At 42.4% G+C, this 72,089-nt stretch overlaps 1 protein-coding gene across 7 annotated transcripts; it reads right to left on the bottom strand.

The window, feature by feature from the left end:
- Positions 1-23,019: 23,019 nt before the first annotated feature.
- LOC147607291 (uncharacterized) lies at positions 23,020-71,491 on the bottom strand. 7 transcript variants are annotated; one of them, XM_086790735.1, is made up of 16 exons: positions 70,620-71,491; positions 64,460-64,508; positions 64,157-64,260; positions 63,688-64,040; positions 39,867-39,933; positions 39,706-39,777; positions 39,314-39,435; positions 39,207-39,236; positions 38,889-38,984; positions 38,135-38,228; positions 25,238-25,338; positions 24,983-25,117; positions 24,023-24,119; positions 23,774-23,884; positions 23,519-23,696; positions 23,020-23,426 (listed from the first exon to the last, which is right to left on the bottom strand). In XM_086790735.1, the coding sequence occupies exons 1-15, from the start codon at positions 70,932-70,934 to the stop codon at positions 23,577-23,579; spliced, it is 1,866 nt and encodes a 621-aa protein (XP_086646861.1). In that variant the 5' UTR covers positions 70,935-71,491; the 3' UTR covers positions 23,020-23,426; positions 23,519-23,576. The 7 variants fall into 7 exon arrangements, with proteins under 7 accessions (XP_086646861.1, XP_086646867.1, XP_086646866.1 ...); XM_086790741.1 differs by having other exon boundaries at positions 23,774-23,872; positions 24,015-24,119; positions 70,614-71,425; XM_086790740.1 differs by having other exon boundaries at positions 23,519-23,688; positions 70,614-71,425.
- Positions 71,492-72,089: the final 598 nt, after the last annotated feature.

Here is a 72,089-nt window from a genome sequence, read left to right as displayed (position 1 = left end):
ACATCTCCAAATGTTTTTGTCTATTCACTAATGGTACTAGTTTTGTTGTGTTCTTATGCAAGCTCTTCTCCCAATGAAATAGATAGGAGCATTCCCTCCCTTCCAAAACATTGTCTGGGCCTCCATTGTACACAGTTCTTATTGCAATCCAATTGGCTCCCACTTCATCTGCCACCATGAATCCAGTAAGACCTGTTAGTGGAAAGCCATTCTGAGTCAGCACGTTATGAAGTGATTCCCAAAATATGATCTGACTTTCTGCATCTTCTTCTTTGGTTTCACATATTGCTATCACCATTAATCCTTGCAATCTGGAAAAAAAGTGACATGTTACTCTCTGATGTACAAATGAAAAAACATTGTTGCCATTCTAGACACGCACCTAAGGTTGTATACTGAGCATGACATTGTTGCCCATCCATCCACTCTAAGTGTGGTCAAAATGCACCCAATGAATTACACAAGTCACCTTCTCCCGTAAGCCGCATGAAGTTCACAAGGTCAACTCTTGAACTAGGGCCTATAGTCGACATTTTGAAGATGAAACATTTCTCATTTGGTCCTCCTTGGCCTAGAAACCGGCTCCCATGGAAAAATGGAAAGATGCACTTTTTTTAAAGTTGCAAAATGTTATCATGCCCATCACCCACCGATGCTATTTCTTGTGTTCTCTCTGTTGCAACAATACTTTTGAATCTAATCATAAAAACAAATAAAATATGTCAACATTGCACAAACTTATACAATAAGGAGAAGAAGTTTAAAGTTTCACCTTTGGTTTTGCACAATGGGCATGAAGTTCTCGAGATTTTTTTTGTGTTCTCAAGAGTTAGTAATCAATTATCTTGTTACTATCATTTGGATACGTCTTGGAACACTGCTTTCGTCTATTTTAAGTATAGTTCTGACCATCTTCCTAACCTTCTCAATGGCCGCTAGTGATGTTCTGGGTTGCACATTGTGCAAATGCTCCCCAACATGTAGCATTAATATTGTCATATCATGTCCTCTTGGCAAGACATAATAGAAGACCATGGAAGAACAAGTCTCAACACAACTTATCGTAATGGCAAGTAATACTTGTCCTTTCCTCCACACTACTGCAACAATGCCCTTTAAAACAGGATCATCTAAATAACCATGAAGGTATGTGTCATTTTATCTTTTATTGTTCAAATAGTATAAACAATTAAGTCTATGACACTTCAAAGAACCAAAGCATTATTGGCTTTTACAAACTATGCGGTCTATTGCCATGCTGGTAACCTTGGTCCTCATCCACAAATGACCATCAAACCTTTGTTGCATTCCATCTATAGTTGAACCCTTTCCTGAATGTGGAGGCAAAACAAATGCAATATTTCCATTGTATTCACATAAGGAGGCTCAGTCAGCCCACAAGTCCATCTGAGTTCTGCAAAAAATAGCTTCTTCAAGAACTGTGCCTTATCATTCCCCATTATCCAAGGAACAGTCTGCTTCATTTTCTCCTCTCCCTCCAAATCTACTTCAATGATGTCTTGTTTATAATCCTCCCTCTATTATTTTGCGTGGAGTGTCTTCAACAACTATTATTGCTAACACTGGATCAACAAAACTTGGTCTGTCAAACTCAAGACTCTCACTGTCTCACTGATGTAGCAAGAAACTTGGCTATAAACAATTCTGTAGTGGCAACTAAGTGATGAATCCAAGTAGAACATTTTATTACCATTGTAAGATTCCTTCTTCCAGCTTTTGAGGTGTGTAGGTATAAGAACCTCCCCTTCTGATCTTATAATTATTCCCCTCTGAAAGAAAAGAAAGATTCTGTTTTGGCCTGGAGAGAGAAAATGTCTAGAGGGAGGTAATTCAAAATTGAGATATTTTGGATATAAAAATCTCCTAACCCTGTTTTCTTAAAGGACTGTCTTACGCCATAATGCTCGAGGGAGCATTTGGTATATGTGTTTTTCTAAGGGAAGTTCGGTTAAATGGTTTCCCCTGAAACAGAAACTCAAAAAGAACTTTCCAATGTGCAATTGAAATTAATTGAAAATAGGTCTAAAGGACCTTAGCCTAAGGGTAGCCTAAGGGTAACGCCCCAAAAATGAGTAAATGCTCACATAAGATGAAGAGTGGACTAAGGACCAAAGAAAAGAATTAAAAAACTGAATTTTGACACCTCAATGTGGGGATCTCCCCTCATGAAGTAGGCACCTTTTTCTCATCATTACCCTCAATTTTTAATCAATAAAATGAGATATTTTCATCTCTCCTCTCTCCTATTTCAAAACTAGATCCAAAAAGTAAGTTGAACCGACCCAAAAATGGTCAAAACTTGACCAAACTAATCTGGAAAATTCTAGAATCAATTTGCTTGGTTAGAGGCTCACTTTTTCCTATAAATAGAAGCCTCTCCCTTTGTAAAAGCTTAATGGTGTTTATGCACTGTTACTCTACTCCTGCCCTAAGCCATCTACATTGAATTTTTTAATAATTCAATTGTCTTTGGCCTAATCCTCTCCAAAGTGAATTGGTGGCCACTCTTGCTTCAAACAAGAGTAGAACCCTCAATCCCTCAAGCCAAACGAGAGCTTACAAGCTCCATGTAAGCTAATTTTCTTACTTGTTTAATGAAGAATCTATGATTTTCTTAATTTTTATGTTTTATAGATGTTGAATTAAATTCAAATGCTATGCCTTTGATAAAAAGGCCACCCCCCTTCTCCTCTTTACATTCGAACCTTTCTAAATCCTAGAAAGATTAACTAGAGGATTAATTAAGCTCTTCTTATTATTTACTCTCTTGAATTTAGAAAATTATGTAGATTAGAGTTCTATAAATCTAATTTGGGTTAATTTAAGTTAAATAAATAATGATAAAAATGAGAAATGGTCAGCCATACAAAGAAGGTTATGGCAAAATTTTCCAGAATTTTGTGGAAAAGAAAGTTTGTTTTTATGTTATTTCGAAAGAGTAATTCCCACCATTTTTGCATCTAAAAGAAATATTCTAATTACTCCATGTACATTATGAATATGCATGGATATCACTGATATTAATTATTAAATTTAATTTCTATGCATAGAAAGATGCATAAAGGAAATTGTTTTATTACAAGAGTGTTATTCTCATTAAATTTGATTTTTATGCATAGAAAGATGCATAAAGGAATCTTTTTTATTATAAGAGTGGTATTCTCATTAAATTTGATTTTTATGCATAGAAAGATGCATAAATCAAATTTTTAATTACAAGAGTTTTATTCTCATTAAATTTGATTTTTATGCATAGAAAGATGCATAAAGGAATTTTTTTTATTACAAGAGTGTTATTCTCATTAAATTTGATTTTTATGCATATAAAGATGCATAAAGGAATTTTTTTATTACAAGCGTGTTATTCTCATTAAATTTGATTTTTATGCATAGAAAGATGCATAAAGGAAATTTTTTTATTACAAGAGTGTTATTCTCATTAAATTTGATTTTTATGCATAGAAAGATGCATAAAGGAATTTTTTTATTACAAAAGTGTTATTCTCATTAAATTTGACTTTTATGCATAGAAAGATGCATAAAGGAAATTGTTTATTACAAAAGTGTTATTCTTATTAAATTTGATTTCTATGCATAGGAAGATGCATAAAGGATTTTTTTTTAATTACAAAAGTGTTATTCTTATTAAATTTGATTTTTACGCATAGAAAGATGCATAAAGGAATTTTTTTAATTACAAAAGTGTTATTCTCATTAAATTTGATTTCTATGCATAGAAAGATGCATAAAGGAATTTTTTTATTACAAAAGTGTTATTCTCATTAAATTTGATTTTTATGCATAGAAAGATGCATAAAGGAAATTGTTTATTACAAAAGTGTTATTCTTATTAAATTTGATTTCTATGCATAGGAAGATGCATAAAGGATTTTTTTTTAATTACAAAAGTGTTATTCTTATTAAATTTGATTTTTACGCATAGAAAGATGCATAAAGGAATTTTTTTAATTACAAAAGTGTTATTCTCATTAAATTTGATTTCTATGCATAGAAAGATGCATAAAGGAATTTTTTTATTACAAAAGTGTTATTCTCATTAAATTTGATTTTTATGCATAGAAAGATGCATAAAGGAAATTGTTTATTACAAAAGTGTTATTCTTATTAAATTTGATTTCTATGCATAGGAAGATGCATTAAGGATTTTTTTTTAAATTACAAAAGTGTTATTCTTATTAAATTTGATTTTTATGCATAGAAAGATGCATAAAGGAATTTTTTTAATTATAAAAGTTAATTTTTATGCATAAATAGATGCATAAAGAAATTATTTTTATTTCAAAAGTGTTATTCCTATTAAATTTGATTTTATGCATAAATAGATACAAAAAAGATTTTTTTAATAAAAGTGTTATCCCCATTGAAGTTGATTTTTATGCATAAAAGGATTTTTTTTATAAAAGTGTTATTCCCACTGAAGTTGATTTTTATGTATAAATAGATGCATAAAGAATTTTTATATCAAAATTAGAATTCTCTTAAATTCTATGTTTAAATTCTATGAGTATTTGATAAATGAATAATTAAATACTCTAAGAGAGAAATTTCTATCATTTTATATTCACACAAATTGTAAAAAGAAATTTCTATCGTTTTATATTCACACGGATTGTAAAAAGAAAATTCAAGAAATCTTTTGAGATCGAAATATTCAGATAAATGATTAATTTATTCTTGATTAGAATTCGTAACTAATTTAGAAATCAGTTAAGAGAATATTCAAAGAAAGAAATTTAGTAAAATAGTAAGTGAATTACCAAACCTTTTCGAGAAAGATAGTTCAGGAAAAATCTTATCCGACTCGAACCTTGAATCAGACTATGACCAAGACCAAACTCTTTCGTCAGTTTCGAGGAAAGAAGGTGTGACCAAATTAGAAAAATATACTTAAAAACTCCCGCCAAATCTGAAACTAAGTTTGAGACCATTCGAATTGATCTGTGGATCAAGGTTATAGAATTCAAGGAGTTCTAGTATGAAATTCAGAATTCCGATCAAGAAGTTTTGGGGTACTCCTTGTATTCAAAAGAAAATCAAACTGAAAACTTGCATAGAAATGAGATGTGTGTGAATAGATGTGATGAGATGCGATGTGAATCAGATAGATGTGATGTGAATAGATGTGATGAGATGTGATGTGAATCAGATAGATGTGAATAAATGGATGGATGTGGATGTGTATGTGATGAAAATGGATGTGAATGTGTATGTGAAGAATAGATGTGAATGTGTATGTGAAGAATGGATATGGATGTGAATGTGAAGAATGGATGTGGATGTGTATGTGAGGAATGGATGTGGATGTGTATGTGAACAATGGATGTGGATGAGTATGTGAAAGAATGGATGTGGATGTATGTGAAAGAACGGATGTGGATGTGTGTGAAAGAATGTGATGTGATGTGACATGAATATATGTGGATGTGAAGTGATAGATATGAATGTATGGATAGATGTGAGTAGTCGTACATGTGAACGATTGGATGGATGTGGATGAATGAGACTCAGATGTGTATGAATAAGATATGATGTGGATAGAAGTGATGTGATATAATGTGGATAGAATGTATGTGATGGGATGGTTATGAGAATGAATGTGATGGATATGAATGAATAAATGTAATGGATATGAATGAATAAATGTAATGGATATGAATGAATGTGATGTAAATGAATGAGATGGACATGAATAGATGTGATGTGATGTGAATCGGGATGTGAATGAATGAGATGTGATGTGATGTGAATCGGGATGTGAATGAATGAGATGTGAATCGGGATGTGAGTGAATGAGATGTGATGTAAATTGGGATAGATGTAAATGGATGATATGTGATGTGAATGAATATGATGTGATGAGATGTTGATATGGGTAGATGCGAGTAGATGAGATCTGATGCGGATAAATGAGGAAAGATGTGGTGAGATGGAAAATGATGTGATAAGAATGGGAATACATATGAAATAAATGAGGATTGATGTGGAACAATGTGGAAAGACGATAGTTCGTTATAGAAACTGTATTCATGACCTATTTTTTAAATGACTGTTTTATGTCAAAAATGCTGGGGAAGCATTTTGACCGTCTTGTGAATGAGGTCGTGGAGACCTATCTGATAAAGTTGCAACAGTTGATGGACAGTCAACGGAGGACGTCTCGCGTAGCAAGGTCGGTCGAGGTCTTAACCAGCCTCGGTTCGATTTAAATGGTGAGCTTCTGGTGGTACAATGGATGAGGAACTAAGGAAGCGGCCTATGAGTGAAGCGCTAGGTGACCTACAAAGGATCCTAGAGGGTGCTGACCATACGGTGCTCAGGCTCTAAGACGCCGAAGATATCCATACGTGCGTCATGGAAGATATTGGAACAAGGAGTAAGAGTTGTTTTCTGAATTCGAGCATGGATTCTGGTTGATTAACCTTGCTTGTCCTCAACGGCGGATGATTCCATGGCTGTTTTATATGGATCTATTGGTTGATCTTGTTGATCTTCAACGGAGATTCCATTTTGATTTTTATAAGTGAACTTATTACCGCCGCGGGTACTATGAGCTAGGAACTATCGACGAAAGGGCCCCTAAATGGATAGGTGATGAGCATTCTGGTTGCCAATGATGCCATAGGTACACCGATGAAGGAAAAATTAGAAATTAGGACTCAACCGGATAATTTTGGAGGATTATGATCAGGGATACTATAGTTTCATTAAATGATTTTTTTAAAGACATCTAAATCTGTGAAAAAGGCAATTTCATATTGGGTGTGTAAGTGGTGTGACTAGTTTTAAGTTTGCATGAATATCCGGCTAGGGGGCCTGGGAACTCTTTTCCCTGGTACCCGGGACAAAACCTAACCAAATTCTTAAATGGATCCCATCACTATGTGGTTGGGCAGTTGGCTAACCCAGGGACTGATGGATCCCTAAAATGAGACTCAATTCTCCCAAATGTGAATCATTTAATATTTTTGCTCAGCAACCACCATGCCCACACTTGTGCTATAGCTCTAAGCAGAGCCTTGATGAGGAGCTTGACATTCCAAGAGTGGGTTACTCTCGGTGCATGGAAGGGATTTTTTTAGGATACTCGGCAATGATCCAAGCAATGCAGGTCTACTTGGGTTAGATACCGTGTTAACAGGCTGAGATATAATGGATATAAAATCCATTACTATGCTTACATGGTTAAAGTATGCTTACAGGAGATAGAGCCCACTTATGCTTATAGAAAATAGAGCCCACTTATCTTGATAGAAGATAGAGCCCACTTATCTTGACAGACACTTGAAAATCATAAATTGTAAGATGCTATAGACGAGGAGATGGCAACATTGGATACAAATGCAACATGGAAATTAGTGTCTTTGCATCCCAAGGATAAGAAGGCAATTGTAAGTAGTTGTACAAGGTTAAGCATAACTTAGGTCGATCTGTGAACAAGTATAAGGTAATACTGGGGTTGCAAGGGTTATGTGTAGACATATGGAAAAGACCATGAGAAAACATTCAGCCCAGTTACGAGAATGGAAACTGTGAAAGCTATCATTTCTATGATTGGGCAAAGAGTTAGTCTTTACATCATATGGATGTAAATAATGCATTCTTACGTGGTGATGTGTAAGAAGAAGTTTACATGATGCAGTCACCAGATTATAAGAGGCATCCAAATTTTGTGTGTAGGTTACACAAAGCCTCGTATGGCCTGAAGCAAGCTCCCAGTGCATGGTCAAACAAGATTGGGGAGTATCTTGTTGCCATTGGATTACAAATATCCAATGTAGATTTTGCACTTTATGTAAAAAAGACAAATAGAGGGATCATGTTGTTAGTCTCATTGGATGTAGATAACTTGATTATCACTAGGGATAGTGATGTTGGTATACATGATGTCACTAATGCTTTGAAGAAAAAGCTTGAGATGAAAGATTTGGGAGAGCTGTGGTATTTTCTTGGTATAGAGGTGGTGAGACAAATTGATGGCATTTTGATGCTATAGAGGCAGTATGGCTTGGACATGTTGTCCAAGCATGATATGACAAGCTGTAAGCCTATTTTAGTACCATTGGACATGACAATTACTATGCCAAATTTAAGTTATGTGGTTACACTTGTAAGCTAGTTTATGCAAGCCCCTAGGATGCCACACTTGAATGTGGCTAGATGGATTCTCAAATACATAAAATCCTTGTTGATTATGGACTTTTCTATGAGGCTAGTAGAGAGATACATCTACATGGATATACATATGTTGATTAGGCTAGCAGAGAGATATCGCTACATGGGTATACAGATGTTATGAATTGGAGCATCAAGAAATAGTCGACAAGTACCTTGTCAAAGTATAAAGGCAGAGTATAGGAGTACTTCTATGGCATCTTGTAAGGGAGCTTGGTTTCAAAGATAAGTGATATGGGTGAGCCCGTAAATAGGATTGTTGATATTTATTGTAACAACATGAGTAGCATACAGCTGGCTACTAACGCCGCATACAGCTAGCTAATAACGTAAAATATCATGCTAAGCCGAATTACATTGGGTGAGCCCGTGAATAGGATTGTTGATATTTATTGTAACAACATGAGTAGCATACAGCTAGCTAATAATGCAAAATATCATGCTAAGCCAAATTACATTGAGATGCATTATCATTTTATGAGGAAGAAGGTTCTTGCAAGTGATGTAGATTTTGCATATGTCAGCACAAAGGGTCACGTGGCTAACATCTTTATGAAGACAAGGCACATAGAAGCTTCACAAGTTTAGGAGCTTACTTAGAGTGTAGTGTGTAGAGTTGAGCTTGAAGGAGAGTATTGAGAGATCGAGCTTAGCTAGTGTTACAAATATTGATGACCCTCCTGGGTGATAAAATCCACACTTATGCCATTGGCTGGGTTAGTGAGTTTATGGGCGATTATGCCGCTAGTAGTTTACAGGCTATGTGACAACATCCACTTTGATGTACTAGAGTTATGGCATACTTATAGCACTAGCTCATGTAGTCGGGTGTACACTATGGACCGACCTATGTATGTTATAGTAGGAGAGTACTTCCCCTTATAGTATGTGTTCTTATCTCTTTACGTTATGATTGTAGAGAAGAGAAGAGAATAGAAGAAAATTCAGCCATCCATCTCTCTGTGTGCTTGTCTACTCTTGTGTGTGTGTGCATGTGTGTGTTTGCTTACAATGAGCTCAAGGTCATCCTCTCCTTGTATTCTTCTCAAAAACAACTCCATATCAACTAATTGCAAGAAAATTGTATAAATACAAGGATGGAATCCTTCATATATGTGCAAGGATTGATGACATAAAGCCATTGTTGATGCCAATCATGAGGGCATTGGACGGGGATGGTCACCGAGTGAGCTTGTTGGAGGAAGCTTTTCTTGCCTTCCCTCTCTCTCTACTTAAACAATCTCTCTCTAGCTATTGCTACCACCATCTCCGCCCACCATCGCCCAGCCCGGCCCACACCACCCTCTCTCTCTCTCCTTCTCCCACCCTCTTCCCTCCCCCACTCTCTCTCTTCCCTCCTTCACTCTCTATAGGAGATCCTCCTCTCTCCTTCTCCACCCTCCCTCTCTCTCTCTCTCCCTTTCACTCTCTCTCTCTCCCTCTCTCTCTCTCTCCCTTTCACTCTCCCACCTCCCTCTCTCTCCTTCTCCCACCCTCTTCCATTCCCCTCCCTTTCCCTCTCCCACCCTCCCTCTCTCACTCTCTCTATCCTTATCTCTCGTTGCCAACACTCTCTCTCTCTCTTCTATTACCACCGCCCATTTCTCTACTTCCCTTTCACTCTCCCACCCTCCATCCCTCCCTTTCACTCTCCCATGCTCCCTCTCTATCCTTCTCTTACCTTCTATCCTCCTTCCCTCTCTCGCTCTCTATATACTCCTCTCCCTCTCTATCTTTCTCTTACCTCTTATGCACCTTCCCCCTTTTGCTCTCTATATCCTCCTCTCTCTCTCTCTTTCTCTTTGTGCTCACTCTCTCTATCCTTCTCTCTCTCTCTCTCTCTCTCTCTCTCTCTCTCTCTCTCTCTCTATCCTCCTCCTCTCTCTATCTCTCTCTTGGCTCTCTCTCTCTCTCTCTCTCTCTCTCTCTCTCTCTCTCTCTCTCTCTGTCTCTCTCTCTCTCTCTCTACCCTCCCCCTCTCTCTATCCTTCTCTTGGCTCTCTCTCTCTCTCTCTCTCTCTCTCTCTCTCTCTCTCTCTCTCTTTGCTAACTCTCTCTATCCTTATCTCTTCTGTATCTCTCTCTCTCTCCCTCTCTATCCTTCTCTTACCTCCTATCCTCCCCCCCTCTTTTGCTCTCTATATCCTCATCTCTCTCTCTATCCATCTTGTTTCTCACTCTCTTTATCCTTCTCTTTACTCCCTCTCTCTCTATCCTCCCCCCTCTCTCTAACCTTCTTTTTTGACTCTTGCTCTCTCTCTCTCTCTCTCTATCCTTCTCTTGGCTCTCCTTCTCTCTCTCTCTCTCTCTCTCTATCTCTCTTTGCTAACTCTTCAGTCTTTCTCTTTGATCACTCTCGCCTCTCCCTCTCTCTCTCTCTACCCTTCTTTTTGCTCTCTCTCTCTAAGTCTCTCACTCTTTCAGTCCTTCTCTTTGCTCATTCTTGCCTCCCCCCCTCTCTCTCTCTCTACCCTTCTCTTTTCTCTCTCTCTCTCTCTCTCTCTCTCTCTCTCTCTCTCTCTCTCTCTCTCTCTCTCTCATTTTCTCGAACTCCTCATTTTGTTCTTGCTTGCTCAGGAACCTCCTCAGAAGACAAGATGTCTCTCTATCTTTCCTCTCTACCCTTCTCTCTCACTCTTGAAGTCCCTTTCTTTACTCGCTCTCTTTATCCTCCCTCTCTCTCTTTCCGATGCCCATTGTTCCTTGACTTTCCAAGTGGTAAATTTTCCAAGAGTGAGAAGGAGATGTATACTTGGGCTTGTAAAGCAAAGCAATCAACCATGGTATAAACTATACAATTAGATATTTCACTTTAATTTAAATATTGTTTCTTATATCTTTTCAAATGGTGAATTCTATTATGAAGCCTAGAAGTCTACATGACAAATCACATGTTCAAGGAAAAGGTAAAGGCTTTATGAAAGATGAAAGGGATGATGAAGATGAAGAGGATGATGATGAGATGAAGAGGATGATAATGATGAAGGGAAAAAAGTGCCAAAAAAGGATGCACGAAAGGGAAAAGGAAAGTCACTACTATAGAAAGAGGACGACTCTGATACCTCTCCATCAAAATATGACAAAAGTGATTCTAATGATAGCACACACAAGATTGAGGGAACCCCAAAAGTTAAAGAAGTTGGTCATGCAGCAACACAGGTAGGACACTCTTTTACTTATGGTTCATTGGTATTACTGTTAAATTGTTTGTGTACTAACATAGATTAAGTTATGGATTCAGATAAGCTTGGCAAGAGGTGAAGTGCCAAATGCACCATTGCGACCAATTCATCCACCTAGCCTGGGTGACCTGACTCCAATCCAAATGAATTTGCTAGGTATGATTCTACTTATTTAGTAATGATAATGTAAAGTATTTGTGTGATGCATACACTTACAAAATGTATGCTTTTTAGGAGTGTCTCGACGTACCATGATAGTAGTCCTCGGTGCTCCCAGCAGCGAACATCAAAGTGCCAGTTCCTCTATCGTTATAGAAGCTTCAACGTTAACAGGTGTAATAATCAATTGTGACCACATGTGAAATGATTGTAAAGGTGTGTCTTTTATATCTTATAATTACAATTGATGTATAACTCTACTCAACATGGTGTGGAAGGACATTATTCTACAAAGATGATGGCATGTGTTGGGGATCCTTTGAAGATAGGCCGTGCACTTCTAAACTAGCAGTGTCCACTGGATCTAGAACATGTCTTTGATATGTTGCTGGCCAACATGGTAGACATGACCTTTACTGTTAAAGGTGTCATACAAACACAGCATGTGATTGTATTGTAGTGAGGTTGCCCACAAGAGGTTCTATTTTTGGTTTCCCCGATGACATTGTCCCACCATGGAATCTCTGCACATGTGAGTGATGTTATTATTTTTCCTTCATTAATTAAAGACCTTATGTGTTGTTGTGCATATGTTGTGTGTGTGTGTGTATGTTATGCTTACTTTTTTTGTGTATGTCATTCTAATTAATGCCATATAGATGGAGAGGAGCATGCATTGCTTCAGATTTGTGAGACCATCTTAGATAACAATGGCTCTATTATTGTCATCGGTACTGTGTATCAAGTGGCAATCATTATAGCTCATGTCGAGCATTCTGGTTTCTCCTTGGACACCTTGGTGAATGTGCAATGTACAACACACATTGGAAGGGCCTTTGGAAAAGAGGTAAGAAACACTAACCATAGAGGGTTCCATTGAGCATCACTTTTTGTTACAAAAATCATCTCATACTCTTATGCAAATATATATCCTCGTCGCTACTACCTTCATGAGCATACTTGGACAAAACCATACACAACCTTTCTCACCTGATTATATCATTGATCCTTGTAACATGATGCATTGGGGCAGACGCCCAGATGGGACAGCATGGCGAGGTATGGAGTTAACTCTTCATGTGCTCCTAAATAAGGGCCTTACATTTTTTGGTGGAATTAAGAGAGGTGGTTTCTTTGCAGGTGGATCTCAACGTGGATATGACTTTAGGGATAGCTTGTTGAGCTGTCATGTAAAGCAAGGGCAAGTGTTAGTAGAGCTTTATATTGGATGTGGAGATTGTGCTATGGTAGCAAAAAAATTAGGCATGAACATTGTTTGTATTGACCTCGATCAGGATGTAGTGTGGAGAGTGTCTTGATGAAGATTTCATTATTGTAGTGCAGTAAACATATTTATTTATGAATATTCAAGTGACTGGGTCATGATCTTATTTGTAACAATTGTTTATGATTGTGTCAAGAGAAAGAGGACGAGAGCAATGCATGTTGGGGTTTTGCAATGATGTTTATATACGTACAAATCAATAAAGAATCGACATTTTCTATATTTTGTGGATGAATAAGGTAGTGAAGCATTTGTAGACTTGAGGATCTATACGCAAAACATGAGTTAAGTAAGCTTTGTTGTTGGGAAATGAGAAAGATATATGTATATATATATATATATATATATCTGTATCCAAAAGTTCTCGAAGTTGGTGCTGTGTATACATAGTGCTTTCATGTTTTGGATTACGCCATTATTTTAAGATTGCAAGCATATCTGCAATAGATCTCTCTGCATGGCACTTACAAATCCATCTACACATTATTACATCCATTCAGTTTACAAATATAAGAGTACAACCAAGTAGTGAGTACGCTTTACAGTGTCTAAATATTGAAGGTTTACTAGAATACTATTTGGGAAAGTTCTGAAAGCTCGCAGTTATACCAAGATGGGCGGCCCTTTTTTTTGTGTCGAGGCATGCTTGTCCATCCATGCCTTGTTCATCTCTCTAGTGTGCTTCATTAATTGTTTCTTTGTTTGCCAACCCAAGTGCCCTAATGAGGCACACTTTGTCCACAAGGGAAGAAGAAACATAGCCCACTTAATTCATCCTACGGCAATAAAATTTAAGGTTATGGATGAAAGATTGAAATATAGTACGTCGAATATTCCTAATTCAAAGAGTCTTAAAATATATATTCTCTTACCTGTTTAAACGAGCGATCACTGCTGTGAGAACCTCCCCCTCACTATCCTCATTGAATTCAATAAGGATAGCATTAACACAAGTGTTGAGATGTCAAGCTCAACATGAGCTGACACTCAGAGGCCCCAGCATGACTTCGACATTTACATCATTGGTGCGGATTTGCTAGCTGGCACCGACATCTTCACGTCAGAGATTCTACAGCTGGAGTACACTGACTAGTCCACACCTACCCACTCCTCTTAGCCTGTTCACATTATGGACCGCTTGTATATACTCTATTATGTGTGTTAGTCATTTTATCTTCTTTGTTGTAAACCTCTTTTGTTATGTGAAGAAGAAAAATTTTCAGCCTTTCACCTTGTATGTTCTCATCTAGGGTTTGTGTGAGTATGTGTATGCTTGCAAGAGCTCAAGCTTTCTCCCCTACATCTTTTCATGGTATCAGAGCCTGTTTCATGCTAAGGGCTGAGTGGCAAGCAAGAGAAGCATAGGAAGCGGTACGAGGGTAAGAGCTTTCTTCCTCCTTTGTGTTGGCTACTACACCCTTGTCTCGCGGGAGCTCTTTGTTGAGAGGCACTAGCAAACGAACTCTAATTGAGGAGCTTTCTTTGGTGGGAGCAGAGCTACAGGGCAACTATATTGTCTGTTGGACATAGTTTTTTGGGCCAAAAACACGTTTTGGACGCGTCTGGTTCGCAGGCATTTCACGAGCACTGCGGGTAAGTTTCGATTCTCTATAGAACTCTGTTTTTGGAACTACAGGAAGGGCAATTGGTTGTGCAGACACTATGTGTATTGCAAAGAGGTCTTAAAGTTGCCATTGGGTGTATGTATGCAAATTGAGGTCACTAGTTGTTGTGACAGTTTGGGTGTAGAACACTACTGCCTGTGCAGAGAATATAGCAGTTTGTGTAGGTCAAACAAGAGTGTTGTTTTTGGTAAATTTGTGTTGCAGACAAGATATCGAATAATGGAATAAACCAGATTGTTTTGCACATAAGCTTGACAAGAACAACTTCCATGCTTAGAGATTTAGATTAACAAATTTCTTGATGGAAAAAGATTACTGGGACTACATTGAAGGTGAACATGAGGAGGTACCATCAATTTGGAAAGCAAACAAAGCATGTATTTCCACATGACAAAAATGTGAGAAAGAATGTACTAGATGTTGTGCATTCAAATGTATGGGGTCCTGCGAAGATACTATCAATGGGTGGCTGTGCAGGTACTATGTAACATTCATTGATGACCACACGAGGAAAGTTTGGGTGTATTTCATGAAGGAGAAGAGTGAAGTGTTCACTCATTTTTAGAATTTCAGAGTGATGGGCTGAAAAACAGACAGGAAAGCATGTGAAGTGCCTAAGGTCAGATGGAGGGGGAGAATACTTCTCCAATGAGTTCTCTGAATTCTTGCAAAAGAATAGCATTCAGATACAATTTACATGTAGATACACCCCACAGCAAAATGGAGTTGCTGCAAAAAAACAGGCACATTGCAAAGATAGTACGGGCATTGATGGCAAAGAAGAATATGCCACATAGCTATTGGGCTAAGGCTATGCCTATAGCAGTTTATATCATGAACATGACTCCTACTGCATCCATACATGATGTACCGCCAGAGGAGAAGTTTACTGGCAGGAAACCTGATTTGTCTAGCTTGAAAGTTTTTGGATGTATTGTATATGTGCATGTGCCAGATGAGTTCCGTACCAAACTGGATCCAAAGGTAGAAAAATGTGTGTTTATTGGGTATTCCCTTTTGAGAAAAAGGGATATAGATGTTATAATCGTGCTACACTTGGATTGAGGGTAAGAAGGGATGTTGTATTTGATGAGATGAGTAGCTGGTATGCTGCTGAAAAAGATGTTGTTATTAGGACTGATGTAGGTGGAAATGTGGTTGCACAGAATGGAAGTCAGCAATCACAGTCATTGAGTGGACCAGGAGAGTCCTCATCCAGCGATTCTGTTGATAGACCACACCGAGTGCAGGCGACGTCATAATACTAGTCCTGGAAATGTTGGTACATCACATAAAGGCAAAGAGAAAGTAGTTGAGCCCCTTGGTATGCCTGATATTTCTGCAGGGCGTTCTCTTATTGATGGAGAGTAGTGGCTCAGAGGTGAGCCTTGATGAGGAGCTTGGGATTCTAGCAATGAGAACACCTAGTGTGAAGAAGGCTATGGAAGCCATGAATGCAAAGTTACGAAGATCTGGAAGAGTCAAAAACCTTGTGCAGAGGTTAACTTATGATGGTTGAACCCACAAGTTGTGCAGGTTGTAGAACCCACATGTTTTGATGAGGCTATTGGAAATGTGTGTTGGGAGAAATCTATGGATGAGGAGATGGATGCATTGTATGAAAAAAAGACTTGGGATTTGGTGCCATTGCCTGACAGCAAGAAAGCTATTGGCTGTAAGTGGGTGTATAAGGTGAAACATAACAGTGATGGTAGCATAAGCAGGTACAAGGCTAGATTGGTAGCCAAAGGATATGCGCAGACACATGGGATTGATTATGAGGAGACATTTTCCCCAGTTGCAAAGATGGCAACTGTGAGAGTTGTGATTGTGGTGGCTACAACTAAAGGCTAGTTTTTACATCAAATTGATGTAAAAAATGTGTTCTTGCATGGCGACATGCAAGAAGAAGTGCATATGGATCAACCACCTGGTTTTGAGGGTACAAGTCACACCCAGAGTATGTATGTAAGCTTTATAAAGCTTTGTACGGGCTGAAGTAAGCTCCACAAGCATGGCATGACAAGATTTATGAGTATCTTGTCATTATTGGTTTTCATATGGCAGATGCAGATCACTGTTTGTATGTGCGCAAGAGGGTATTGTGATCATCACAATATATGTAGATGATCTTATTGTTAGGGGTGACAACTTGGATGTTCTCTCTCTCTCTCTCCCCAAATAATGCGCTCTCTTCCCCCTGTCCAAATAACATGTATTCCAGTGGGGCACCCCCCCAAATAACGCTCTCTCTCTCTCTCTCTCTCTCTCTCTCTCTCTCTCTCTCTCTCTCTCTCTCTCTCTCTCTCTCTCTCTCTCTCTCTCTCTCTCTCTCTCTCCTCCCAAATAATGCGCTCTCTTCTCCCTTTCCAAATAACATGCGTTCCATATGGTGCCATCATGTAGGAATCTTGATAAAAAAACAAGTGGCAACTATGGACCTCCTTTACATTCTCTTGATCAATTTAAAGAATCTACAAAACCTTTAAAAAAAACTAAAGTTCAAGACATCTATATGTAAGTAATAGTGACGTCCGCCCTTAGTGGGGCTTGCCCACTAAGCGCGACCGTCGCCCTGCCACTACGCCCTTAGTGGGCACACTTAACATGTAGTCCACCTTCTTTGTAGTCCACCTTCCTTGTGTGTGCTAGCTTAACATGTACTTAAGGGGTTATGCAGTACATTATTTTCTTCCATCATTCCTAATGTGATGAGAAGTTGCCACTTGCTATCTTTCAACAAGTTGACTTTGTAAAGCATAACTTTGTAATTGTGGCTAAACTTAAAGGAGAGATCTTTATTATTATAATGATGACAATGACCATGATGATGATAGACATGCTCAGATGATGTTGCATTTTGAATCTTTTCAAATTCTCCCATGCATTGTTAGGCAATACAAGAATGTACTCTTTAAAATAAAAATGGATGGAATCATAAAAGAGATGATAAAAAGGTTAGAACTTAAATTAGGATCACGATAGAGATATAAAAGTAATGCAATCATTATATGATAGTTAGTTATGAAATAATCATTATCTAAGAATTAGTTATGAAATAATCATTATATAGAAGTTAGTTATGGAATAATCATTAAATAAGAGAGGTAGTTATGCATGCATTTATTGTATAGTATAATTATTGAAAATGAATTTTAGATTTTGTATATTAATGACATTATTTATAATGATCATTTTTATAAAATGAGTATAATTATTAAAAAAATTCTAATATGTATAGAATTCATGTTTGGACTTTGAATTCGTTGTCATTACTTTGTTGTATCTTTGACAAAGATGGTTTTTTGAGAGCTTATGTGTTTCTGAGCTGGTTTTTTGAGAGCTTTTCTTGCCATGGAGAGCACTTATTTTCACATTTTTGTGGAAGGTTTAGAGAGTGATCCTATTGTTAAAATTATACAGGGTCGTTATTATATTACTAAAGCTGATGATTTTGATGGAATATTATTTCTTCACTCTGGATTGAAAGTTTTTACAATCAAACCACAAGATGATGATGTAGAATATCTTATATCTATCCAGTCAACTAGACTCGCTCTGGAGAGGAACCATAATATGTCTTTGATAAAGATATAACAACAAAATACCTTGTTATTCCAGTAATAACAGGAGAGTCAAGCAACACTGCACCAAGCACCCCAAAAGAAGTTATTATTGACCTTACAATAGGAGATTCTCCCACAGGTACACCACTTCAGAAGAGTATGGTCAAATACTTATTGTCTGAGGAATCTCATGTTGGTGTTCTTCGTAGATTGTTATTAGCAAGCACACATATTGAGAAAGTAGAAGAGATTTCTCAAATCTATAATGGTAATGTGACTTTTGAGTTGCCAAATGTACATGATCCTTCAACCTCTCCAGTGCAAGGAATGGAGCAAACACATGATGGCCATTGTTGAGTGAAACCAATAGAGAGTCATGTGAAGTTTCATGGGGTTGTACGAAAGAGTTCTTGTGGAGGCTTATTTGAGTACGCTTATGCCTTGTGTGGAAGCAGAACTATGAATGGAACACCGAATACAACATGATGGATTGATAAGCTTATTGTCTTGGCTTAATTTCAATAAATTTTGATTTATAAGAGTATTTATTAGAAATTTATAATTTTTCACATAATAGGAAAGCTCACACAGAAACTTCTCTCTTTGAGCTTAACAAACGGATGGATACCGATCACTAGCTTGTTTCTATTGAAAGAACAAACCTATATATAGAAGAATGTGTAGTCCTACGGTGTACTATTGTATGCCTGTTGATCCACATATGTTGAGATTGATGATACATCAAGGGGAACATATGCATGAGGTGCAAAGAGGCACATCAAGGCAGGCATTGCAAAAGATAAGAGAACTTGTGCAAGAGGCAGTTTCAGAGGTTGCTACAAGTGGTCCAAAGAAGGTACAAATGGATATCACCAAACAACTCGTATTGGATGCAACTGGCAGGAAGCATACGAAGAATGAATCAAATCTTAGCAACATGGAGTTGTCACTATTATTAGAACACATGTATCCCCTAATTCAATGTCAAAGGTAATGTTCTTTCCATATTGATTTTAATTATTTGGTAATTATTGTGAATGAACGTTTACATAGTTTGTTAATTGGTCCAATTCTCTTGTAGATTCAGGAGGATAGTGCGTGCTTCTAAGATCAACATTTCAGTGCAAGGAGCAGAGTCAGGTATTGTAGAATTGAAGAGACAATGTGCTTTTGAGTTCTTCCCTGGGCAAGCTTTGGATATTGTGTGTTTAAAATGTCAACCACAGGGTCTGCATCGGGTTTAGATCTGGTGAATCGTATGCACCAAACAGGAGACGGGGATTTGAGAGGAAGTCTGAGTCAGATTGATATTGTGTGTTTAAAATGTCAACCACAGGGTCTGCATCGGGTTTAGATCTGGTGAAATGCACCAAACAAGAGACGGGGATTTGAGAGGAAGTCTTGGGTTTGATTTGATCACGTCATGCGTGTGCAAGGATGGACAACAATGGCTACACATGTATATGATCCAAGATAGAGTTTGGTCTTGTTACGTTCTTGAAAAAAAAAATATCTTGATTTTAGTACTTTTTCAATTACCGTACGTTGGCATGCAGCCTGCAAGAGCTCATGACAATTGCAACTTGTGAAATAAAAGAGGAGGACACAATGGCACAAGTGCTTTTCTAGAAGATGATTAACAATGTTGTGGTCTAAAAAGGCTTCTCCAAGCCAGATTTTTTTGGCTTCATGGTGGATGATGAGGCTGGAGCCAACTAGAGGGAAGTTATGACTATCTATAATAATGGACCAGAGAATATATTGAAAGTTCGTGAGCATTCGTGTCTTTTTCATTGGAAATAAAGCTTGAACATCCATACAGTACAATATGTAGTTGAGAATTTTCAAGAATAGCACAAGCGACTATGTCGTCAGTGGCGTTGTGTTATTGGTTTAGTGAGGAAGTGGCACTTTTAAAATACATGCACATTAGATCGTGGTGGATGAACGATAATTTTGCTGATGCAAACTTACTAGCCATGGACTGTTGGCTTAGTTGGTGGCATACTAGATATCCCTATTGGAGGAAACATCTTGTAAGGGTAAGTATTGTTTCCTTGGTTCTTGAAAAGAATAGCTTGTATTTTGAATCTAAATTATCAACTTAACTATCTGGTTATAGAATGCGGTTGGATGATGCAATTAACTTAATTTTCTGTTGTAGGATGTCGACGATGCTTGTGTGCCGCACATGCCGACCACTAATCTAGCAAAAACGAAGCATGTAAGTTGGTTAGCAGGAGAGGGTTTCAAGGGAACCATCTCTTTATATGATGCAACTATTTCATACCTCGCTAATGCCCTCTTGCAATCCACAAAGAAGCATGCATTCATGTAAGGAAAATATCACGGAGCAATCCCTACAATAACAAAGTTGATGGTGGAGAAGGCCAAAACATCAAAAGCTCCAAGTCCATCAAGCACTAGTAGATTGATGAAGGAAGCAATGAGTGCCACACTAACGCACGTATGCAATCAAACTTTTTTGGTGATAACATTATTGTTAGCCGACGTCGAAAACCCACAGTTATAAATCTTGAGGAAGATAACTCATCACATCGTCCAGAGTATGTTATAAAAAACCAACCACGCAAGAAACAAGGTAGGAGATTAAGCTTTCCACCCCCTATTCCTTTAACTACAGGTGGTCAAAAAAATACAGAGGGAGAGACAACTGAAGCAAAGCTGCAGGAAATTATGGAGAGTGAAATACATGATTCAATGCGGGCTATACATCAAACATCTCTACACAGCAAGAAGGTGACTTGTCAAGGATGGTTAGGTAGCCAAGTGCAAAATAGTAGGTTTGTTGTTTTAATTATTTATATCACATTTGAGGTTTATTGTATGTTTTGAATAATAGTGTCATGTTCTTATCTCTCTCTCTTTCTCTCACTCCCTCTTCCTCTCAAATAATTAGGTCGTGATCTCAATCATAATTAAAAAATTTATTGACTTTAATAAATTTACATTCTTCATTGCTTCCTACGCAAGATATAGTAGATAGCTTGTATGTATAACTCTTGAAATTATTCACCTTGTGATGTATGCCAAAGAGAAAACCACTAAGTGGATTGGGATAGGATGTCTTTGAAGCCAACAATCATTTGAAAAATGAAACATGTTTTTTATGTCTAACCAAGCCAACAGCTAGAGGAGCACAAAAGTTTGTGGTTTGGTTGTTGAGTTTGTAGAGTCTTGAAGTCGAAAGGCGAGGAGCTTGAGTTCAATTTCCACTAGCTATGAAGCAAATGAACACTCATTCCATTGCCTATGGGACTGCTCTATCCTCTCCTACCTCCTAGAAATGTTGAGCACAATGACAACCTCTCAACCAGATCTCCACTTTGGGAGAGGGAGGGGAAAGAAAACAGAGTGATTTGGATATTTTCATCGACTGTACAAATTTGTGCTTGGTCATACCCAAGTTATGTTGTATTTTAAGGACACCAACGAACTTGACTGGATATCTTCTTTTGGTCATTCAAATCACATGATTCTTTTGGTGCAGTTTTATATTTGAAAGTGTGCATTCTTATCTTGAGGTAACTTTTTCTCTTTTAACAATTTATCTCTTGGCAACATACTTTTTCTATTTTAACAATATATATCTCTTGGTAATGTACTTTATTTGGATGGTGTTTATTGTTGTTGTATTGCACTTAAGTAATTGTTTTTGTTGTTCTAGATCCACCTCCACTATCTCTCTTGATGTGCTTGATGAAAAAAAAAGACCTTTTTTGTCCAAAGAGATTACATATAGAATTTGTTGATGCACATCAATCACATGCAACATAGAATTTGTTGATGCACATCAATCACATGCAACATGTGCAACTAACAAGGTTCGAACCTGAGTCTATATCCAAGAAGACCAATGCCTTAACCAGCTTTATGCTACCAATTACGCAATATATGGATTAGTGTCTCCTTAAAGGCACTAAGACATATCATGTACATACTTTCTCCTGCATCTAGCCTAGCAAGGCTCACCTCCCCAAGAAGCCAGAGCAACTCTTGCCTCCAATAGTCTAAAGTAGCTTACTGTGTTTTGACAAAAATCACACAAAATAAAGCTAAAAAATCATACATGAACAACAAATCTAACCACAAACTTGAAACCACACACAAATTAACTCAAAAATAGAAAAGCAAAGCAAAAAACAAGGGACACTCCACCCAAATCCCATCAGTGAAATCACCTTATACACACTTTTTCTCTACTCCCACCTTCAATGTATCTCTACAACAAGTTACTGAGATGAAAAAATGCTTGAATTACTAAAGAGATGAAGGTAAATATGACATGCAGGGGATTGAGGATGGTTAGCACATTCATGGTGCTACCAGTGATCAGGGCCAACACTTGATGATTTTGAGCTCAAGCCTTTTATTTCAATACGTTTCTCAAGATTGCTTCTCTCTCGAATTCCCTAACATATTGGTCTACCCATGGCATAGAACTTGACGTCAAACAACTCAAATCCCAAATCATTTACCTACTTTAACTATGTATGCCATGGGTGCAGGAGCATCAACTGTGTCTCCGTGGGCTTTTGAAGAGCGAGAAAAACTTCTGGAATCCTATGAAAGGGTCTCGAGCTAGGATGCATATGCCAGTTATATACAAGCAGGTGGAGTGGCATAAGATCTGCCTCTAGGCTTGAGTGGAGAGACTTTTCCATTCACACAAAAATTTGATTCTCATATTGATAAATCGGAGGAACTCCAACCAGCAACCATACTGGAAATAACAATCAGTGGATATTCATACAGTAACCACGCATAGAAAGCTTTGGATCAAGGATTCAGTGGTGTAATGTTAAGAAGTGCAACATGAAGACATCCGCCATTTGGAATTGCATCCAGAACAGGTCCACCTCAACAGATGTCAGTCAGACAGACATTAGTAGTATCTAAGATTACAGCCCTGAGTTTTATTTGAAACAGGTTCCAAGGCAGGTCTAGGTTACCATCCACACTTACACTTTGCAACAAAGCAGAACCTCCATGCATTAGTAAACGGCCTTCGGCCACATTCTTATACACGGGTCTTACATGGTTCACCACATGTAGACACTAACCTGTGTCATGTGCCCAAAAATATAGCGTTCATGGTCCACATGTACAACACTTGGTTCTTATTGCATAGGACTCCGCAAAGGTAAAGGAGGGTTTCACTGACTGCCCCACCAACATGGATGACAAGCATGGCATCATGGGTTTCTCTTAACTGCCTCACCAGCATGGATGAAAAGCATGGCCTCATGGCAATTCTGGGACGCCTAGCTCAGCTTTGGGGTGGAGGTTGGTTGGAAAACACCCACACACCACACACTGCTTTTGAGCTCACACGTGTGGCACCAGTTGTGAGCCCAAGAGTAATTCTCTCCCCCTGTTACACATGGGCATTACCGTTAACTCCCATGAAGCCAAACATGAGATCACAAACAGAAACAGAAACAGAAACAAGTACACCCAAAACACCTCAAAAAAAGTCGTTATTTAGTTTCTCCACACGCAGTACTTCTGGAGAAGTACGTTTTCAATCCATGTCTTCCATTAAAATCTCAACATTTGCCTTTTCTACAAGACATTCAAGAAGGCGTTTTATGGAGAGCCTTAAATTGGAGGCCTCTTGAGGTCTGAACCAATGCCTGCCAAACTGATTTCAGAAGTTAATAGCAGAAAGCCAAACTCAGTGGTAAAGCTATCCAAGTTAGGGTTCAATCCAATGCTTACCATGGAATCCAGTGAGCTGGGTTTGAATTCTGGAGGAGCATCCCTCACAAAGCACTCCATGAAAAAGAGTAAAAAAAGGCCACAATCCCAAGCATTTTGCTGCAGTGGCACCTTGTATAACACGGGGACATAAGAGAGAGCCATTGCTACCTTCCGATATTGTAATTTGAATTCATACTTCTTATTTTTCTTCACTAATCCTAAATTAATACTGGAAAGTGTAAAACTCAATCAAACCTACCGCATTACCTCAACTCGCTTACAAGAACTATCTGTAAGGAAATTTTCCCATTTTCCGGCAGAACCATCAATACCTCTAGTGTGAATCCACTCAGCTTTTAAGTAGCTGCAAATAAATAAAGCATTAATAGAAATGAAGAGAGGAGAAGGAAGAATGGGAGACAAATTGTAGAGTAGCATAGAATTTGAGGCAATCCATCAAGTCCACTCACTTGAACGCATAGTTCATATCATACGTTTCATACTGCCATACGTCAGGGAGAATGATAGGTATGACTAAGTATGATTCAGCTCCTGGTGGAGTTTCATACGTGGCCATAAATTTAGGGCTATATATGCATGTGGGAGTTGAGACTCAAAAATATTGACAATTTGACACTTGAAGTTGAAACTTGAAAGTTCAAGGCTTCAAACTTGAAAGTACATAGTACATACATACATACTATGTACTGTATGTACTAGTAAGTATGTGCAATACATTGGACCAGTGTAGGTATTTTTCATAGTATAGTGCCCACTGCCCAAGCTGAGGCCCAGGTTCTTTGCAGCCCAAGCCTAGTACCTATACAGGGTGTAGACCAGCCATGGTGTCACCTTCTCAGCAAAAAAGTCTCAAATTTTTTTATTAAAAAAAAGAGCAAGAATGATAGGCCAGTTTCATACACATTTTACCATATGTTAGCAAACGCTTGCTTCACCAATCATACGAGTATGATACGAACTATGCTTGAAAGCAACTTAAAAGCTTGACTACCACATGTTATCAAGCACTGGGAAAGTGAGCTAAAAGCTTGCACATGTTACCAAGCACACGAAAGTAAGCTACAAGCTTGATTGCCACACATTATCAAGTACTTGTTTTGAGGCTTCCAAGCTATATGAAGATTCCAATTGTATATTCCTAGCCCTGGAAGGCCACCAGAGAGCCAACAACAAGAAGTTGGACAACTAGAGCTTTTATGTATGTACCTCTTCAGAATTTGGAAGACGTCTTTACTCACATGACCTTCCCTCATGGAGTCCAAATGGAGTATGTAAGGCTCCGGCCATTCTTTGTCTCCTTGCTCCACGGAAAAACTTACTATAGCCAAACTCCAATGAGCACTGCATGATCACAAACCACACAAGAAGACAACAATCATACCTTCAAGAGGTTGGGATGATGTTTGCATTCAAGTGCTAGATGTTATGGAACCACCAAATCATACTACTGGACTCAACCACCTGTCATGTATTGGTACTAGCAAGTACTTTTTCTCAAAGATGTTGATGCCTTTTGTCCATTTTCGTAATTTGGAGTAGTAATCATCGCTTTTTTTCTTCTTCTGCAACACAACAGCTCAATAGATCAGTGGATGCTTCTCAGGAGCAACAACAATGCATATAGATGTATCATATCGTGAACCTAAGACAACCTTTGTTTAGATACCACTGCCCTGCGTCTCTTGAAATAAGGATGACGTCCGAGGCTTGCATGTTCTCCTAGATTATCCAGCCCCACTCTATGCTCGTGTAGCTCATTGATCCACAAAAAAACAGTATCATCTTGATATACTTTCTTTCATGATCATCACGCACACCACAGAGCTCCTCGTCAATTGCCACTTCCCTCTCCTACAAATTTGTGAGGAGGCTAGGAGAAGGTCAAATGGCACTTCCCTCTCCTGCGAATTTGTGAGGAAGCTAAGAGAAGGTAAGGATGAATTGCCCGTTTCGAGTAAGAGTGATTTGACGTTCAACTCCACAGCCCACAAGAAAAAAAAAAAGTGTGCTCATCAACTCCTAGTTTGCCCTGCAGCTACATATATAACTGCTTTTTCGGACAAAGCCTAGCATAAAAGATTTGGGACAAGAAAGAAGAGCCTATGATGCTTTACAAGCTCCTTATTGTTGGGTATTTCGGAGTTAATTGGTGTGAGCATCCTCTTTGGGTGTGAACAGCCCTTACTTGGTTTTGGTTAAAAGATAAGACTTAATGCCTATAAAAGCATGTACTTAGGTGGTTCTATTAATATGGAGTATCATTTGAGTTGTGCAATCTCTCTCGAGCTTTGTCACATCTCTCTCTCTCTCTCCATGCACATTCACCATGACTATCCTCCATCCACCATAGCCTTCCAACAAACCCTAATCTCTCTTTGCACATGCTCCATCCTAGCACCATGAATGTTAACATGGTATCAGAGCCACCTTCTCTCTATGCTCCATTCGCCTTCAATGCTGCGTTCTGCACGTTTCTCATCAGAGTTGTCGCCATCATCACTGTCAATGCTGTGTTTTCTTTCTGAAGCTAGGCGTTTTCTCATCAGGCCTGCCCCCTATGTGTATTCTCATCTGAGCTATGCATTTTCATATCCTACCAGCATTCTAGTGGGGCATGTACCTCTCAGCCTAAGCAAGAAAGGGAGGCAAAAGCTACATATGGAGGGCGACCAGATTAGCAAGCAAAGGGCAGCCATTAATGCACATCATCAAGGCAACCACTAGAGCAAAAATGCAGCCCAACTTCAGTGCAGCAGAACACACATCAGGGGTGGCCTGTAGGGCAGCAAAACGCACCCGGCTTTGTGAGCAGCCTAATGCATAGCCGAAGGGGCTCCAAATCAGGTACATAACAGTCCAAGAAGGTCCAAGTATTGTGCAGTCCCGTGTACAGCAATGCAGCCATCTCTCATCATTTTTGCACATCCAAGGTTGATACCACTGCCTAAGGCAGCCCTCAATCATTAACGCAAGCTACATAGGGCTCTATGTGCAGTCGACAGCGGCTATGAAGCAAACTGCAGGTCTAACCAGCCTGTAGAAGCATAAACACACATCACAAAGACGCTACATCAGAGGGCCAGCATTCAGCCCACGACACCCTCTCTGTGCACGTCATCTAGGTCAACAAATTCAGGGCTTTACAACCTTTAAAAAATTTGTGGGTTTTCTGAAATATGGAGAAAATCATCAAATTGAAGCCTCTGCATCCGCAGAAATTTGGGGTTTTTTCAAAATTGAGCCTTCTACATGAATTTGGAGCTTCTACAATGCCGTGGAAGGTCAAACCATTTGCATTCGGGCATCACTGCCTTCCGCAGCAAAATCTGCATCAGCACTGGCATGGAAATGTCGTTGACAGAGACGATAACTCACCAACAAGCATTCAGAGAAGTTTTTAGTATTAACTTCCAAAATTATCTTTTTCCTATTATGTTTGAATCATGGGTTCTCTGCCAGGGAAGTCACCCAAAAACTCAACTAACTATTGTGCGTGTGCATTTTCTTTTGTGATGCTCCATCATTCCCACTTTACCCCTGCTTAGAGCAAGGGGGGTTGTCTTGATAGACTAAAGTAGAGGCTGTCATCTAGTGGTCAAGCTCTTATATTGGGCTTGACATAAGAGTTTGGGTGCTGGCATCAGTGTTCTTTTGTATCACATGATTGCAGTTTAGAGTCCATATCATTGTGACTAATGAAGGTTTGTCAAGCATCACCTGCATCACTCCAAAGGGGGTTTTGTTGGGTATTTCATAGGTAGTTGGTCAAAAGGTAAGGCTTGATGCCTATAAAAGCATGTATTTAGGTGGTTCCTATAAAAGCATGTATTTAGGTGGTTCCATTAATATGGAGCATCATTTGAGTTGTGCAGTCTTTTTCTCTTGGGCTTTGTCACATCTCTCTCTCTCTGTCTCTCTCTCTCTCTCTCATTAGCTAAGGATTGAGACAGGTAGATATGGACCACAGAGAGTACTGGCACAACAGCGTATATGTCAGCTAGAGCCAAAGACAGAGGAGCACTACATCTGCCGATGCCCTATGTACTATGAGATTAGAGGGAGGTTCCATTGCCTTTTCAGAGAGGGGTTCAGCCCCCTTGCCAGAGTAATAGACTACAATGACCAGAGATGCCTACGACTTTTTCTACTAGAGATACACCGGCATAGAGAGACTCTCATACGTGGAGGAATAGCACACACAGGTCTTGTGCAGAGACAACTTACTGATTTCTTTGGGAGCACCACTTCAACAGTGATCAGCACAACAGAGGCAGGGTCAGGACATAACCGCATCCACATCCAGAGGGTCACTCTTGAGCGTGCCTCTTAGCTATGTCGGGACAAATGCCCTAGACCTCAGGGTATCCATAGCAGGTCCAAATGGCATGGGAGGATTAGAGAGATCATCGCAAATCACCAGCAATACCCTCCAGGCAGTTCACCCCGGAGGAGCTTGTCTTCATGCTTCAGCGATCTATGAGGGATTTCATCCACCAAGGGCCCGTCTATACCCTCACACATATTCATGAGCCTCACACACCTAGAGGTGTCTCTGTGTGGACACTTTCGTCCCCTCTTAGTAGCTTCCCAAGTTTCCCATTTTTCCATGTTACTCTTGATCTCTAGATCTTAGATCTTTAGATCTTTTCTCACTTGTTTCTGTTTTACACCACTGACATTTGTACTTCATCTGACCAGATTGTTGTAACTTTTGGTCTCATAGGTCATTTTGGCCTTTCGAAGACGTTTGATGTATGTATGGAATATGGCCGCTATGAGTTGGACAAGGTTGAGGAGGATTGACGGAAGGTTTTTAATCAATATTTTCACCTTTTCAGCTTTGAGTTACAAGATGCATCACCATTGTCAAAGCCTGAGAATCACTGTATGGAGTTGTAACTCCGCTCGCCACAGCAAGCGGCACCAGGGGGTTTCACAAAACACTTGACCATTTATGTAATTAAACACTTAAATTGGCCACAACCTTAAAACATACGCCACTTAATTCCACAAAACTATAAAAGAGAGATGTGCACATCTAACACAACATAGTAGCCAAAACGGGCCAACCCCTCCCCCCTTGGAGTATTTTATTACCCAAGGAGAATAATATCATGTACAAGCTTTGGGGGAGCACACACTCCAGATTTATCCACATACAACCATGAATAATTCATATACATGGGATGTCATCAAAAATCCCCATGAAAATGCCAAGAATACGTATAATTCCATGTGGATACTGGCCAAACATAGCTTATCCGATAGCCCACATAGCTGTCCATAAACCCATATGGCTGAATCATAAGTCCATTCAGCTGTCCATGCACCCATATGGCTGAACCATAAGTCCATAAAGCTGTCCACGCACCCATATGGCTGAACCATAAGCCATAAAGCTGTCCATAAGCCAATATAGCTGAATCATGGGCCCAAAAAGCTGTCCATAAGCCAATATGGCTGAGATACAATACCCCATGGCAATAACAAGTGCCCAATGACTCAATTTCATGCCCAATGGCAATAGCAAGTGTCCAATGGCTGTCCATATATGACCAATTAAGAAGACTAAAGCCCAATACCTGAAAATCATAATATAATCATCAAACACCCTTGCCTTCAAGATTTCTTCACGATGGAAGCATTCAAAACAGTCCCAAACAGCCAGTATACTTCATGGGCAGCCTGAGAGAGAGAGAGAGAGAGAGAGAGAGAGAGTTGTATTAACATCTTCAAAAGGCCAAAATGACCTATGAGACCAAAAGGTTACATCATATCCATGAGGTACATCATCCTGGGTACAAAATAGTAATAAAGAAATCTAGAACTATAAAACCTGATCTAGGTACATGAGCAGAAATGAAATGAAATGATATATTAACGTCTCTAAGAGGCCATAGTGGCCTATGAGACCAAAACTGAGAGTACATCTGAAGTTGGTGTCTCATCAAAGAGAACAACTAAATGAGACTAAAAAGTACAATAAAACTGATTGTCCTACAGTTATAAGAACAGAACCGTAAGACTCCGAGATGATACTGAGTAGAAAATACTGGGAAATACTGAAAAATGTATATCAGGTAGATCCATGTACGCTGATCAGTTGAAGTGTTGCCCTCTCCTTAGATCAAGTATCTCCGCCATGGGGCTGTATAGAATGGAGAGGTCGTAGAAGCAAGGTAGGCGCCTCCGATGCCGAGCAATAATGGCTCAACTAGCATAAGACTAGTGTAATCTCCTAATCTCAGGATCTCTCTCATGGGGTGCTGTAAGATAGAGAAACTAAAGTGGTGGGGCAGTCGTCTCCTCTGGCGGGTGATGATGGCTCTAATCCACCGGTGATGAAGCGGACGTGGCCGAGGCGCTCGACAAAGTGCTATGGCTCTGTCAAGGGTGACTCCTCCTGAAGGACGTCTATGGGACGTCTGGCTCGTCGAGGGGGTAGCGGAAGTCCAGGTCGTATCTGCCGGGGTGGTCTTGGCCCTGAAAAAATCTGTCATGGCTCGCTGGCAGGGTGGATCCTGGTGTGTTGCCCTAGCTCGTAGGAGAGCCTCTCGATGGCGTCTCAGCTCCAATAAGAAAAGCCCCAAACACCCCTGATCCTCAAACTCCATCACATGTCGTAATGGTCCAAAACCCTCTCGGAAGAGACACTAGTATCTCCCTCGTATCTCATAGTACACAGTACATCGGCATATGTAGTTCTCCTCTGACTCCACTTCCTAGTGACAAAGTTGACATATGCGGTCTTCTGGCTTCGTCCCCTCGTATCTACCAGTCTCTACCCTCAGCTAATGTGATGAAGTGCGGATCTGTCCAATGGCATTGTGAATGCCATGTGAGAGATGGGTGTCCATGTATTTAGACCGTGTCACAAAGCCATCTGGGGAGAGATGTAGAAAACGGTGCCGATAGTGGGCCATCTTTGTGCCTAGTGGTAGGGGGGGCTGGACCATGTCCTTTCTGCATCTAGCCTCACGATGTCCATTAAGCGTCTACTAAAGACCCAATGGGCCTATGAGACCAAAGTGGTACAATAATGTCCATGGCATATCTCATCATGGAAGGAAAATAAAACAAAATGAAAACATAAATATAGCTATCTCATTGGGGTGATACAAAACTGTCCATGGAAACTCATGGAAAACTAAGAACATAAAAACATGGGAGCAACATCAGCTCCGAGTAGCTGGTATACCACTCTCCAAAATGTCAGGCATGGGGTTGACAAGTATGGCCGAAAGGTCTCCCTCAGCTATGTCACGTGGAAAGGTAGCTCGATGGCGGTGGAGAGAGAAAGAAGAAAGAAGAAAGAAGAAAGAAGAAAGATATATTAACGTCTACGAGAGGCCAAAGTCGGCCTATGAGACAAAAAATAATACAACTGTGTTCTTGCGGTCATCGGAAGAAAAGAAAAAGAAAGAAAAGAAAAAGAAAGAAAAGGAAAAGAAAGAAAAGAAAAAGTGTGCATGTGTCTGGATACAACTGTGAATGGGGTATACAATCATGATATGCAAACTAGCTAGCTCCATCCTGTACCATACTAGGGGTATAAAATGGTATACATCAATGAAGGGGGTGTCCTGAAGAACATGCCTGGGTCTGCTCTGAAGCGAGCTAGTCGATGAAGGGGGTGTCCTGAAGAACATGCCTGGGTCTGCTCTGAAGCGAGCTAGTCGCTCCGCACCCTCTCTGTGAAACTGAGCTCTGATCTCTGTCATCTCTCTCTCTGGTATAGGCGCGGTGTCCGAAAGCCAGGTGTCCTCTGTCTCCTGCGGGCTCTGAGTGTCTCTACTCTCTGGAGAGTAATTCCCTGCTGTGTGGGCTGGGAGTGGGGTGGATCTCTGAAAGAATGTAGTACTCTGTGTTTGTCGTCCCCCCTCTGGAACTTCCTGAGCCTGTAATGATGATCTCTCTGTGACGTTGTATGTCTAGAATGAATCTCCCCAGTATGCGCTGGTCTGCTGTCTCAAAGAGCTGGTGTAGGGGATGTGGCTCTCTGAAATAAAATGGGATATCTCTCTCTGATGGCTGTATAAGCTCTGCATCTGCATACATAATGCTCCTGCATACCCTCTCCTCTCGGGGGATCCGTGCTGCTCTGCAAGTCTCGATCTCCAATCGATGTGATGAGACTCTAAGCTGACCAATAGCTACTCGGGAGCCGTGTGGTAAAAAGCCATCCATGTATCTAGGCCTCTCATCAGTGATACTCATGAAGTGATTTCTGTAGTATACAGCATCTTCAATGGAAGAGGCTATGTAGGCGATATCCATGTCTCTCGTGTATAGAGCTGCCATAGGTCCTGTCTCAATACTCTATTCCTCTCACTATGAGAGAGACGGATATGTGGTGCATCCTTGTCATACTGGAATGGTGGTAGATGATCCATGTCTAGGCCATGCTGTGAGAACCAATGTATGACCTGTGCATACCATGACCCTCTGTCTCCTGCCTCAGCCAGCTGTCTAGATGCCTCAAAAGCTCTGTATGACAATCTGTCCTGTGGCATCTCTCTAAATCTGTCTAGCAGGCATCTAGTCTGGAATATGGCCTCTACCATCATAGGAGGCGCAGCAAACTCTGCTCGGATAATGTCATGAGGTACTGACGGTTTGCTGCGTATCATGCATGCCATCATGAGAGAGAGAGAGAGAGAGTAACCTGTAGCGGTGGTAGAGAGCCATAACCTTGAAGTAAAGAACCATCAAGAATAGAGAAGAGTTGTCAACATGGTAGAGGCTAGTTCGCAACAATAGAGCCTGTTGAAATGAAAAGAGGACTCCAATTTATAGATTTCGGACTCTCATGAGCGCATGGCAAGCAACAGCTATAATGACAAGTGGAGAGCTAAGATGACAAGTGTGAGGCTACTTGTCTCACTTCGATCCACTGTTGTGCCACATGTCCCAATTTAAGAGATTCTGTCAAAGGTTCTTCAACAAGTCCCCCCATTTGCCTAGCTTACGGACGTACTGATGCAAACGGAATTTCCATTGGGGGTTATTCAAAAAGAGTATTTTAGGAGTGTGATCCTTTTATTCCACCTTATTAGAAATGTATGTGAGCACCATGTAGACCCATGTTTCAATACTCCAATGCCCATTTGTGTCCAAGAAACCATCTCGAGTGCCTAAGACCAAGCTTTAAGCGCTAGATCTTTTGTATTGGGTAATCCCCCATTCCCAAAGCTTGTACTTTCCAAATATTTAGACGTCTCAGAATCCACTAGACCCCTTTCATACTAAGAAATGTCTAGGCTAGTGACAGGAGCCTTACGGGCCAAAGTTTCCAGCAAGTCTAAACCTTCAACTTGTGTCAAATCTTTGGCAACCAGCCGTGCCTTGTACTTTTCCAAAGTACCATCAGATCTGTATTTTGTTGTGTAAACCCACTTAGTGCTAATTACCTTGCGTCTTGGCTAGATTAGAGTATATCCCCATGTGATCCAAACTATACAAAACTATACATAGTTTTTTATGCCCACAATGCAAGAGTTTATTATTAATATTCAATGTAATTATTTAATTGTAAACTCTCTCTCTCTCTCACACACACACATGAATCATATGATAAACTTATGAGACCAAGCAACGGCCAAATAATGAGATGGGTTTATGACCCTTTGGAGAGGAGGTGAAGGGTAAGCACATTGATAAATGAGTTCACTATGATTTTGACACAAGGGGGATAAATTGAATTGAGGCCGGCCGGGTAGGTAGCGGAAAGATACTTCCAAACGCTTGTGGTGGTGGTGGGGAATAATAATAATAATAATGCAGCTAAGCCAAAAATTGCACATGTATGGAGAAGCGTCAACGACGGGGTGGCGCTCTTTATCAACAAAAAGGTTCTCTGCTGTTGCGTGTGAAGGAGGATGATGTGAAAGCCCATCCAGAACGTTGATAAAAATAGATGCCAGGGCCATTTTACCAGGACGATCTACAAGGTCCCAAGTGTGGCTTTTCAAGATGGAGTCATATTCTACTTACATCGCTACCATTCACTTCGGATCTCCTTGTGCTTCAACAAAGGTGGTAGGCTCTTGAATCTTGGGTACCCCTGTCATAAGAGAAAAATTCACAAGATTGTCCCGCGCTCGATTTTGCTTCTCTAACCTTTTGGATCTATGAACATCTTGAGGCGCATCCTAGATGGCCAGAGGTTCTACTCCATCCAAAAGTTGCATATACCACTTAGGGAATGGCTTACCTTTTTGTGACACATCATGTTCTTGTTCCTCATCTTCAAAATCCATGTCCATAGGAAATGGGACGAGCTAGCCTCCATCAAAATGCAAGGAAGCCCGTGCTGCATGTGGAGGTTGTGTTGCTTTGGTGATTTCCTTGTTGCATGATGAAGTACAAGGAAGCTCCTTCTCCATCCAACGTGGTTCTTGGAATATCACATCACGGCTCGCTATGATCTTCTTTGCTTTATGGTCATAGAGCCGATATCTTTTCCAACTCCATGTTATAACCCAAGTAGATGCATTTATGGCTTTTGGCATCCAATTTGGTCCTCTAAGCATTTGGAACATGTATATAACATTCACACCCAAAAAAACTTTCAAGTATGTAGCTGAATGTTTCTTACCCAAGTAGGCTTGTAATGGAGTCATCTCTTCGACCGCCTTTGTTGCACTCCTCTTAAGAATATACACAACCGTGTTAACTACCTCAGCCCAAAAGGATTCAAGTAGATTCTTGCCATTAAGCATACTCATTGCCATCTCAACAATAGCGCAATTCTTGCACTCTGCAACACCATTTTGATGCGGAGTGTAAGCGGTAGTGAGTTGCCACTTTATGTCTCTTTTCTTGCATAAACCCAAGAACTCATCAAACATGAATTCTCCACCTCGGTCTATTCTAAACTACTTCAATTTTGTTCCTATCTTAATTTCAACCAATGCAAGCCAATACTTAAACTTTCCAAAAGCCTGAGACTTTTCCTTAAGAAAGTACATCCAAATCTTCCTACTGTAATCATCTATCAATGTGAAAAAATAGGAAGGACCTCCAAGTGCAATTGTACTTATCTTTCCACAAAGATCAATGTGTCCAAACTAAAAGCATGTCCAAACTGAAGAGGAGCCTTAGCCCTGAAACTCCCCTCTTATGGAAAGAATTTATGGTGCTTCTTACCCATCATGCAAGCTTCACAAGTTCACATACATCCGGACTATCAAAAATTGGTAGCAAATGCTCAACTAGCTTACCTTTCTGCACCTCTGAAAAAGTATCCATATTGAGATGTCCATATCTCTCATGCCAAAGTTTATTGCTTCCCAAATCGGCCTGGATTGCAAAACACAAGTTGTTTCTCCACGTGCCCTTTGCAATGACCTTATCATCTCCATCAAGAATTACTACACCATTCTTGTCAAAGTGAAGTCAAGATCCGTGATGGCCGAGACAAAAAGGAGGTTTCTCTTCATATCTGGAACTCAAAAAACATGTACAACCTTCTTTAGACATAAGTGAAACAGTATCTGAACCTTTGATTGGACACTTTGCATCATTCTCATTGCCACCATGATATCATGTCTCACAGACTTAGAGAGGAATACCAATCCTTACGACTCGTCATGTGCTTAGAAGCCCCAATCTCGATGATCCACGAATCATCATGTGCTGCAACATTAGCTATCTCAATGCACACTTCTTCAATGGCAACAAACAGCTCTATTTCTGCAGCAAATTCTTCCTTGGTCTTTAGAGTGCCATTCTTGACATCTGCTTGCTTTTTCTTGCATTCTTTGGCTATGTGCCCTTTCTTGTTTTATAGTAAAAGCATTTAACCTTTTTCTTTTGATTTCAAGTGTTAGAATCCTTATCCTTATGCTAGCAAAGAAAGCCTAATTGCAACCATTACGACTCTACATCCGCATCTCCACATCCCGAAGTAATGAGCTGAACTCTTCGAATGTGAGAGGAGTTGACCTGACACCAACATTCAAGGATGTAACAAAAGCCCTTAGACAACGCAACGAGCGAGGTTGGGGAGATCACACGTATGCCGATTGCAATCATCTGGTCATGGAGATCTTGGATTCTCGTGAGAAACACCTCTGTCGTTTCACCTTCATTCAGCTTCTCTTATTGAAGCTGGTTTTCGAGATTCTATTGGTGGTCTCGTACTGGCTCTACAACAAAGCCCATGCTTCTGGGCCAGACATGCTAAACCATGGTCAACACACTATCTTCCAAGCTAGTGTTAATGGTGCAGAGACCAAGCTTGAAAAAGGTCGGCAATAAGGAGCGCAGGGTTGCCATCTACATCCCTTGTTGGTGGCGGGTGAACATCAACACCGATGACGGTGTCCCAAAGCTCATAGGAGGAAAGAATAGCCTTAAGCTTGAGCCTCCGGAGAGGATAATTGGTGCCGTTAAGCTTTCCATCAGCACCAAATGGTGGTGGGTAGGGTCTTGAAAAAGATGCCATTGCTAGACATCAATTAGTAAAGAGGTTTTGTACCGAGCCGGAGCCCTGATACCATGTAAGAGAATACAACGTGCGATATATACAAGAGAACACTCACAAGAAGTAGGATCTTTCAAAGCACAAAACTTCAAATATCAAATTGCACAATAACAAAAATAGAGAAGAATACCATACCACTGAAGTGATGTAGAATAGACGGCAAAGTCCCACACCCTAAGCTCCTGTGAAGAGAGCTTCGAGATGGTTGATCTCGAACTACTACGACAAAGACTATATGCTATTAGAAGCTGGGAGTAAACTCACAGTGATGACCGATGAACTGTGTGGAGAAGGAGCTAGCCATGTATCTTTATAGGCCTGCATACGCGGGATGGCCATGGCATACATGACCCCGTAGGTCTACGGTTATAGTTAGTGCCACCACCCGTGGTGTAGACTCGGCCCATAAAGATGTACTAGACACTGTGTAGCAGCATTCCCACCTCCCACGGCCATTCAGGCACATCTTGGACCAAGTTTGAAGCCCGCAATGTCAGGACAAGGTGTCCAAGAGTAAAGTCTACCTACTCCGTGTGTGGACCATTGTGAGATAACAGTCTAGTTTAGCACGTAGCCTATTTGGCAATGTGCGAAATATAATCCAATCCATCTCTAAACCATCTAGTCTCTTAGGCCACCTTCCCGTGTGAATATGGGGATGCCGGGCGTCCGGGCTGCTCAACCATGGCTACTTCTCATAATGGGGGGCGTACAAACATGAACTAGCCGGTGCCTAGGCAATACAATCTGAGGATGGAGCATTGATATCCAACAGGGCAGTGCAAGTTGCAAACGAGAAGCTTCAGGTCAATCCTGTAAGACTAAAACCCCTCCAGTTTGTCTTTGTTATTACGTGATTAGGATGGTGTTTAAGTCTTTAATAATGAACTCAAGCCAAGCTCCAGATCAAAGGGTCTCTTTCGAGAGGAATCCTTTGAAGATGGGCCAATATGTAAGTTGTGATGTACCACCTGAAGAAAGCAATCAACTGTTAGACTGAGCTTAAAGTTTAGGAGAGGTGATCAAAAGTTCTTACTGTGTGTGTAGCCTGCACGGAAAGAATCTTCGCAATTTATGGAGGAGTAAATTGCCTCTCAAGCAAAAGCTTTTCCTATGGCGTCCTTATCTGTGGGGGTCACTCTTGCTAAACGAAGGATTGCATCTGCTTCTTGTCTTCGATGCATGGTCCCTTCTGAAACGGTGCCTCATTTGTTTTGGACGTGCTCCAGCACTAAGGCCTTCATCCGCAAAATTTCCATGTTACTTCACCTTCGTTTCCCTAACTCTTTTTTTGGGAAACACTTTTGGCTTTTTGGCAGACTCCCTACAATCATGGTCATTACTCTTTACTTTTGTACTGGGTCAGATATTGGGCTTTTTGGACCATATGGCAGGATCACAACATGAGATATTTTGGGAAACCGTTCTTGCAATCTTATCAGTATTTTAGAAGCTCCTTACGGCAATCTGTTTATGCTGCTTGCCACCAAGGAGATCTTCATCAGTCATGCCTAGAAATAGTCTCTTTGCTTCTGATTTCCCGTTGAGGCTCTCCGTTTTGGAGACTCTCATGTAAATTTCATTGATAATATACTGTCCATGGATTTACCAAAAAAAAGTGTGTAGCCTGCACATGTGCACACACGCAAATTTATTTTATTTTTTTATTTTTATTTTTATTTTTTATTTTTATTTTTATTTTTTTGGGGGGGGGGAGGGGGGAGGGGGGAGGGGGGGGTTTATGCATACCCACTTGAGTGGCTGGTTAGGCATGTGCAGGTGTGTGTGCAGGGCCAGGGACCCAGGCATTACTACAGTATCTGAATAATAGAAACTGTGCTATATCAAGTAAAGGACAAGCACTGCCAAACCTTTTCCAGAAGCAGTTTCTTGAAGAAGAAAGTATTAAAGAAGTGAAATCTTTCTTTCTTCTCATTGCTCAAATTTTCAGGTCTCTGGATGTACCTGGTCCATATAAAAACAGCCAATATCAAAGCCTAATCAGTGGCAAACGCACTGCCATAATAAAGTTGTCAAATTTAAATATCTTATTGTGTGCCATTTCAAAACAGAATTTCTATTGATGCAGACTAACGCACATTTAAGGATGGCTTCACACACATCTGCCACAGACATAAGCCTTGGAGGGCGTGGTAAGGAAACACGGTCTACAGATAAGCATCGTGGGCCGCCATAATTGCCACGTCACAGCCACCGTAGTTGCCATGTCACAACCAACTTCTTGCGAAAGTTATGCATCATGGTCACACCAGTCACCAAGCAGACAGAAAAATGTGCATAACAGAAGCATCAAGCCTCCTACCTCATCCAATCGACATGGATGCTTCAACTGTTTGGCCCACAATGGGCTTGTAATTTTGATGCCACTTACAGTGAATATATGGTCTGTCTGTCCTTCCTTTGTGCAGATGTTACAGACCCTATTACGTTATGGCCTGTACATAATACCTCAGGGTGGTACACATCCCCTCCCTAGGCATGAAACCCTGGTGCTCTACCAGCTCACAGTTCTCTCATAGCTATCTTTCCTCCCTTTTAGGCCCCTCTGTTTAGCTCTGCAGACAATGTCCCAAAAAATAAATGGAAATATGGAAGCACCCTTACTTGATGTAGAAGTCGATGACAGTGTCATTCAGAAACTGATAAGCATCCAGATGCTTCAAATCAGATTGCTGGACCTCAACTCCCTCTGGGTCACCTCTATAAACGACCATGCCAAAGATCAAATGACTTTTGTGCTACTTTCTATAATCCAATTGCAGATGGAGAGAGAAGGTGGGTGTGTGTGTGTGTGTGTGTGTGTGTGTGTGTGTGGTGGTTTTAAATTTATGAACATATAAATATACTGCACTGGATATTACCCAAAAAAAAAAAAGTGTGTGTGTGTGGTGGGTGGGGGGGGGGGGGGTTTGGATTATTTACCTTGGATATGCAACCCTGAAGCCCTCCTTCCTGAAACAATGATGATGTGTTATACAAACAAGTTAGATTCAAAACGTTTTGCTGAAAAAGAATGTTGTCATACATACCCCCCAGAATTACTGCGCAAGCCATACCCATGTACTACAGAGTTCTTGCCAAATTGGAATTTATCCCTTGCATATTCTAACCCCCTCTTCTCTTCATCATCAGAAAGCTCCATTGCTGTGTCCTGAATTAATAGCACAGACTTATCTTCACAAAATAATGCAAGCCCAATGTGGTGTAGAAATCCCCATAAAATTGATGGTCAAACATATATTTTCTAGTCTTTTTGCAAATCAAGATTCAAAATCTATTTATGAATCATGGTCGATTTTTTCAAACAGTTCACAAGGACCCTAGAAGAGAACTATTATGTGGGTGCTTGTGTGCATGTGTTGTGTGAGAGCGCATGCATGTGCACGCACGTGAGTTCATTAATAAAAACCAGCCAACGAACCAGGGATGCACCCACAGAATCCAGATGCCTATGTATCCTTGGAAGCAATCTACTGTTCTGGCCTAAAACAGACTGCAAAGCAAACAAAACCTTGAGTCAGAAGAACATACAGACGAAGTTCAGCAGCCACTTTACGATTCAAAAAAAGAGGAGGGAACCACCTTATTGGTAATAGCCTGTCTACTGGAAGTAACTGGTGAAAATCCACATGATGCATTTGCATGTTTCCTGCAGAATTCAAAAACTTGAATAGTGTCCAAAATTGCAAGGTTTTATGTTTACGAATGGGTTACAAACTGTGAATACTGTATGGTAGCAAGAGACTGCATGTGGAAGGTCTGGGTGATGTTTGTGCAGTACATACCAGTGGAGGCCTGAAGCTGCCAAGTGATGACATGTGACTCTCATGATAAGAGACGTGATAGTTGCCAAACCCTCTCAGCCTCTATGCATCCCCTCATGAGAGCTATCTTATATGAAGTCCTTCGAGTCTCTGAGTATGCCTTGAAAAAGGCTATGTAAATACTCACTTATGTGAGTAAGTGCGTGTGAACAGCCTCTTGTAGCCGTTTTGTGTGTGTATGTGATAAGCAATAATGTCATGGGCACTTGCCATGTGTCATTGCCCCAGTGTCTGTTGTGTCAAAATATAAGGCTCTAAAAGCCTATAAAAGCATTGTACTCTTTGAAGCTTTTAACATCAATCAAAGTATATATACCTAGATAAATCCGAGAGCATGCCAAAATTCACCTTTTAGGAACGTGTATGTTATATACTCAGGGTAGTCAACCCACAAGACTCTATAACTATCAACTCCATTATGCATAGTATGGACTAGATACTACAACATCCCCACTAACGTCATCAATGCCCAATAGTGGGTGTAGAACTCTGTATCAAGATATGCTCTCTCTCTCTCTCTCTCTCTCTCTCTCACACACACACACATAAGAGCATATATTCACACAAAGCCCTTCGTACTGAGTTTCTATCAAACCTCCGGAGATGCAGGGCAAACTAAGCCATAATGAAGCCTACCACTAAAGGAAGTAGCAAATAGAAAGAATTAGTACACCAAATAAGTAGTTGATAGGGAAAATGCACCACTAAAGATAGAAAGAATAAGCACAATATCAATTGGCCGCAACTCGGACGAAAACTTCACAACGTGAAATCTGCCATGTCTGCTAATACGGCTGATACCTAGGTAAATCCAGGAACATGCCCAAATTCACCTTTTAGGAATGTGCATGTTATATACTCATGGTAGTCAACCCACAAGACTATATAACTATCAACCCCATTATGCATAATATGGACTAGATACTACGACATCCCCACTAACATCATCAGTGTCCAATAGTGGATGTAGAACTCTGTATCAAGATATGCTCTCACACACGTACTCCACACCCAATATCTTTGAGTCGTGCAATCACTTTGTCTCTCTCTTTGGGTTTGTTACATCTCTCTCTCTCTCTCTACTACACACCACCATGGATCTGTTTAAGCCTCCATAACTGTTGGCTTTGCTAACCCTAACTACCACAAATGGTGTCAGACGCACGTTCAGCTTGATGCCGCCATCCGCGCCACCACATTTGGGCGCCCAGCCACCACCCAACCCGTCGGCAGCAATGCCCATTTTGTTGGCAGCACTAGTGCCCACAGAACCACCGCCGCCCAGCTCCTAGTGCAGGGTTGTTTCCGTACGGCATACGATGGCAGATCGTACGGAATATCGTATGGCACGATACCCTACAGACTCGTAGAGATTTTTCCCCAAAAAAAAATTTTTTTGAAGTTGTTTTTTCAAAAAAAAATCCTAAAAATATTTTTTTTTTTTGGAGATAATGGTCTTTCTTTTGCTTATCTATGGCTGTTTGAGCTTCCTCTGTACTATGATGCTTCCCTCCTTTCTAAAATACTCCATATCTAGAATTGGAAATACCTAAGTTTATAAGTATTTTTTTAGAACACCGCATTTTATCGTACAATAAGAAGAAATTTTATATCGTACCATATTTTCCCGTACAGTATCATAACTTGTGAACCGTACGGTATCATACCTGACACCTATGTCCTGGTGATCGCTGCTGCCCAGCCCCTCCTCCATGTTGGAATTAGGGTCAGGGTTGTAACAATGCACACATACAAGATAGAGAAGCTTGAGAGCACACAAACTCACTAGATTAGAATAAACAAATGTGTGCCAGATAAAAAAGATAAGTACACACCCCAAAATGAGTAGATAAGAGGGTGTACATACATACATGAGAAAAAACCTCCTAGTGAGGGAAAAAGTGTCCCGGCAGTCATAAGTGTGTTCACACACATCACAACCATATAATGCTACAAATCCCCCCCTGGAGTGATGATGTGAACATGTACAGGGTATGAATAATCAATCCTGAAAAGGCAGTAAGCCCAAAGCTTTACGAAAAGCTTCGAACTTTTCACAAGAAAGAGCCTTCGTGAATAAATCTGCCATGTTGTCATGTGTAGGCACATAGACCAAGCTGATCTCTCCTACAGAGTGTCTTTCCCTGACATAGCGGTAATGCACCTCAATGTGCTTAGTGCGAGCATAAAACATTGGGTTCCTCGCAACTGCTAATGCGCTCTGGCTGTCAGTGAAAATCGTAGTGCTAGACGACTGTCCAACACCCAAATCAGCCATAAAACGTCTGAGCCACACACTCAACCGTAGCTGTAAAAGCTGTCCTATACTCAGCTTCACAGCTAGAAGTGGCCACTGTAGGCTGCTTCTTACTGAGCCATGATATACATGAATCACCAAGGCGAAAGCAAAACCCACTAGTAGACACTCGTGTGTCATAACATCTAGCCCAATCTGAATCACTGAAAGCATGCAGTTGTGACTCACCCCCCTTTGAATAAAATAATCCAAAATACTGAGTGCCCTGTAAATAGCGGAAAACCCACTTAATAGCCTGCCAATGCTTTGTACCTAGGCTATACATAAATCTGCTCAACTATAAGACCGCATACTGTATATCTGGCCTCTTGTTGCACACAAAAAGAAGGGATCCAACAGCCTCCTGATACAAACTAGCATCAAAAGAGTCTCATGCATCTTGAAGACTAAGTCGAGTACCTGTCTCCATAGGTGTAGCCACAAGTTTACAGTCTTCAAGATTAAACCTCTTCAATAGCTTTTGTATATATTTAAACTGCAACATAACAATACCATCATTATGCTGCATAAACTGAATCCCCAAATAGCAATGCCAGGATCCCAAATCTAATATCTCAAACGATGATTGCAAATCAGCCATAAAGGCTGAAATCTGATCTATATCGGATCCCGTGAGCAGCATGTCATCAACATATAGAACAATGACCAAAAATGTATCCTTACTCCTCTTCACATAGAGGATTCTCTCTATTGGACTGTTGCAAAAATCATTTGCAACCAGGTATGCATGAATCTTCTCATACCATGCTCTAGGAGCTTGCTTGAGGCCATAAAGAGCCTTTTTCAATCTGCATACTTTAGACTCTTCTCCTTTCACAGCGAAACCAAGAGGCTGCGATAACACACCTCCTCATGTAAATCACCATTCAAGAATGCAATCTTAATGTCCAACTGATGTACATTCCACCCATGATGTACTGCCAAAGCAATGAGACACCTAATGATAGTCATACGAGATGTGGGTACAAAGGTCTCATCATAATCAATGCCCTTTTGTTGGGCATACCCCTTTGCAACAAGTCTGGCCTTGTAGCGATCAATGCTACTATCTGCTTTGCGTTTTAACTTGTAAACCCACTTAGTACCAGTGGCCTTGTTGCCATGAGGTAGATATATCAAATACCAGGTGTCATTCTTGAGTATAGATTTATACTCATCCTCCATAGCATGCATCCAATGATCATCATCCTGTCTTCCTCAAAGGAAACAGGTTCCTCCTCATTACATAAAGTAGAAATGAGAACATGATCCACATGAGAATAATCTGCATGATGAGAACTTGCACGAGTTCTGCTAGGTAAAGGAGCTGCCAACTTGCTACCCCTTGATGTCTCCACAAGCCATTTCAGCATACGCCTAGATTCTTCTATGGCTGCTCTCTCCTCATCCACTACATCCTCAATAATTGCCTTATCAAAAGGCTGATTTTGCACCTACAAAGGCTGAATTTCAGCCCTTGGTTGAGCATTCAATTGCTCTACATATGACTGCCCTCCATTAAACAAAGGTAGGAGCGAATCAAACATGTCCTGTGAGCATACATTCTGCTGTTTTTTGCATGAAAGTATGGGCTGAACTGAGTTTTCCACAAAAACAACATCTCTACTTACCAAAATCCGCTTTTAGACTGGATAGTCTATATCCCTTGCTTTTTGAACTGTATCCCACAAATATGCATTTAACTGCCTTATCATCAAGCTTACTGCGTTGTTGCTCAAGCACAAGAGCATAAGCAAGACAACCAAAAAACACGCAAATGAGCCACAAAAGGCTTCTTGCCATGCCAAGCTTCATAAGAAGTTTTAGACTGCAAGACCTTGGCAGGGCATTTGTTCAACACACAGTTTGCGCAAATAGTTGCCCCTAACCAAAAACCATGAGGTAAATCTTGGGCTTTCACCATACATCGTGCCATCTCCATGAGAGACCTGTTCTTCCTCTCAATCACACCATTTTACTTAGGTGTGTATGGTACTATACATTGATGCATTATGCCTTTTTCAGCCATATATGCATGAAATTCCTTGGACATATACTCCCTCCCCTCAATTTGAACGAAGGGTACCAACTTTACATTCACATGCATTTTCAGCCATGGTTACAAAGTGCCTAAAGCACATAAAAACCTCTGACTTCTGCTTTGATGGATAAACCCAACTATATCTGGAGTAATCATCAATAAAAGTGACGAAGTAGAGATATCCCCCAATAGATGGTGTCCTCATAGGACCACATACGTCACTATGCATAAGCTGTAATTTCTTAACAGCTCTCACAGATCCATCCTTTGGAAATGATGCCCGATGCATTTTACCAAGAATACACCCCACATACATGTCTAGCAAGGGTCTCAAGAGTTGGCAACTCAGACACCATATCATGTCTTTGAAGGCGTAACAAACTGCCATAATTCAAATAGCCAAATCGTACATGCCATAATTCTGCATCACTCATAGCACGAGTCGCAGAGACTCAGCAAGCATCACGCTACAACTTCTCAAATCATCCATCTTGTATAGGCCATGAAACAAGATACCGGTGATGATGATAGAATAACCGTCATTTCTATCCTGAACTGTACATCTATTATCCACAAATTTCACCATCAAGCCTGGCAAGGCTAAGGCTGAAACTGACAGCAAGTTCTTCTTAATGCCTAGCACATATAAAACTTTAGAAAGAGTAAATGTGCCCCCATTTGCAACAGTGAGCACAACTCTACCAACTCCTTTGACAGGATATAAAGAACCATTTGCACATGTGACGGTTCCTGCACTTGGGACAGATTCCAGAGATAAGAACAATTTTTTTTGTGAAGTAATGTGCTTACTAGCACCACTGTCAAAGTACCAAGCATCTAATTCTGCCACTAACATGCATACACCGTGAACAGAAGGGTCATAACTACAATGTACAGTCCATGCTCAATCATCTTGAGCAAAACTTACAGATTTCTTCTTCTCTGCACATGGTGCAGATATATCAACCACAGCCATACCCGATTCTTTCTTTTTCTCCTTCTCTAGCCTTTTCTTGCACTCATTTATGTAGTGCCTTGGTTTTGACTTATAGCCACCATGCGCGAAGAAGCTTTACCTTTGCCTTTCTGACTGCCAACAAAAGCTTGGTCACCAACTCGCATAACAGTTCTGTTTTGCCTAGATTGCTCTTCTTGCAAGAGTATTAAAACCAGCTCATCAAATGTAAGGGCATTTGGATTTCTCTTCATTATGAGTCTAAGGGTAGAAGCAAAACTCTGATAAGAATCCGGCAATGCATTGAGAACTGTGGATACCAATGTACTATCAGAGGATATATCTCATCCACACTAGCGAGCTACTCCTTAAAATCTTTGATCTTAGTCAAGAAGCTATCCATTGAGTCTCCCTCATTCATGTGCTCAGACTCCAACTGTTTGCGCAGATATGCAACACGTGCTTCATTACGCACCTAGCATAATGCAGCAAGTGCATCCCATGCCTGTTTTGAAGTCTTACATGACCGAATATGAGGAATAATGCTTCGCTTCACAGAAAGTGCAAGCAATGCATATGCCTATGCATCTCTTCCATCCCATCTCGTTTGAGGAACAGTGGGAGGTACTGGTGGTGCATGTGGAGGAGCCATATCTGTATCAGATTCTGCTTTAGATGTACCTGCAGCACCTGGTTCCACTGGTAGTTGTGAAACAAGACGAGTTTCACTATCACTGACCACATTCCAAAGGCCTTTAGCAACCAATACATGCCTCATCATATAGGACCACAATGGGTAGTTAGTCCCATCAAGTTTGTCCTCAACAAACAACATGTTGAATACATCACTACTACCAGCCATGACTGTCTACCAAATGCAAAATCTTTCAACACACTGCAAGTACTCAGTATTCAGTGAATGCAACCCCGAATGGCTGCCAACTGAATATATAACCTGCGAAGTGTATAAAAAAAAACATAGAGTAGAGAATAGAGTGTTACTCGCGAAAGTATGATGGTCGATGTTGTTGAAGACACTGTAGATGCTGTTGCACACCAAATCTTTGCCAATGCACAGCCCAAACACCCAAAATCAAGCAAAACCAATCCAAAATGACGTCTCTCCAGAACGTGCAGAAACCTTGCGGTACCCAAAACGCGCCCGAACCACGCCACGGACCCCGAAAACTTTGTATACTTTGTATACACCACACTACAGTATATATCTTCTTCTCCTAAGAGGATATCTCAATCGGAGACAAAAAAAAACAGGGTCGTGAGGAGAGAGGCAGACTACTAGATCAAGTGTCAAGGAAGCTAACTGTGATACCAATTGTTGGAATTAGGGTTAGGGTTGCAACAATGCACACACACAAGATAGAGAAGCTTGAGAGCACACAAACTCACTAGATTAGAATGAACAAATGTGTGCCAGATACAAAAGATAAGTACACATCCCAAAATGAGTAGATAAGAGGGTGTACATACGCAAGGGAAAAAAAACCTCCTAGTGAGGAAAAAATTACCTCGACGGTCCTAAGTGTGTTCACACACATCACTACCGTATAATGCTACACTGCACTAGCTCCATCTACGCCATTTGTGGCTGAGTTTTTGGGAATCCTGCTCTTCTGCACCTCTTCAGAACCCTTGCATCTCTCCCATCGACGCCCTCTAATGCCCCTCCTTTGCTCCAGCTCACCGTGAGCCAACCTGCAGAGCCTTTTCCTGCCTACTTCTAGTGTTTGTACGCTCTGCATACACCTTCAAAATGAATTGGACCACTTCATCAAGCATCTAACTTATGGGCAAGTTCTCAGAATTGGGTTTCCCACATGGCAGACCAACACACAGTTACTCTTGATGCAGGAAAGAATATGGGAGATTGTCTCCGACAATTAGAGTGCTCCTCTGGTCGAGAGACCGGAGTTAAAAACATGGAGGCAACACCATCAACGGGCAATCGCCATCATCGGCCTCGACTTGCAGATTGACTCATATATCATGACGACTTTAAATCGACAGCCAACCAAATCTGGAGCAAGTTGAAGATATGTTTGGAAACAAAATCACTAATTCCAAAGTATTTTTGAAGCTTAAATTTTATGAAACAGTGAAGAATTAAGTAACCATCTTGCAAAGTTCTACTCATTAGTTCAACAGCTCACTAGCTTGAAGTGTAAGCCTGATGATGAAGATAATTACAAAAAGTATTCAAGATGTTACTCAATTCCAACCATTATTGCACCAGCTTCAACGACATTCGAGGACATGGTAGCATTGCCTATTGAAAAAGACCGAAGAATCAAAGATGGCCAAGCATCTGGCAACAACCTCAAGAATAATAAGGTCTTTGCTAAAGCACAAAACTAGAGATCCAACCATAGTGGTTGAGTACTTCATGTATGGTGCGGTATGGTACATGTATGGTACAAGTACGCAAAGCATGCATCAGGATAAGTACTTTGAGTACATTCACTTTTTCAATTAGCATATATAATTATAATATTTATATTATAAATCACTTACGAGTTTATAATCCACCTACAAGGTGGTCAAGTATATGTAGGTACAGTATGAGATGATAGGTGTATGGTACGACTATGGTATGATGCACGTGAGGATACTTTAGTTATGTAAAGAGTTAAAAAAGTATAGAACCTGGTTAGTAAATTTGGTTTAAAACCTATATAAAGAATGAACGATCAAGCAGTCACAACTAACATGAAATGGACAATCATCAATGACACAAATATAAGTATGAAAATAAGGAAGCTATAAATGTCAAGACCCAGTACAAGCTGAAATATAAATAGATTCTTGTGGTTATGAGTCCATTGAAAAGAAAAATTGAGGGAGCATGCAATTGGGAGCAGTTGGGGGCTAGGAAAAAGGGAGTGAGAAACATGAATAGGGGTTTGAAGAGTCGATATCAAGCAAAGATGGCACACATATAGGATACAAAGTGAAAATCAATCAATTAACAAGTAATTCTTTTTAAAGTACGGGTATCCCTACCTCGGTCTAAAACCCTAACCAGAGACACTCTGTAGACTGTGACCATGGCACGAGAGGTGACGAATGGTGAGTCTTGCTCTGAGGTAGCATGGATGGGGTAGGTGGTAGCATCTTTTCTTGCGTAAGGGTCTCACCACCTTCGCTCTGAAAGGAGGGATTGTTGGGTATCCGGAGTCTCACATGTGTGAACAGCCCTTGTATGTGTCTGTAAATACTCACTTATGCCAGTGAGTAAGTGCGTGTGAACAACCTCTTCTAGCCAGTTATGTGTGTATGTGATAAGCAGTGATGTCATGGGCATCTTACCATGTGTCATTGCCCGTGTGTATTGTGTCAAAAGATAAGGCTCTAAAAGCCTATAAAAGCATTGTACTCTTTGAAGCTTTTAACATCAATCAAAGTATCTTTGAGTCGTGCAATCATTGTGCCTGTCTTTAGAGTTTGTTACATCTCTCACACTCTCTCTACTACACACACCACCATGGATCTGTTTAAGCCTCCATAGTTGTTGGCTCTCCAAACCCTAACTACCACAAGACCCCGAATCACGGGCTGTTTTTCTCAAAAAAAGAGTAGCTCTAAAGGCGAGTAGCAGATGACCTCACACCCGTGCAAGTGGAGCACAGAAAAGCTCGAATGGTCCAAGTCATGGAAGCCCACCGAGCAAGGAAGTGGGCAGTTTACCACATGGGAAGGGTCATAACCACAGACAAACGCTCCGCATGACGACCCGTGGTCTATGGGACCGTAAACAAAATTCACATGGCTGTATGGAATTGCGATGGAACTCTACGGTCCGATCCGGGAGGTTTTGCAAAGACGTTCACAAGGAGAGATATCATCTTTCACACAAAGATTCACCCCAAATCCCTAAAGGAGAGCTACCCAAGGTGTCTCGATATGCTTGGGAGTCAACCTTCAAAGAGCAAACACGCACCACCGGGGGGGGGGGGGGGGGGGTGTCGAGGAATAGCATGCTTGTTTCAGTTTCATATGCACACAATGCTCACCTTGATTTAATGGGATGATGAGGCCCAGTTTATGTGGATGCGTTTAGCCAAGCCTGGATTGAGATTGATGTACATTGCAATAAGCTACTTCCCACCCGATTTTGCATGTGCCTTGGCGCCGAAAGGTGAGTCCCCATATACACCATTGTTTGCAGGGACAGCCTTACTTGCTTCCCACATAGTGGAGGTTCTAGCACAGTGGATTACCTCATGGGGTCTCCTAATCTCATACCACATACCCATTTTTTACCATCTCCCCAGACCCCCACCCCTATAGAAGCCGACCACACTTACCTCTCATTCACCGTCTTATGCCCTGCTTTACCTCCCCCACTAGTTCCCCCAGTTTCTACTTTAACTCGTATCCATTTTCACCACATGATCTAGACCACATTTATGAGGATCACCTCTCCCGCCATATTTCAGCCCTTGACATCTCCCTCCCAATATCCACAATCACATCCAAACTTTCACCCATCATTCATGACTCTGCCCATGCCAACTCTCCCTACACCACATGCTCTTCAACCAATTTATCAAAGGGCTCTCAACCCCAAAATGGTGGTAGGATAAGGAATGCAAAGCCACCAGGCTCTGCCTCCTATGCGGGAGAGAACATGGCATGATGGCACGTGAGATTAAAAAAAATCTTCCATCAACTCACTCGTAGGAAGAAGTGTGCGTTTCTTCCTGGACGAGAACAAGAGTTATACTCACTCTTCTTGAGCAATGATAACTCAAACACGCGGCACATTCTCCAGGAAAAAAGAACCCCCACACCCATCGCAAACCCTAGCCTTTGGGAGGTCTATGCACGATAGCTTTATGATGTGCCGGATCAGCCATACCCCAGATGACACATCACCCGACCCACATCGTCTTTCCCCTTTAATGCTTCAATGCCACCAATGTCACTCGAGCACTAAAAAGTTGCATAATGGGAGAGCAAAAGATCATGAAGATCAAACGAGAGCTGGAGCTCCCCAACATTCATGCACTAACATCCCCGCAGCACCCCCCCCCCCCGCATCCCCCATTCCCTGTGTGCAACCCCCCACCTTCGCCACCTACTGCCCCGTTGTCTCCCACCTCCCCTCCTTCGCTGCCTCCTTCCCAACTTCCTCCCGCCTTCCCCTCCTTCGCCGCCTCCTCGCTGCCTCTACCTTCACATTGCCTGTCTGTCCCTTGCACCTCCCCTTTAGCTGCCCCCCTTCCACTTTCTTCCCGCCAGTGCACCTAACACACACCCATTGAGCGCCCCCCCCCCAGCTGGTTGACCCCCCCCCCCCCCTCTCTCTCTCTCTCTCTCTCTCTCTCTCTCTCTCTCTCTCTCTCTCTCTCTCTCGTGCGCCCCTCGCTCTTCCATCTCCCCCCACATCCCCCCCGTCTCTGCCCTACCCTAATCTTTGGGGTTTTTTATCCTTGGCAAGTTTCGGCATCTTCTCGTCTTCAATCCCCAGGAGGACTCCATGGCAGCCGCTTTGTAATCCCCGACTGAGGCCACTGTCCATTGCCTCTACTGCTTTTCCGAAGAGCATCTCCTACCCTCCTCGCTTCAACAGTTTCCTCTTTGGAGGCCTCTACCTTGGTAGGCAAGATTCAGTTCAGGAATTTGTTACAAGCAAGCCTTCTCAGCACGCCTGGAAAGATCAGTCATTCATCCTCTCGGGTGTGGCTACTACCAGGTTGAGTTCAATTCACAGGCAGCTTCGGACAGAGTCATGCAGATGAGCCCCGTCACATTGCGTATGGCCCATGCCTTCTTTGTGAGGTGGCAGCACGGCTACGACCTGACATCTGATCCTTTGGCTGGCATCTCAGGCTTTCCTATGACAATCTGCTTTCCAAGTCTTAGGAAGGAATACCTTCCTCTCCTTCCAGTGATAGGTTGTCAGTGCACACCCGTGCAATGGCTAATCTTCAGCCTTGATTAGGACAGCAATTAAGACAGCATTTGGAGCATCATCCTCATCCTCATCCTTAGCACCACCACCACCACCATCACCATCACCATCACCATCAGTAGCATCATCATCATGAGGGCATGAGAACCCAGTCAGCAGCCATCAGAGGTATCCAGCCAGCAGTCGGCAGCCATCAAGGGGACCTAGGCAAGCAGGCAGCCAGAAACAGTGTGAAGGACAGCAGTGTGGGCAAGCATTGAATGAAGCGCAGCATTTACAGGATTTATTTCATGAAATTTTGTCCAAGAGCTGGTCAGCCGACCAGCAACCTTAGCATATATATAAGCATAAAGCAGCATTTGCATCATTCATTCATCAAATCATTTGCAGAAGTAGAATTCAGCATAGGGGCCAAAGGTCACCCCTTTGGGAAAAGACCAAGGGCCTAATTCATGTACCCACATACAGTCGCCTTTTTGTACCGTATAATAAGGAAAACTCTGACACCAACTCTCTCTCTTCTCTCTCCTCTATCTTAATCATGTTTAATGATGGAACCAGCCACCCCCCCCCCCCAAATAGTGCTAGAAATCTCCTGCGAGGTACCTATGAGACGGACTCATAAAGGGTGATGATGCTCCAAACCATGTGAGATGGGACTCCTATCTCTTGTAGACAGAGTAGGAGGCGGGCTCGGGGTGCAGTATCAAAAGCTTTGTGGAAATCCACAAATCCACAAAGCAGCAGTAAATCCTTTGATGTTGTGCTCTACTCTCCTCGATGATGGCATGGAGGGTGAACATGTGGTCAAGGGTAGAGTAGCTTCTCTGAAAGCCTACGTGTCTTGAGGCTTGCATCCCTGTCTCTCTACAAATGACTTGCATCTTTGTCTCTCTGCAAATGAAGTGAGCTCCACCTCTAGCACCGATCCAGAGTTTGGCCACTGTGTGGCCAGTATGGCTCGTCCTGTAATTAATAGGATCAAGTGGATCTCCGGCCTTGAGGATGGGGCTGATGGTGTTAACGGACCAAGAGGGTGGAAATCCTTCACAAATGGCACTATTGAATATGTAGGCTAGGAGGGGCACCAAGGTATCATCGGCATGTGAGATGTGTACTTGTGGCAGTGAGTCCCTCATGGTCTTGGGCTCGCCCATTACATAGTCTATGGCAGTGTAGTTAGGAAACGCGTTTCATTCCCTAAAAGAAACATTGAAACGTTTCCTTCTGGGAAATGCGTTTCTTTCACACGTTTTTTAAACATTTTCTTTCCCCCAAAATCCAACGTCAACATCAGGCAACGAGTTGTTCGATAACATTTTCTCTGGTTTCCGTGCGCCGCCTTCCCCTCCTCGTCACCAACGAATACGAGCGCTGCCCGGCCTGCCCCAAACCTCCACGTTTCCTCCCTCGGGTCGCGTGTCTACAGCCAGGTGTGTTTTTTTATCAATCTTGCTTGCTAATTTTAGCCAATTTGGGGCAAGATGGAGATGCTCCAAAATGGGTGTTTTCTTCACAGAGACCCCATTAAGCCTCCAATGTTTGCCTTAGACTTTGCCCAAGGGTCATAAGCAGCTATGTAATCCATTACATGGCTGATTTTTGTCAATTGAAGTGTTTTGAAGATTGGGGGTTTCTCTACAGGCACACTCCTTCAACAAAATGCCTCGCACAAGAGATGATATGTGGACCCATGTGATCGAATCGGCCTCCTACAAGGGTGGAGGTGCTTCCAAATGGCAATGCAAGTATTGTGGTTTGCAGTCCGGTGGCAGCATAGACCGGGTGAAGGCCCATTTCACAGGTTTAGCGGGAAGGGAGTTAGCTCTTGTCCACTTGTGCCGGATGCTATCAAGGCATCATTACAAGAGTGAAAGAGAGCCAAATTATTAGGCCAAATGAAGTTACCGACAGAATAGGAGAGGAATGAAGATGAGGAGGAAGATGTGGATGTGTCAGCTACAAGTAGTACAAGTGTATCCAAGAAACAAAAGGTTTCAGAAGGCAGCTTTGCACCACAGGCACAAAGGACTCCCATCCCCATTGCCAAGGCCTTGCAAAGAGGGAGCATCAAAGCCAGTCTACAGATGCAAGCAAAGCAAGAGGCCACCCGAGAGCTGACAAAGCTCTTCATACAATGTGCTTTGTCTTTCAATATTGTGCGCACCTGTGATATGTGAGGGATGAAGACCGTAGTAATCACAACCTTAGTCTATACTTAACTGCACTTAATGATGTTTAAGAGACAAACAGATATGTGTCAATGCAATGCAGCTATATTAGATGAATGAATGATGTTACAATGAGATCCAAGTGGATCTGTACTGCTGAATATGCTGCCTATATGCTGAATATGCGGGATGAACTGCTGTCCACTCTTTCCCTTGTCTCCTGGGAAGGAAACGCTGAAGGGAGCTTTGGGAACAGATGCTGAGTGCTGATGGAATGATGAAACGCAGACCTGAATGGCTGAACTGAGCTGAATGATGCTGCGTTTTGCTGAAAATGAAGGCTGATGCTGATGCGTTACTGGTTATGCTGCTGATGGTGATGCGTTAACTGCAACTACTGCTGATGATGATGGCTGAACTGCAACTACTGCTGATGATGAGCCTGAAACGCTGATGATCCAGATGAGGATGCGCTTCACTGATTGGCTTATGATGACTGAATGCAAAGGCGCCTGAATATATAAGGGTGAGAGGGGCTGGTCGGCCAGATGGGCTGCAGTCGGCCAGTACCTATCTCCCATAAAATATCAATAAAGTACCATAAATGGTAGTCGGCTGCCTCATAAATGATGTCATACTGATACCAATGTGACATGTGAGAGGTTAAGGTTGCCAGGTATCCACCCAGCAACAGTTTAGCAGCGGGGAATGTCACGTGCACACCATTCAGGTGTACAGTGACATGGCATCATTTTATGGCATCATTAGCATCATCAGGTTTATCAGGTATTTTACAAGCATTTAAGGCATTTTTCAGGCATTTATGAGGCAGCCGACTAGCATTATTGGTATTTTATGGGAGATATGAGCCTTACAGTACTGGCCGACTGCATTCATGCTAGCCAACCAGCCCTCTCACCCATATATATATAGGCGCCTCTCCATTCAGCAAAGCAAGTCCATCATTCAGCATTCCAGGCTCATCATAGAAGCATTCAGCCCAGTGTGCTCCAACGCATCTCCTCCAGGAAGCTTTGGGAGCAGCATTCACAGCCAACGCATCAGCATATGCAGTAACGCATCATCATCAGCATCATCTTCAGCAAACGCATCATCATCAGCCCTCAGATCTGCAAACGCATCTGCGTTTCATCATCAGGTCAGCATTCAGCATCTGTTCCAAAGCCTCCCTTCAGCGTTTCCTTCCCAGAAGACAAGGGAAAGATAGTGGACAGCAGTTCATTCAGTTCATTCAGCATATTCAGCATATAGGCAGCATATTCAGCAGTATAGATCCATTTGGACCTCATTGTAACCGCATTCATTCATCTAATATAGCTGCATTGCATTGACACATATTTGTCTATCTCTTAAACATCATTAAGTGCAGTTTATCTAGACTAAGGTTGTGATTACTACGGTCTTAACCTCTCACATGTCACATTGGTATCAGAGCGTTACAAGGTAACCAGCCTTAGAGCATGTTCTGTTCATCAGTCATTCAATCAGACATCATTTTTATCGCTTCCGCACAGTTAAACCCAGTTCTCAAAATTTTGCAAGCCACCCTTAAGGGATTTTCCCTTAGGTCTACATCAGTAACCCATCCATCTGCATTCTTGCACAGCATATAGGGTTGCACATGGCTTGCATAGCAGACATCTTAGCAGTCAGTCTTGCATACATGTTGCCCATGAACTCTCAGGGAAGAATGACATCCATCATCAAAGGAGGACATAAGTTTTGGGCTTCAACTGGCAGCAGCAGGGAGTTTCTCTTCCACAGAAGACGGAAGTTTGCTCCAACATCGCCTCAGGAGGTTCCGAGCTTCAGGTACGACGGAGATGGTAGGTGAAAGGTTTCCAAAGGCAGGTCAAGGGTGACTCAAGTATTTGCCATTCAGTTCCCGCAGTACATGGAGTCTTGGCTCAAAGGATTTCACTCCTGGAGACGGCCTCAGTCCCGGCAGCAGAAGACAGAAGGGGGCAGTGGTTCGGAGGAGAGGGATCCCAGAGGAGTCGAAGGTTGCCAGGTATCCACCCAGCAACAGTGTAGCAGCGGGGAATGTCACGTGCACACCATTCAGGTGTACAGTGACATGGCATCATTTTATGGCATCATTAGCATCATCAGGTTTATCAGGTATTTTACAAGCATTTAAGGCATTTTTCAGGCATTTATGAGGCAGCCGACTAGCATTATTGGTATTTTATGGGAGATATGAGCCTTACAGTACTGGCCGACTGCATTCATGCTGGCCGACCAGCCCTCTCACCCATATATATATAGGCGCCTCTCCATTCAGCAAAGCAAGTCCATCATTCAGCATTCCAGGCTCATCATAGAAGCATTCAGTCCAGTGTGCTCCAACGCATCTCCTCCAGGAAGCTTTGGGAGCAGCATTCACAGCCAACGCATCAGCATATGCAGTAACGCATCATCATCAACATCATCTTCAGCAAACGCATCATCATCAGCCCTCAGATCTGCAAACGCATTTGCGTTTCATCATCAGGTTTGCCAAAGCCTCCCTTCAGCGTTTCCTTCCCAGGAGACAAGGGAAAGATAGTGGACAGCAGTTCATTCAGTTCATTCAGCATATTCAGCATATAGGCAGCATATTCAGCAGTATAGATCCATTTGGATCTCATTGTAACCGCATTCATTCATCTAATATAGCTCCATTGCATTGACACAGGTTAACTACTGTGAGGTGGGTTGGAGGGAGGGGGGAGTAAATACATCCAATAAAGCATCTAGCTCCAACCGGTACCAATGACTAGGTGTAGGATGTCATAAATCGGGTTAAGGGGCAAGATATCTCCCAATCTGTGCTAGATCAATCTGGGGTCTATCCTCTCTGCTATGTCTCCTCAAGATCTCATCAATCTCTGTCTGGTGGAGACCTGGGGGCGAGGGCTAGGTGAGCGGGGGCATCTCCTGGATCACAGCTCTCTCGCTTGGGCTGATGTCACTCCTCTGGTAGTAGATGTAGATATAGTGCGTCTCCGAGTGACCCGGGTTTGGACCGAAGGAGCTGTGGAGGATGTCCCACCACTCAGTGGCTGAAAGAAGGTAGTGATCCGTGTCTGAGATGTATCCCTCTGCTGTGGGAGCTGCTGTAATAGCCGCTCTCTATGACGTCGTAACTCCATCAAAAATCCCCCCCAAGCACCTCTCATCATGAAACCGCATAACTCTGCGGGGGCTCTAAACCTCGCCACCTGCTCGCTGATAGTCCTGGAGCCCATATAGGGGATGCATACATCAAGGGTCGTGTGACCATGGTATCAAAAGGCCATCCCTTTGTACGGGGCTCCTGAAAATGCGCCTAGTGACATTGCCTCTCAAGTAAAGCTAAAGCTACATACCCTCTGGCTAGAAGGTGAAGATGTTGTCTGCAATACTCCGATCCTAAACAAAACCAATCTGTGTACCATGAATCTAGTTGGGGAGAAAGGCTGCAATCTCCGGCTCATGGCCTTGGGTCTGTGTACCATGAATCTAGTCGGGGAGAAAGGGCTGCAATCTACTCTGTTGTAGGCTTTCTCGAAGCCGAGAAGGAGCATTAATTAGATCGTGCTGTCGCATCCTAGCTGGCGTGGTCGGCTCCCAAAAGGTGAAGATGTCTGGAATACTCCGACCTGACCAAAACCAGTCTGTGTACCATGAATCTAGTCAGGGAGATGGTAAGGCTGCAATCTCCGGCTCATGGCCTTGGCCAGAATTTTGTAGGCAGTCCCTAAGATGGTGATGGGTCTCCATTGCCAAATCTCCAATCTGTCACTCCTTGGGAATCAAGTGAATCAAACCCTCGGACAACCTCTCCAACATGGCTCCTGTAACCATTATCTTGTTGAAGGCAGCCCGTAGGATGCCTTCCATGAGATCCCAGTGCCACATAAATAAACAAGTTGGAAGACCGTCCTCTTCCAGGCATTTGTCCCTAGGTAATGCTATCATAGACTCCACCAACTGCTCCTCTTGCTGACCTCGGTAAGGGTGGCAACCAATTGACTCTCAATCCACGGGCTATCTAGTGCACTCTCCTAAAGCCGCTGTAGAGAGATAAGACCCTTGCGAATACTCCTCTCCTACTCTCGGAAGCCAGCCAATCTGCTCAACGCTGCCTCCTGTAAAAGACTGCTAGTCTCGCCAAGGCTTGCGTCCAGAACTCCTGCGGCTGCTCCTTAGTGAAAATCCAACCTCTCCCAAATCCCCCCATCTTGTTGGAGATCTTTGGGTCCTGAATGAGGCTATCTGGAATCGGGGTATCTGTTTGTCCTATCTCCAGGGTTCATCCAAGGAGAGAATAACCAATGCGTGGTCGGAAAAAGTAGTGCCAACCAAAATGCTAATCATGCCGCCACGCCCACAAGCCAACTCATCAACATAGAACCGATCGAGTCTGGATAAGTTAGGGCCGGTGTTCCTCCTGTCAAATCTGGAGAAACACAGACTCCCGGGACTACACCCAAACTTTGGTGGAAGATGCCAAGGGTCTTGTCCCTTGAGAGCCAAGATCAACTCCTCCCATGCCAAGTACTATGTACTTGCTGTAGTAGCCATGCCACCTCCGAGTCTGTCATCGGTTGACTCTAGCATGTTAAAGTCCCCACTCATACACCAGAAATCTGCATGCTGCAAGTACTAACGGACTATACTCTAGAAGGTGGCTCTTCCTGCTACCATGTTCGGCATGTAGACATTCAGGAAGCCTACACAGTCCTCCCCTATCCTTATGGTCAACCATTCAGCCCGTCCAGTGATAATGGCACCTATGTCTACCACTGCCAGCAAAAGTTGCTCACTGACGAAAATGTGTACTCCACCCTATGTAGACAAGATGGATGAAAACAAGAACGGCACAGATGCAGGCAATGTGTGCGTAAACATAGAGATGATTTAATGAAAACGAATGACATGTGCCGGTCACACGCTCCCGTCTTAAGTATGAGGTATGGATTGGGTAGATCATGCAGCGCCAAGCGCAACGGATTTCTCACGCCTCACCCAAGGTTATCCAGTTAGACCTTCTCTACCACTACTCCCATTGCACATGGATCACACCTTCAAAGCTCCCTAGCTCCAATGGGCCTATTAATACTCATGGACACACTGTGCCCTTGCCATTGTCTAATCTCACCTAGGTTATGCTTAAAGTGTTGATGCTTGTTTTGCTAATCATTCTTGGTTTAGGCATTCATCTTGAGCATCTAATCATTTCTTAATAAGCTTCTATGCTTAGTGGTCCATGACATTTTGATTGGATCACTAAAGCTATTTTTTTCTATGTGAGTCAAGTTTAACAATTCGTATCAAAGCATCTTTTCTTGGGACTGCTTTGTTCATGAGTTGCATGCAGTAGTTTTGTGGGTTGATTGTTTGAATTCTTCTTTGTGACGAATCAACTTTGTGGGTTGCTTATTTTCCTTTCAAGTACAAGTGAATAGAGTGAAGATCAAGAGGAGAAGAAAGCACTTTGTGTGAGCAGCATATTCTCTACAATCTCTATGTGAGAGAGACGTCATTCTACGTGAGGTTCTTTTGGGGATAGAGAGAAAGAAAGAAAGAAAGAAAGTTGTATTAACGTCTTCAAAAGGCCAAAATGACCTATGAGACCAAAAGGTTACATCATATCCATGAGGTACATCATCCTCGGTACAAAATCGTAATAAAGAAAGATATTAAAAATCTAGAACTATAAAATCTGATCTAGGTACATGAGCAGAGAGCTCTCATATCACCCTAATACATCCCTCATGGGCCGTTCTGACATGGTGCTCAAGGTGGCAAAACTGAGTTGGCACGAGAAGGTCCTACGATGATGGGAGATGATTGCCCGGATCCTCCTGTGGTGGCATGGCCGTGGGCGAGGGCCATGGAGTCTGGGGCGTCGAGCTCTGCATAACTCAGTGGCTCTGTGGAGTGTCACACCTCTCGGCCGAGCTCCTACACTAGCCTGTGGTCCGCGTATGATGGGTGGATCGGCCCTCGGAGTACTGGTATGGAAGAAGTCGGTGAGAGCTCTCTATGCTGGTCCTTGAGCAAGTACAGCTGATCTGGATCTCACTAAGGACTCCCTGTGTCTACGGAGCTCTAGAAGAAAAAGTCCCAAGCATCTCTGATCCGGGAAGTCCATGATCCTAGAAAGTGGTCCGGACCCAACTCGGAAGAGGCAGTGGAACTCCCCCGAATCTCATAGTATATAGGGCATCGACACACGTAATGATCCTCTGTCACGAGCTCTGTGTGACAGAGCTGGCATATCCTGTCCTCTGGTGCGGCCGCCCTGGGCCCATATCTGGCAATCTCCACCACTCTCAACTGGTGGGACGAGGTGTGGATCTCGCCGATCGCACATCTCACCTGTCCATGTAGGGTGGGCGCATGATGAAACCATCCTCTGTCACGCATAGGAGGTGATCTCTGTAGAAGGCCATCTTTGTCCCCAGTGGACGACTAGGTGTACTCCATGTCCTCTGAGTATCCAGTCTGACAATGTCCTTCCTGATAACCCTATTCCACTCTATGTGGCTGAGAGGAAATTATAGGGCCTCTATGTTGTACTAGAACGGCGGGAGTGCCTCCATCTGCATACCGTGTGAATGCCAAACCAAGTGCCTACCTCTGCATACCAGCACTCTGTATCTCCCTCGAGTGTCAGTTGTCTCGAGGACTCCAAGGCTAGCCGGGGCTATCTATCTAGAGGAAGCTCCCATAGCCTATGCCAGTATGTCACTGTCTCGAATAGAGCCTCTGTCACTATCAGTGCAGCCCCCATCTCTACCTGCACAATCTCATGTGGCACTGATGGCTTACTCCTAATCATGCGCGAGATCATCGCCACTAGGGGCCTCTCCATCGGCTTCCACCCATCATATACCTCCTTTGTATCTGTCTCGGCCAGCTCTCTCCTCTGTCTCCTCCTGTGGTATAAGCTGGTACCCCAGATGGGGGCACCATACAGTAGTGCAGGTGTAAATAGAAAATCAAATAGCCAATTGTATCTGGATTCTGTGAGCATTGCCTCTCTAGCGAGCCAAGGGCTGAAGACCAAAGTGATACAATAATGTCCATGCCATATCTCATCATGGAACAGAAAATAAAATAGAAACAAAACAAAACTATCTCACTGGAGTGATACAAAACTGTCCATGGAAATCTCATCATGGAATACTAGGAACATGAAACATAGTTGGCATACCACTCTCCAAAATATCAAGCATGGGGCTAATAAGTATGGCCGAGAAGTCTCCCTCAGCTACATTACATGGAAAGGTAGCTCGATGGCGACGGAGCATGTCTTGTATCTGGAGCTGATGAGGGGATTGTGGCCGCCGTCCGGGGGCCCGTCCAGGGAGCCAGGGGCATCGAGCACATTGGAATGTGGAGGCCTGGTCCCAGGTAACTCCTCTAACCCCATGGGAGCCACCGGCAACAGCCAGATCTTGTCTTGTTTGTATGCAAGGATGTTGGGAGATCAAGTGGCAGTTTCAGTTGGTACCAAAGCCACTCGGGCATCGGCATGCAAGCAAGTATCATCTTAGTTTGTGTAGTGGAATGAGTCATGAAGATGATGCCTTTTGTCTGGTTCTTTACATGTCATGTTTGCATATGCTTTTTGTGCTGTACGGATTGGGTGCTATGCGCTGCCTTATCTGTAGCATTGAGGCTGTGGGCGCAAAGTTGTTGGGCTGGTTGTGGTTGCGTAGGATTTGGATACAGGCTGGTTACAGTCATCATGTGTGTGTTGGCATTCAGATAAGGGTGCCGCCTATGTGGCCGAGTGCTATGGGCCCAAGCTGTATGTGCGAAGCTGCACATTGTGAGACATGCCACGCTGGGTGCCGCCCTGTTCCTGTGCGTATGCCCCAAACACCCCTACAAAGGTGTTTCCAAACACCTTGGAGCCATGCACGTAAGCTCACCATCCACCATATGTCCCGTTGTCCATTTAGCTACCAACGCATGCCATAGGACCCACCATGTGTGCTCACACGCAAGAGATGTCCGCCTACCAATAGGTCCTGCCCATGGGCTTTTGACCGCCCACTGTTTGTTGTGTTATTTTGCACCGAGCCACTCCCCTTACGCCGAGAGCATGGCCGTCACCGTACTTACCATTACATGGGGATATTATGGAGTTCTCACGCCCCGGGGGGGGGGGGGGGGGGGGGGGGGGGGGGGGAGTCCTCTTGCTCAGGGACTTCAACGCCACGACAAGGAGTCACAAGGTCCCACTACTTGATCTGGATGACCCTATCAAACTACAGGAGCTGGACAACACTAACAACCCTGCCATAGCTCTTTCATAGCACCCCTAAGCCATGAGGCTAGGCCAACATGGCAACCATGTCCTACACGTGACTTACCACTGCCCACCCCTCTCAGGAGAGCCATGATGGCTACAACCAAGGTCAAGGCCTCCTTGGGTCATGGCAACTCACGTATATAGGCCTAGGGATCCCATAAGAGCATAAAAGCACACTTACTAACATTTATAGGCTTTCACACCATCCCACACCCATAAGTGCCCATAAGTCACTTATAACCTACACATCCATACACAACGGCCCATAGTCACAGGGGACGGAGGGGACGGACCCTTGGAACGGGGGGGCGCCGTCCCGGGAACACTGTGGGACGAGGACGGATGGACGTCCCCAGCTGGGCGTCCCTCACAAGGGACAGCGTTCCGGGGACGGATCCAAGAGGGGACGGTTGTGGGGGACGGCTGCATGGGAACGCCTGCAGGTTACTGTTTGGGCAATGGTCACATTTTTGACCTTTTCTTTTGGGCATTTGGGAGGGGCTTTTCATGGGCCTTTAGCCTTGGCCCATAGGCCTTGAGCCTTTGAGGCTTTGGGCCTTGGCCTCTCTCTTGCCTCCCTCCCTATAAGAAGACACACACACACACCCCCTCACACTTCAAGCTTTAGCTTCACACACACACACACACTCTCTCTCCCTCAAGCAACAAGCCTCAAGGGCCAAGGTCTCAAGTTTCAAGCTCTCACACAAGCAAGCTGTAGCCTCTCAAGACACACACTCTCCCTCACACACACTCTCTCTCAAGCTTCACACACACACACACACACACCCCCACCCATCCTCACACTCAAGTTCTCCCTCAACTTTCAAGGCTCAAGCCTCACTCTCTCTCTCTCTCTCTCTCTCTCTCTCTCTCTCTCTCAAGCTATCAAGTGACAAGGAGGCATCCATCATCCATGGCATCCTCCTCGTGGCAGTGGCTCTTCAAGTTCCAACTACCCGTAGAAGGACGACGGGATGGACATGGTGGGATGAGGTCAATCACACCCCATCCCCTCATGGAGGTGGTGCACAGCCATGGACATGCAAGCTTTGCCCGTATAGGCGAGTGGGTGGTACTAACAAAGTAATTTTTAAGTGCCGTTCCTACCCCCGTTCCCTACATATGGCCGTCCCCCGTTACCGTCCCCGTTCCCCGTCCCCCGTTACCGTCCCCCATCCCTTGTGACTATGCTACGGCCACCCTAGGCATAGAGCTAGCCTCAAATATACACGCTGAGGCCATAACAAGTGTGGAGTGAGGAGGCTTCTTGAAATTCCTCGAAGGAAGGGGAGTCCCCTTTGAAGTCCTCTTGGGGGAGGCCAAAGACTTAAGTCTCCACCCCCATCATCCTCCTATGAAACATCATGCCTAGTACATGGAGGCGACTTTGTACCTAGCCTTTTAAGGGCATTTTCTGTTGGCTAATACAAGGATCTTGTTTCTAGAAAAAAAAAAGAAAAAAAAAACGTCGTGCCTAGTGTCGCCCTAAAGTGAGCTTGATTGTGCACGCTCTAGCACACCTTGGCTGAGCTACGATACTGGAATCTCTTTTATATGTGTTGCACACATGATGGTACACCGAAGTCCACAACAGAATGTTAACGTGACAAACTAGACTACATTATAGCCATACTACTGCCCTCCCCTATAGCAATCTTTTCTCCCACATAGAAATGGACCTGAGCTGAATAACACTAACACAAACCCACTACATACAGCAGGGTACAAGGAAAACCACATGGATTCAACCGCTAAATCAAGGCATGTTCTGTATCAATCGAAAATCCCACTTGAGATGGGCATCATTCAAACAAAGCAAGCTACTAAAGATAATGCAAAAGAAAGTAAAGTTAGACACATGACTTACTCATTGTGTTCATAGAGAGATGCAGTTCTATTTCTTTTGCCTGATACCGACGCCATAGATACAAAGGAATTCCTTACTTCATATGAATGGTTGCCATTCTCAGCTTTCTTCTGACACTCGTGATAACCTGCTCTATGCCCAGAGGTTGAGTAGAATGATGAGTCAGACAACGTTTTGTAGCTATCAGACTTCCCATTATCACTCTGGCCTTTCGTATCACCAGGCAAATCATTATGTAAATTGCCCTTTTTGGTCGTTTTGATCTCTGCATTATCTGTTCCCTTGAAGACCGCAAGCTCGCTATCAAAAGCACCAGCTCTGCTGTTTTTATAGCCACTAGCCTGGTAGCCTGTCTGAGAAATGGGACTATGAACGTATCATTAACAGTATCAAACAAATAAATAGCATAAATTTGCTTTAAAATCAGCCTGCCAATACTTGCTTGAAAGATATATCAAGAATACAACACCTGTTTAGTTGTAGATGATTTACAAGCTGAGGTACTCTTACTATTCCCCACTAATCCACTACTTGTGATCTTTGCACCCGGTTCCTTTCTACTGAGACGTAACCCTGTGCCATAATACATTTGAAGAGGACCTCAATGCACCAGAATCCACTCCTCTTACATGTATAAACACACTAGACAACATAGCTTTCTAGTGACATCTAAACCTTCTCACGAAATAAGTGTAGAGGTGGTTCCCTCTCAAAAGGGTTACACTTAGAAAAGACACTGGCAATAAAAAGTGTGAGAATCCAGATGCCATACCAGTATCTCTATGAAAAAGCTGCTCACAATCGCTATGAGTCTTGAAAGCCTGTGCAGGATTATACTATTCTTAGAAAAAAGCCAAACTGCATAACTTGATATCATTTTCCAACTTCAACATATAGAAGCAACATAATAGGAATTCTGAGTGCAAAAGATCTGAATGTGCTATAATCACAAGGTGCATTGATGCAGTTAATGACGTTGCAATCTTGTAGGCACTCACTCTGCTATCTTATACTTGCCTTAGTAAAATCTATGTGGAATCCAAAAACAGCCCCCTATATGCCATATGATACTGCTCCTCACACCCGGTGATATTTTGACCCACAATTGGAAGGGATTTACGAAACTCAACTCTATGATGCCCTCCTCAACCAACACTAGAGACAGAATCTATTCAGCAAGCGACGATCTTTTCACATCACCCGAGGTCCGAAAGCGGATGTGTTGCAGGCCACCTTCCCTAAATAAATTCCACCAATCGGGTACCAATGCTGAATAAACAAGTAGGCAACGTCTTCACCGACCACATTGGCCATGCATGGAGTAAGCATAACAAATTTGCTAAATCTATCAACAATAGTTAAGCACTGAGTATTACGCTTACCCGGACTGGGAGACAGATTTGTGACAAAATCCATTGACATATCCTTCGGGAATGGGTAAAGGCTCTAACAACCCTATCTTCTTCCCACGAGGAGCTTTCACTTTCTAACAAACGTCACAGTGTTGCACATGAGTGAACACATCTCGCCTCATTCTTGGCCAATAATAATGCCTTTCTAGCTTCTCCAAAGTCCCTTGTGACCACCAGTAATGGCGTCATGGGCATTATGGAGAAGAGCTGCCCTGAACGACTTCATGAAACGAAGGCGGACTTTGTAAACCAACCATCTCGTATCAAAAAGTGGCATGGTCATTTGGCATCCAATGCATGTTCCCACTCTGTACCGAATTCATCGAAATCCGTGACATGTGCTTCATGTCATCTAGCCCCGTACCAACAAGGACGAGTCTAGTGTTATGAATCAGTCACTGTTCTCTTCCTGCTCAAAGCATCAGCCATTGGGTTGGCCTTTCAAGGAAGGTACTCAATCATACCACCAAATTGCTAGAAGATTTGGCTCCAACAGTACTGACGATCACTCTACTGTGCACTTGGCATTGTCTGAATTCAACGCAATGCCTGATGGTTAGTGCGAACCTCAAACTCTGGCCCATAAAGGAAATGCTTCCAATGTTTCAAGGCCTGAATTACTGCTAGGAGTTCCCAATCGTAGACCAGGGTTGTCTCCGTACGGCGTACGACGGCTTATCGTACGGAATACCATACAGATTCGTACGGGTTTTTCAGGAAAAAAAATTTGCTTTTTTGAAAAAAAAAATTCAAAAAAATATTTTTTTTAGTAGGAAATGGTCTTTCTTTTGCTTATCTATGCCATATGGCTGTTTGAGCTTCCTCTGTACTATGATGCTTCCCTCCTTTCTAAAATACTCCATATCTGGACTTGGAAATACCTACGTTTATAAGTATTTTTTTTAAACACCGTATTTTATCGTACGATAAGAAAAAAATTTTGTATCGTACCGTATTTTCCCGTAAGGTATCGTATCGTACGAACCGTACGGTATCGTACCTGACAACTATGTTGTAGACCAAGTAATTCTTTTTCGCAAGCAGTAACTTACGAAACATGTCAGTTACTGGATGGCCATTATGTTGTAAAGCAACTCCAATCACGATGTTACTCACATCGGTGATTACTTGGAATGGCTCGTTCTAGGAGGCAAGCGCTAGACAAGGAGCTTCTGACAAAGCCACCTTGAGGTTCTTGAATGCCTCCAAAGCTCGTGGAGTCACTTGGATCCACTGCCTTCTTGTCTTGGCACCTTTAAGCATATCAATGAGATCGACCGAGAGGTCAGAGAATCTGTCTCTGTGGGTGGAATATGCTTGGCATATGCCCACAAAGGATCAAATGTCGCAAGCTGTATGTAGTATCTTCCAATTGACTATCTCGACCACCTTGGCCGAATCAAGTCGGATTCCCTCGGCACTGATTATGTATCCAAGGTAGTGAACCTCGATCAGATAAAACTAGTGGCTTATGAGAGGAAAGTTCGGGATTCCTGGCTCACACTTAATGGTCACTGGGGCTTTGGAAACATTGCGTCCGAAAAGTGTGCCTGTCCCAATTAATGTTTGGCTAGAACTTATGAAACCATTGAATTTCCAAAATTATGTCTGCTCCTACAAGAGAGGCAACCATAAAGTCTCCATAAACTCTCTACCTTGAATCACTAGCTTGGCACCTTGAGCCTCAAACTTCATGCATGTACTAAATCCCTCAATCTTCTTGTCTTTCGAAGTCAACAGGAAACAGGCTTGCCGAGCATCCTGTTCCGTGACCATATCCTCCGTGTTGTTGTTGTCGAGAAAGACCGACTCTCTGGCCACCTATGTAGCCAAAAGTCTTGAGTAGTTTATTACGCTCATACTCTTGGTCTTGGATGCTCTTATGCTTATCTTCAAGCTCCCGACTAACAATTGCACCAACCAAAGAATTGGGATCCAAAGAACTAAGGACGATCGTTGGGCTCTATGTGGGAGCGGGGATCACCACCACAGACACCATGGAGGCTAGGGTGGTAGTCTGCAGAGTGGTAGTCTTCTTTGGACAATCCTTAGAACTGGGGTTCGAAGAACTAGGGACGACCGCTGGGGTCTATGTGGGAGCGAGGCTCACCACAGAAGCCATGGAGACTAGAGTGGTAGTCTGCAAAGTGGTAGTCTTCTTTGGACAAGCCGTGGGAGCGGGGCTCACCTCGAAAGCCGTGGGTAGTCCACAGGGTGGTTGTCTTCTTTGGACAATCCTTAGAAGTGTGTCCTTCTGTGTCACAAAAGAAACACCTACCCTCCTTCTTGTACTAAGCAATCGCTTCTTGTCTCAGTTTCCCTCAAGTCTTACTGCCTGAGCTTTTTAGTCTAGAGTAAGCTTGGGCACATTAGTTGACTTCTTGTAGCCAGAGTTTCCCGTGCCCTATCATAGGGAAGCCCCATCTGGTTCTGGCCTTTTCTCTCCGGCGGGTCCCTTGGAAGTGGAAGACTGAGAAGTCTTGGGCTTTCCGCCATTGTGCTTCATTTCCACACTCTGAGCAAGCGAGAGTGCATACTCGAAGGTGGCTGATCGAAACATACGCACTTCCCACTCGATTTGCGTGTCAAGGACAATTATGCTAATGAATACTCATTAAGTAACAATGATAAGGATCTCACACATATCATTAGAGCTACTTAACACATAGAATGGTTAAGAGTACTCAACGAAGAGCCAAATGGTAATAAGAGCAAGGATTTCAAGTAACACAAAGCTTGGATTAAGCACAAAGTACTTACAAAGATGCTAGAGCTCTCACATACACAAGACGGTGTTTAGACCTTGTTATAAGCTCAAGGAAGGAAGGCGCCTAGCTCTCATCCACTTGCCCACTTGTCTCTCTCTAGCCACCTAGCGAAGGTGCCTTTAATACTAGTCAAAAACCATGGGTTACAAGCTAACCCATGGTTTGTCTATACCCTTAGCATAAATGTATTAAATCCAATGACACACACTACGTGATGGATGTAGATCAACCTATTCTCAACACCCTCTCTTGATCTACATACATACCACGCAGGGTGTATAGATCAAGGAGTCACATAGTATCACAAAGAAAATTTATCACAAAGGAACTAAAAAGCCCAATCTTATGTGACCATCATGTTAGCCTCCTCCACATATTTGGCTTTGTCTTTGTCCTTGTCTTTGTCTTTGCCTTTGTCAGTGGAGATCCCCTTCTCTTCATCGTTCTTCTTCTTCCCACAATCCTTGATCATGTGCCTTTTTTTTCTACAATAATAGCAAATTCTTGGAGCCTTCTTTTTGTCTTAATCTGCACTGAAAGTTTGGTCTCCCAAGAGATGTGGTGCAGTTTGAGATGATGAGCTTGCCTCCATTCTCATTTCTTCTAAAATTAGAGACGACACTGCTATGACAAGTGTGATATTGGGTTAATTGGAAATGACGATCACACATTGTTCAAATATTGAAAGCATGCTGCATAAGAGTACAAAAACAGCTGCTTCTTCTTTTTCTGAAATGGAAACACCTGCTCAAGAGAGCTAGTCGATTAAACACCTACGATCATTCATATGAGTTGTAATTGGTGTCTTGTCAGCTTTCTATAACCTATAAAGACGCTTTCTAAGAAACAGATGTGCTGCAGCATTGGTTTGTCCAAAGATAGCTTTCAATCTTAGCCAAGCTTCATGTGCACTAGAAGCTGAGCTAACCTAATGTATCTGACTGTCACTAAGACCACTGATGATGAATAACAAAGCTTTGGCATCACTGTCTTCCAATTTATGAAGTGCCTCTGGGTTTCTTGATGTGGATTTTCTTTCGATCCCACTTGCAATACCCCATAGATCTTTGTCTACGAAGGCCATTTACATTTTGATGGCCCAAGTATGGTATTTTGAGCCATCAATACGGTCATTTCTATCAAAGAAACGTCCATTGTGACTTGACATTATTTCAAGATGTTACCACAAAGTCCCCTCTCTTGTGTATGTAGAACCCTTTATAGCTAGAGGGTTTGCAAAAATGTGCCTTACTCAGCTTCACTAAGTTTCCACACCATCAAATGCATATTTCTACTCAAGAATTCTAAAAATCCAAAGCTTTTAGCTAAGTGATAAAAGTGGGATTTGGATGATGTTTTCTTCTTGAGTTTCACTTTAGATTTACACTTAGATTTTATTTCCACTTTAGGATTGTGAAACCGGCCTTCAAAAATCTGACGGGCAGTGGAACAAACACTCGCACACAACACACTTCATCACCCATGAGAACCTGGAAAAGTAAAACAAACAGGGGAGCTAGAATGCTCCTGCAAATAGCACAAGTACACCGATTGGCCCCAAAACGCAGTGGCGCCCCTTGCGGTATTTCTTTACTTGATCAAATAAGAGTACAAAGTACAACTTGTCGAATCCTTTACCAATAGGATCCCTTTTTGCTTTTCACCCAGGACTTTTCCCAATGTATCATCATTAGCTCATCACTACGTATCTCACTCTACTCAAGATCATCTGTTGATTACATGTACATTCACTAGTGTTAGATGTTTTCTTTTTACCTTTTCTTTCAATTTTTCATGGCTCGGTATATCCATGGTACCATTGTATTACTTTTGGTCTCGTAAACCCTTGGAAGACATTATGACTCACTCTCTCTCTCTCTCTCTCTCTCTCTCTCTCTCTCTCACAGCCACACCACCAAAGGAGGATCCGGGCCATCATCGCAAGACCTTCTCGCACTGGCTCAGTTTTTTACCACCTTGAGCACCATGTCACAGCGGCCCATGAGGGATGTATTAGGGTGACATGAGAGCTCTTTGCTCGTGTACCTAGATCAGATTTTATAGTTCTGGATTTTTGTTATCTTTCTTTATTACTATTTTGTACCCAGGATGATGTACCTCATGGATATGATGTAACCTTTTGGTCTCATAGGTCATTTTGACCTTTTGAAGACGTTAATACAACTCTCTCTCTCTCCCTCTCTAACAGCTCCCTGAGAACCTTCTTCTCCATTGAAATTGCTACTCCCGTGCTTGTTGCGAAATACTCCCCATTGAAAGAAAACTCGATTTGCATAGTCTTATAGCTTGACATTTCTAGAAAGCCTCTTATCTAATTCTTCGGGCAGAGATCATTACGCTTTCATAGCTTGTTGAACTGATGCAGTACGCCCTTTGGAGCACCTGGGACACATGCCAAATGGAATTGAAGGTGGTAAAGGAACAGCATTCATTAGCTCTGCCCTCCTCTGAGAAGGTTACTTAAGTAGTGATAGTGATGTGGTACAAGTGCGAAGCACCAACATTGTCCAGATCTGACATGCTCCCCTACGTTGAGAATCCAGCACCTCAGCAGGCATCTCCATTATTCACATGAGGACGAGAACTAAGAGGTCCTTTTGTGGAAAAAAATAAACAGGTGCGTGTGTGCATGCACGTGCAATACCATTGCCTTATAGAATTTGTAAGACCATCACACAGCAAACAGAACTTGTAGATGAGCATGAGAGAATGCGATTTCCAAAACCTTTACCACTTTGTGTTGCGGATGCCTCTTCTCTTGCTCCTTATACAGCATTTCCAGATGCTTTTGTAAGTTCTCCCCTTTATCTTTGGTTTTGGGTCCAACGCTCTTGAGAAGACCCGTAAATGTTCCAATTTTTGCCCTTAATGTATCATCTGAGTAGGAGGAAATTTCCTCCTCTTTACCCTGTTCAGTGCCTTCATCACAAGGGCCAGAATCTGATCCCTTCCCTGTTATCTCCAGATTATAGATTTTTCCCCCGTCGCACTTCATGACCTGCTTAAAATCTATGGCAATAGGAATCCCTTTTCCCTGACCTCCCATTGCTGTTGAGCCAGAAAAGCATAAAAGCGATGCCAGAAGCAGATGGAAAAAATAAAACCCTAGTCAGAATGGCGATGCAGATCAAGATCAAGATAACTGGATGGGCGTGGACAACCTGAAAGGCTAAGCACATTGGCGCCACACTGTTTTATCCCACATGCAATGGGTCTCGCTGCACACCGCCAGCTCCATCGCAGAGGCTTCTCATAGAAGCTACGAGAAGGGAAAGACTGACAGACAGAGACAGAACAAGCACACGCGCACGCGCGCGCGCACACAGAGATAAATGCTCTCTACAATGCAAGCGCATTGCATGCGATCGCCCAAACTGCCAAGCTTGGAGCAGACTGCTATGGCAAAATGCAGGGAAGAGGGGCGTCAAGCTTACGCTCCCGCCATCCTTGTGCTGAAATTTACAAACAAAACATTAACCTAAAGTAAACCTGCGCTCTGGAGCTTAATCGGAAAGGCCCGTCCGACCAAGACCGTCTCTTCAGGTGCCAACAGCCCTTTCCCACGGGCTTAGTAGATGTCCAGGGGTGGTCTGCGGTAAACACAACTTGGGTACCACCTTCAAGAATAATCATGTAATGGGTGCCAGTGGTACGATGAATTTAATAGTTTGTTCCATTAAATACCACACAAGAATAGTCCTGATGCACACTAAAATAAACACTTTAAAAATATACTAGTACTCAACCGGCTTGTTGCATTATATAAAAGACATTAAGAAGCAAAATGTAGGAATGGAAGCCCCAATATAAAGGGTCAAATCAAGAATGGAAGCTAGAATACAAAGTGTCAAATCGATGGGATTTTTTCCTCTTATTTTTAGAAATCCATGATTTCTTTTTTTTCTCTCCTCTCCTTGTGCCTTGGTTGTCCATGGTTAGTATGTAATAGATATAGCATCTAGTTAAAAATAGCATAATCTTTCCAAAGAAGCATCGACAAAAATAGAGGAGATTTCTCTATTTTTGTCATTTTGGCCTTTTGAGGATGTTAATATATCATTTCATTTTGGCCTTTTGAGGACGTTAATATATCATTTCATTTCTCTCTCTCTCTCTCTCTCTCTCTCTCTCTCTCTCTCTCTCTCTCTCATGGAAGTCAAATGACTCAAGCACATGATATTTGATTACACATCGTGCACAC

The sequence above is a fragment of the Cibotium barometz genome, chromosome 55 (assembly GCF_041138505.1).
Source record: "Cibotium barometz isolate CiBa-2024 chromosome 55, ASM4113850v1, whole genome shotgun sequence".
NCBI classification, from domain to species: domain Eukaryota; kingdom Viridiplantae; phylum Streptophyta; class Polypodiopsida; order Cyatheales; family Cibotiaceae; genus Cibotium; species Cibotium barometz.
This window is presented reverse-complemented; position numbering and strand designations above follow the sequence as displayed.

Excerpts from the sequence above, each read along its gene's own strand:
- LOC147607291 (XM_086790734.1), bottom strand. The coding sequence starts at position 70,934 with ATGGGAGGTCAGGGAAAAGGGATTCCTATTGCCATAGATTTTAAGCAG. Across the intron at positions 38,985-39,206 it reads TTCAGGGTTGCATATCCAAG|AGGTGACCCAGAGGGAGTTG; the intron begins GTAAATAATCCA and ends GGTCGTTTATAG. Across the intron at positions 38,229-38,888 it reads GTCATCGACTTCTACATCAA|GTACATCCAGAGACCTGAAA; the intron begins GTAAGGGTGCTT and ends TATATGGACCAG.